Here is a 71245-nt window from a genome sequence, read left to right as displayed (position 1 = left end):
CCTCGTTGTTCGACGGTCCAGTCGCCGATTTCACGAGTCGTTTCTCGCGTGACACTCGAACGTAACTTCGAGGTTGTTCTTCAGCGTGGGGAATCATGAATGATTCATAACTGGCAACTGTCTTCGGCAGCCATTTTCGAGCACTATTCTTCCGAGACGAGCATGGCGGGTGATTAAACGCCCGACCAAGCCAGGTGAAAGGTGGATAGAGAAAGAGGGCGAGACCGAAGGATTTACGGGGCTGTTTCCAGGGTGAATCCATGTTGCGATCTTCCGACCTTTTTCGAACCTTCCTTCCCCTCCGTTGACTTCTGACTGACTGGAGCATTTCACTTTGCCGGAAACCAACCCCGAGGCCTAAACAAGCGTACCGTGGACGAAGATTTATCGAATTCTCGTAGGACGCGATCTCGATAGAGGCCCTATGCAACCCGTGTTATTTACAGGTAAACGTAATATGCCTGTCGCGATCATCAGAGACCTTTTTTCGAACCTTTCTTCCGCCCCGTTGACTCCTGACTGACTGGAGCATTTCACTTCACCGGAAACCAGCCCTGGAGCCTAAACAAGCACACCGTGGCCGGAAATTTATCAGATTTTCGTAAGACGCGATCTCAGTCGAGGCCCTATGCAGCCTGTGTTATTTACAGGGAACGTAGTATGCCTGTGGCAAAAATTTTCCAGCGTACACTCGCGTACGTGCCCCTCGTGTCCACATATTTCACCCTGCGGGACGTGTAATTTACCGGTACAAGACGTCCGTGAGATAGCAGCGTCCAAAACGTAGTCCGATTTTTCTCTATAGCCCTTCGTCTTCGTCTCGTCCAACGTCCCGTTACGTATTATTCGCGATTTTGGGACAAAGGCAAGGATACAGATGCTAGATTACCCGATGAACACAGTGGGCGTGAAAAAGTATCTTGTTTAATTTACCCCCGATCATTAATCTACCCTCTGCCTACGATATGATTAATGGCTACGCAGCGGAAAAACTTTCGCACACTAAATGGCGTTCGTTTGCTATGATTACGATGTTGATGCGATCACCTTAGCACGCGAACTTCCAAAGTGGAACCGCGTGGTCGGAGATTATAGCGATTTATCACAAAGTTCGTTTACCGATCATTTCTCTCGCCGCGTTTGATCAGTTCGCTCGCCTCGGCTCATTCGTCACGAAGGAACCGAGACGACTTTATCATTTTATTACGTATCAAGGTCTATCTATGGTCTCGGTCGCGGCCTGTAATATCCCGTGCACGGGCATCCTTGGGATTAATAACGTAACGCGATACCGTTGCGAAGTATACCCTTAAAGGAGCACGCGGATGACGCTGGGCCAATTTTTCTGATATTCAAATCACGCGGCACACGGTGAAACGGGATTAATAAACATTGCCACGAGCATGCTAGTGGTGGAGATGCATGTAAATCCATGCATGTATGTACGTTGGAATAAGGAGGAAGCGACCCATGGGTAAAATTCAGATCATTTCCCATACGTGATCGAAAAGTTACGTCAGTTTGAGCATCCTATTCGGTGGACAGGCTTGATGAAGACGTTTTAACTTTGTCTCGACGTGGGTCGAAGTACGATGGAAATTTGAATGGATCGAGAGCCTGCTAGATAATTGCGTAGTAAAAACTAAATACTAAAATAAACTCTACATTCCAGCGATGCGGGGACGATCCCTTACCCTGCGTTTTGTCTTTTGTCTTCCGTTTTCTGGAGACTCTTTTGGCCCTAAGCGTCTTTCAGCCCTAACAGACAGGCCAGTTTTAGTCGTTCGCCCGTTCAATAAACATCTATACAGCTTTTCCACCGTTTCCACTGGCTACTATTTCTTTGCTTTATAACCCCCCAACAATAATTCGAGTGTTCCGTTCATTTTTCACCGACACGTCGAGTCTACACCATCCCTGTATAAAAAGGATTGTATTTTCCCGAGGAAGAGCAGCTCTCCTGCTCGATCACGTTCTCTAAGCAGCCGACCCGATAGATGAATGTTCCACGAGTGACAATATCCTCAGTATCGAGTTTAGAAAAGCATGGCTCTCGAAGAGTTCTCTGGAAGTTACGAGACAACTTTTGGAAAGAAGAGAGCGAGGCTCATTTATATTTAAAAGAGATTTTCTCGGAGAACAGGCACCTCGACCAGGATGCAAAGAGATTCCTGGATCATCGTAAGTTTTCGTCGGACTATTCGTATACATCGGGACTCTGGAACAAGGGTAAAACAGAATCAGATTTATCAATGGAAAAACGTCAACTTTCTCATGATCGTGGAACCTCGTACAAAACCTACCTGGTCCTTCGGGATCACTTCCCTCGTAGCACGAATTCGAAAGTCGAGGAAGGTTGAAGATACAACGCGATAAAATATATCACCGTCGTTCCTCGATTCATGGTCTCGTTCTCTATTTAAAAAGGGATTTATTAACGCTCCACCATCGATGAATCTCTCCAGAGCAAAAGGACAGACCGTGAGATAAATTAGAGGATCGTTCGATTCCCATTACCTCGGTTTCCCATTCGAAGCAGCGATGGAAAAAGGGCGAGTCGCTTGGCCAGGCCGTCACGGTTCGAATTACAATTAAAAATACGAGATGGCAGCGCGAGATACCATTTACCATGATCGAGGCTAATTAGCAGATCGTCATCCACCTGACTTCCCTCGATCGCTGATGCAACCAGCCGACGAGGTTCCTGAAAAACGATCGAAAAGCCTGCGTCATACGCTCGGTCAGGACGAACGACGCCGATATTAACGAGCAGCGTATCGAGCTCAAAGGAGTGACTCCAATTACTGGTGCATTTTTCGAGACGATTCATCGGTACGAACGATTCGATATGGCGAGCTCGCGAGTAGAAATAAAAGGGAACAATATGAAAGGCGAAGTGTCTCGATTGCGTTATCGAGATGCTTCGAGAGAATTGATATAGCAGAGCGAAACCAGCGTCCAATCGTTTGGTCTCGCTTTTCCGGATCATCAGCTCGATAGGTGGAAGGAAATTGTTCGATTAGAGCCTGCCTAAACCTCCAAGTTGGATAACCGTCTATTATGACTGTCAGTATCGAATAGACTCGATCTGCCCACATCTTCGACCTTTCGACCGATTGATTTCCACTCTGCAAACACTCGCTGATTTTCTACGGCAAGTTGGATAATAGAGATACGGGGACGAAGGTATCGAGGCTGGAACTCGGGACTGGAGCTGAATTTATGACCGTTGGGTACTTGGAAAGGCGAACTGCTGGCAGTTTGAATAAGTTTGCCGAAGCGATCCGAATTTTTAAGACACTCCAGGCGATTACTTACCACCCTGTCGTTGGAACGATCAATTAGAAGCAGCTGGCTTTTCCTGTCACGGGGGATGATTGCGAACCGCATGAACCACAGATTGTCATAGGGCTCGATCGACCCGAAGATTCAGCGGTAATGTCAGTTCGTCTTCGAGATGGAACGGAGAATTTTTCTCTCCTCTGACTGTTCCTTCCTTTCGCAGTCACTGCGGAATGATTTCACAGTCACTGCGACCTATTTCCAAGTTTCCCAAAACTCGAGCCATGTCGAATCCAGTATATTCACTTGGCTTATTTTGAAGAGGAAATGATCAGAGCACTGGGTCACGTCGCAGGATCGCGACAGTTGTTACTAATGAACAGCCGGCTTAATTGACCGGCTAATAGATGTATTTCGCGAATATGCAGCTTCTCGTGGAAGCTCGTCATGTTTGTTCAGACGCGTGCCACCCACGGAGCTCGTGCAAGGCGCGGGCTGGTTTATTTGAGTTTGACGTTTCACGATTGTACTGGCGTCTTCGCGTTGCGCAATGTTCCCAGGAAATGGCTGCGAGAAAGATTTATCAACCGTAACTCGAGTCCCGCTAGTTCGCAGTCGCTGGTGCGAGATGACGAATAACCGGGAAAATCGGGAAAAAATGTGGGAAATGCGATTTACGTGAACGGCGCTGTAGCGCGGCTTCGTGGCGCTAAACGTATTATCTCGAAACGTTACAAAGCTCTCGCGTCGGAATGCGGCAGTCAGCTTGGCCGATAAATTCGGGCAGAATTCAAAGTCGACGAATTGTTTCGCGCGATCGAACGATTTAACGAACGCGGGAATTATCGTGCAAACAATTCGCGTTAATTCGTCGAATCGCAGAGATTCGACAACAGGTCAACGAGGCGATCTCTGGCGAAACGTATAGCTTCTATCTGCTCTTCACATTTCCGCTGGTTGGATCGCGTTATCGTCGCGGGGTTCCAAAACGATTCAGAGACTTTGCGAGTAGAGCTCGTCAACCGGGCCCATCCATCGAAAATCCATAAAGCCGTGCGTCAGATGAAAGAATTGCGTCCATTATTCCACCCTGCTGAAACTTCAACGTCCCTCCACGAGGGACCGTAACACCTGTCAGCCTCCAACTTCCGATGAATAGATCTTTGTGCTTCATCCTTCCATTCGCTCCTGTCATTCTCTACCGATCCACCGTTCCAGGACAAGGACTCTGACTTATTTTCCCCGCTTCCGTTCTCCAATTTCCATTATCCGCCTCAGCGAGTAGACGCTGCAGCGTTCTTCCTCTAATTACGAAGTAACCACCGACAGGGTCGCAATCTGTTCGGATCGTTTTAATCCGAGAACGTGGCGGCAACGGAAATCCGGCTGTTAAACGCGATATTAAAATTCCTTCGTTCTCCACTCGACCCTATCCCTTGGTCCACTACCGACGCGTCCATTGGACGCAGGCCTCGGATAAAAGGCACGCGTCGGGGCGAAGTTCGTGGTCGCAAAAACGCGTAGAATGGGGTGGCTTTCGTTCGCATAAAAGCTTCGATTGAAGAAGGGAGTACGGACCAGGCTATCCCCGGTTTCCTTCAATCGAAGCGCTATTTTATTCCGTAGCCTTTCTTCCATGAATCCTGGCAAGATGGCGAGAAATCATCGTCGTCAGGGCGGATCAGCAGGGCGTGGACCAAGCTTTGGGTCGGCTTTAGGGATGCTTTTGTCGGGAACAATCGAGCACCGTGTTTCGATCTCGCTCTATAATTGCGTACCGAGTGTTCCCTCTGTGATTGAATAATTTGTATCCGAGACTCGAATACCCGGTTAAGGACTGACGCTCTACTCCAACTCGTTTACGTGGCACGACTGAAACACGCAAAATATCTCGCAATAGAGGACGGATATTGGATGACAGAACTATGATACCCGCTACAATAGACTGAATGTAAATACGAGGAGCGTATGGCACTCCCAGATTTATCAAATAAATTCCGGCTTCCACGGTATTTAAATCTCGAGAGCGTCGATGCACCACTCCGACGTGTTTTATTCGCCCGCAGGAAACGAAGCGTGACTCGTTCTCTTTATTCCTTTTCCTCTACACTCCCGGTATCCAGATTGGAATTTCTATATCGTCTCTTCATCGTCGCATTTGTCGCCGTATTTGAAACAAGCTATTTTCCTCTCTCGGATAAAGGGAAGATAAGCCACAGATGACAATTAGATAGAGGAACGTTTAGAGATTGCACGGAGCAATTGGCATTTTTCACAGTTTCTTAAGGGACGAGGTTTAGGCTAGCTCGCGTCCGCTTTGTCGGAAGTTAGGGCACGTTCCTCGGTTCAACGCCAATGAAACGACAACGATCCTGCCGGGAGATAAACTTCGAAGGAACAAAGAAACGCGACCAGCCCCGAACACGCCCTACGAAAGCACGCTCGAGCTTTTGCTTCGTCCTGATCAGCAAAAGTTTATCAAAGATTCGAAATCCCTCGAATTCGAAGATCGATTCGAAAGGAACGAGCGCCGCTCTTCGAGTGCATCCTTTGGTTTCCACGATTGTCGGATATTAAAGATATCGATCACTGTTCCGTCGACAGCCCTCGCGTAATTACCCGGCAGGTATTCGAACGTTGGTTTCGCTGACACGCGAGCTGCACACTGGTAAATATCGAAATTTCGCGGCGCAGAACCGTATAAACGCTCGATGGAATATTACCAGGGGCTTAAACAACGAGATGTACAGCGGTGGCGGTGCACAGCCCTCTATTGGCAGTCATAGAGGGTGGATTGATGACGTGAACGGTCAAGAGCGGGCACTTTCTCAACTTTACGAGCCTCCCACTCGACGTTTACGCTCGCACCCTCGTGGAAATGGCTACAAGGCTGCCAGAGGCTAGCGTTCGATATTTTTATACGGATGATCCTCGAGGAGGAGAATCGTTAATTACGAAAACACCTCTAATGTTTCCCCCTTGTACCCTTATTCCGATACTCGCGCGAGATTCGTACTGACAGTCCCCGAGGTGTCCCATATATTTTCCCGTTTCTGCGGGAAAACTGTCCTCGAAGTAGATTCAATTAAACGCGAAGCCGGTGTGCCGTGTTCATGCGTCTTTTAGGCGAGTTTTTGTCCAAGTTACGATATATTAATTTGGCCAGAGAGTTGGCGCGTAATTCTCGTTGCAGCGTCGCCTCTTTGGATGCGGAAACGGTGTTTTTAATTTACCCTCGTCACGGCGTTAAATCGTAGATCATTTTGCTCGCGACTTTTTCGCTCGTTGCCATAGGTGCATAGATGTTGCTGGAACAGGGAATTAAATTCGGCACGCGATTGGAACGCTGCAGCGCGAATGACATTCGCTCCTGCTTAGAAATTCCTGCGAACGAGCGGACGAAGAAAATTCCGATAATCGACCGGGGAGAAGGAAACGCGTGGAGAGATATTTATCGTCGTCAGAAAGGATATCCGTTGGCAGTAACTAAGTAGAATCATCCAAGTGTCCTGGTACTCATTCGATTACCCGAGAAATTCCGTCAGCAAGTTTCCCTCGTTAGCTCGTTGTCCATAAATTCCCGGGCGAAAATCGAGGCAACGAAATCTTTTCTCGGAAAGTCGAGCGAACCTAATTAATCCACTTTTATCGTCCGATCGACGCTTTTCCTCTCTGCATGATGTAGTCGTGCAACAACTCGGCTGTAAACACAAGCTCTTATCGAGGCGTTCCTCGGACGAACTTGTTAAGCTTTCTTGGAATGAAGTCCGTATCTCTCGTGATTTCCTTCGAAAAGCTTCCTTAACTCTCCGCGAATCGCCGCGACCTCTATCTCGCAGCGAGCACGTAGATCGGGACAGAATTGATCGGTGGAAAAAATTGCAGTTGCGTGCGAGGAATACCGTGGACGCTCGACGACCGAATATCGTGACAGATTTCGATCGTTCCACGCAGATGGCATTTTCCTCGTTTCCCCGTGGTTTCCAGTTCTCTGTATCGCGATATTCCATAACCATTTACTACGTCGTAGGCTGCACGAATTGTCTCGAATTACCGAATCTTTCCACGCGTTACACGGCAGACGCATTCGCGCGTCTCGATCGAGCCTAAACTCAGGAATAGTTGCGGCCTTCTCGCACACAGCCAAGTTCTGGGAACTATTAACGAGTATCGAAACCAGATGCATCGCGATGAATGCAATTAGTCCGGTCAAGAACGTGCCATTCCTCGCGGAAAATCGTAAAGCGTGGCTAAAACTTACGCGAGTTCAGAGTTCTGAAACGTCTCGAGTGGTACAGCGACTGCGAATTCTCCATGAGTTAATGATTTCCAGAGCCTTCCACGCGTTACGGTACAATTTCGAACATTTATTACTCCGCTTCTGGCACGATAAATAGTCGATAACGAAGGAAACTCGAAGAACGAGGAAAGTTAGGCGGAGTAAGTAGTAGGAGTCGATATTGGTCAGACGGGGGGAAAGCGCTGACAAAGACGTCAAACAAAGAAGCCCGGGGATTCGGAGGAAAGCCGTATAAACATTTGTGGATCGAGACACGCTTTCTCCCTTACCTTATATCGCGATTTCAGCACGACCCCCATGAATAATCTTCCCCCGTATCATCGGCGGCGCAGTTTTCCTCGCGCGTTCTCCTGATCGCAGATACCAAGTTTTCCGTGCAGACGTACCCCCTCCTGGACTTCATCTTCCGTTTGTTATCCCCTCGTTGCACGATTCGAGTTAATTACCGGTGTCTTCGGCGAAAATGATAAGGCCGTCGAGACGATCGCGAGAGAAGATAAAATCAAAGTGAAATATTTTCCTGGAAAATTTGTTACGCGTCGCGAGAGGAATCCAGGCTCCTACCGATCGATTCGCAGTCCTCGTTCGATGTACGCCTGAAAGGAGCATCTATTTACAAATTTATCCAGTGCAAATGAAACAGAAACAGTGTGTAACATTGCTCCGAGTCGGGCCATGTGCCCAGTGTTTGATTATGCTTCTGCTGGCCCAATTAACAGACCTCATGCAATTCCGCGATTATTCTTCCAGGGGGAAAAAGTCATCGGAAGTCGTTAAAACGTTTACGATCTCGCGAGACGAACCTTTATTTGTCGTCGCTTTCATATCGATCGAATAAGAACGATACACTTTTTCTCCTCAATTTTCCCTCCTCTCTGGCCGAAGGAAGAAGGAACAAGTTTTGCGAAAAATTTGCAAAGGACCGCGAATTGCGACGAGCTTCTTCGAAACACCCACCGCATCGTTCCATCGATAGCGTAGAAACGTATCATGGCAGATCATTTTGATCCCAACTACAGGAAAGGCCCCGAGGCACGGAGAAACGTTGCGCACCAACGATATAGCGATTTTCATCGTGGTAATTAATCGATTTTCAGCGCGTTTTATCAAAACCAGTTACGTAACCCGCGTGCAACCTGTCACGAGTTATGCACAAGCCGTTTTAAATGACGCGCGTAATTAATCATCGAAATATCCAGAAAATGTGTCGCTGCAAAGATTTCCGTGACAATTAACTGCTGCGGCTCCCGGAGGATGACGTTCGATGGAAAAACAATGAATATCGATTCGCCTTGATCGACGAGGAAATATATCGTAACGTAAATCCGAGAAAAATTTCATCCTCTCCCCTCGCCACTCGGCTATGTATCAGACTATCGAGTTTCGCGTTACTCGCGTGCAGATCGAATCCGCGAATCTGCGATATTTTTCGGAACGGGCTCGGGGAAATAACTTTGTCCGGCATCGAATTTCGATGAAAATTAAAACGAAACGAAAACAGGATGCTCGGAGAAGAGAAATTTAATCGATTAATCGTACTTTTTGCTCGGAGAGGCGCGAGTGTACCGATTAAGCGGAACTCCTATGGCCGCGAGAACGACAGCACGTGATCGACTAGCCACAAATCGATAGCCCTAGCTTCATGAAGCTAATGATGACACAACTGCGCGTGTAACACGTTTCGCGAAGTTTTCCATCGAATTACATTATTAACACCGTGGACACTGTGGAAGGAAAAGCAGGTAAAATAATTGAAAAATAAACTAGAAATTATCGAGCACGAATTCGATATTCGCGTTCGAGTCGCGTAGAGCGTGGATCGGACACGAAATTTTATTAAACACGAGTCGGGAGTATTTCACTGGTGCATATCGTTGTTCCGAATCGCAATTCTCACTCGTGTTTGCAGACAACTTATAGCCACAGCTGTGGCTAACTGTTGTAACTCGATTAAGCCAACGTTTCTTCATGGTCTCGCATCGCTTCCTGCACCCGCGCTTCGATTTCGTTTTCTTATGCAAAGGCACGAGTTCGATCTTGCTGCCTCGTTGAATAACTAACCGCCGAATAAGAACTAAGCACCATCATTTATCTTCGATACAAAGGTACTCTGTTATTCCGGCAAAAATTTCTTCACCCGCCATTGCAGTCTTTCGCTGCCAAACTTTCAAGTTTCATTAAAAATTTATGCGAAATACTTCGCGGAATCTACATTTTATGCGGCAGTATATTCCCTCAGCCGCGTAGCCTATCCCGAAATTACGAGAGATTCGGATAGCCTGCACCGTTCCGCATTAATGCACGAAGAACATGAACGCGCTGTACGCGTAACCAAGTTTTCGGTAGCTAAGTCAGGACACCCTGTGTACACCCTGTTTAACACTAGAACTACCGATCTTTAATGGGTACCTAACTGTAACGTGCACAGATTACAGTAATTTCAGCGATACGATGAATATGAGTGAATATATAGATTACAGTTCTTTCTTAATACGAGTCGATACCAATTTTATCCTTAAAGCAGGCGTATGATGTGTTCGGTGATCGCAAAAAGGAAAATTCTGGGACCAGTCATTTTATCTGGGTTGGTAGTTCCAGTGATAACTCCATCGTTATTCCAGCAGATAAAGCAGATACTTGTCTGATATTTCCGAGTAGTCTACGAAATGTGTCTCAACTGTGCAAAGATTCTTCCAAATTGTCGATTAACGATTCAATGTATTTCCTCGTTGGCCTCATTCGATGGTCCTAAATGTCACGGGCTTCGATTCACGAGGTGACTTACCCCGGTTTCGCGTGTGCGGGACCAGACCTCGTAAGGAGTCGTCAGAGGGAATAAATACCGGTGTCCCGGGGTATCCAATCGGGCCAGGTCGACCCGTGATTGAAACCCAGGAGCAAGGTTTATAGTCAGCGATCCGGGACTTTATTAAACTATTTCTCTTCCTTCCCCAGTCAGACGCCGGTGAAACGCAGAAAGTGTACAAAAAGCTTCGAGATCCGAGCTATACACACGCACAATGGCCGGCCATTTCGCGCGCGGAGGTGCCTCCATCTTCGACCGAGATTACGCGTCAACCTTGGAAGATAGTAACGCACTAGCGAAGCACGGTCTGAAATTGTCAGGTGATTAAGGCGACTGTAGACCGTTTTACCGTGTCGGTGTAGAATTAAAGCGAACACTCCGAGTTTAAACGATGATTCCAAAGCGGATCCATCTGCTTCGAATTTAACAAACATCTCGCGAGAGCTGGCTCAGGGAAATTTAATCGCGATTTCGGGATAACGTCGACAATAACGTCGGATCGCGAGCAAAGTTTCGAGAGGGTTACGAAAGGAAGATGGCCGGCTCGAAACGTCGGATCAATTGTTTTCCTTTAAGCGAGACGTAAATTTCCACGAAGGCAGCAGCCATACGGGAGCATAAATTCGCTCAAATTCCGACACTGGAGCAACAATTGCACGTGTCTCGCGAGCGCGAGCTTGCATTGTCTTTCGTGAATCTAGGCACGGCAAGGGTGAAGTACGCTTTTACTATTATAAGGCTGACAAAAGAGGCTCGGCTATAGCTCGCAGCCGGAAACGCTCGAGTATTCCTTTTTCTGCGGTTCTTTAGCATGGAAACGCTCGCTTGGATTTACGGCGGCACCCTTTCGATTAGATTAAGGGCTTGCTTTGCGCGAACTAATCGAGGGATCGGTCTTTCAATGGATGTTGAAAGATAAATCTTTTGATATTCTCGGGACGCTCGCTTTCAAGGTGCTTGACCGCGAACTCGGCAAATCGAACGTTTTATCCGCCATCTTCGAATAGTTTCCCGACTCGCGTTATCACTTAACTCTAGCTTAACGCGGTTGATTCTCCGGTGATCCTGGCTTCATCCAGGTTCAGCGTTACATTGGGGCACAGAAATAGGGGATCAAGGAACAGAAGCACGTAATACCGTCCATGCAATTATCGCGCACAATGAAGGGCTCTACTTTTCGGGTCACTTATTGTTCCCATTATGCTGAACATTCGCATTTCTGCTCGCGCAATTTCTGCGAAACCTCTGCGATCTAAAATCTCGAAGCTTTCATACCGAAGACCATGGTAAATTCCGCGAAAACAAGATGGCGACGCGCTATTATCACCAACAGCTGGAGCTAAGCCGAGACTCTTACAGCTGATACCCGGCCTGACGTCAGAATTATGCAGAAATCTGAAGCACGCGCAGTCATTATTATATTCGAAGAACTCGTAGGAGTCGCGAGTCCTCCCATCCGTTAAAATCTACACTCTCGACCGCGTTTAAGGATACGGCGGAACGAATCGCCTCGGCCCACGCGGAAGGAAAATGCATATGCTAGAAACATGGCAGGTGTTTCCGTCGATCTGGGTGAAATTACAGGCGTATAAGGGACTTATTTGCAGCTCGAGAAACGCTGCAAGCGCGATAGAAAAAGTAATACGACGAAAATCCTCGAGCCCAGGTTAACGAGGTCGCGTAGCACCCCTGTGACGCGTTACTCTTTCTTTCGCGTCACAGATGCGGACTCCTTCTCTCTCGCGCTGTTTGTGCGTCGGAAATTTATCGATGACGCTTTTATATAGTACGCAGGGAGGCGTTGGTAAGCACCGGAAGTCTCATTAGACTGGCCTCGGACCGTAGCAAGCGCCGTTCCAAGGAATCGTCCTTTCCAGCGGCTTGTTAAACTCCCACCAAGAATATCTCCATCTCGCCTACTTATTTCCCAGAACCTCGTCCTCTTCATCTCTCCTCCCATTCTTGCCACCCTGAAAGAAGAAAATCGAGGGAAAGAAAAAAGGAGGGGAAAGAAAGAGAAAGAAAAAGGAACTTAACTCACGGCCGGACGAAAAACACGTGTCTCCAGCGTGCAATTTCCGTCACGTTTCTCGGAAACCATCCACGCTGCATGCCTTCGCGAATCATTTCCCCATTTACCGCGGTGTTCCGCTCCATTTGCTCACGACTTTCGCTAACGTTGCTTCTTTTCCGATTCCAGCATCCAGAGACTCGATAAGAGACGCGCCTGTGGACCGCCTGCGGCCGTTGGCCAGCGGAAAACGCGATCAAGATGTGAAGCTAGGAAATTCCTGCTCGAAACACAAGGGACCACGTAGCAATTGGCCACAGGAAGCACGAAATCATGTTCAAGGCGCGACCCACCGTTTCACCCTTGTCTCCGCTCGCATGGACCACGCCGTCCGCCTCGTCCATCCTCAGGGTGACTTCCGGTATCGCGTCGACCACGCATTACACCAGCATAAGCAGCGTGTACGGCGTGATCGACCAGATGATGCCGAAAGAGGACGACGAACAGACGAACGTGGAGGAGAAGTACACGCCGTACGGAGAACGGCCGGAAACCTACATCGTGCCGATCGTTTCCCTGCTGATACTCCTGATCGGACTCACCGGAAACGGCGTCCTCGCGCTGACCATACTGCGGCACAGTAACATGTGGAACGTTCCCAATATTTATGTCTTCTCGTTGGCGCTCGGAGATCTCTTGGCACGTGCTCATTCTTAATCCACGCGAACTTGCCGCGCTAAATTCACGGTTCCCTGATTCGAAGAACTGCGAGCAACTTCTTTATCAAACTTCTTCTACAATTCTTTCTCCCTTTTCTCGCGAGCAACCGTCTTTCCGATGTGCACTCGAATATATTACATCTTCTCCGTAGGACAGCCTCGAGAAGATTCGTCTTCCTAGTTGCACGTAACGCGATCGTTATTCTTTGCATCTCCCGTGCACTTTACCTGGATAATTATCGTTAAGACTATCTCGATTCGAGAAAAAAGAGACGTGGTTTTATAAAGAATCCTAATGAGCTCCAATGTTCCTCGCGATTGGAAATTTTGCTCGGTTCCTTCTGACTTTTCGTTCGAAGTGATAATTTCGTCGATGCTTCGCTTTTCTGAAGCTAGCCTGAATTTCTCGCTGCAGGTGATCGTCACGTGCGTGCCATTTACCTTCACGGTGTACATTTTGGACTCGTGGCCTTTCGGCCTGGTATTCTGCAAAGTCTCCGAGTGCGTCAAGGATATCTCCATCGGTGTCTCCGTGTTCACCTTAACGGCCCTCTCGGCGGACAGATTCTTCGCCATCGTGGATCCGATGAGAAAGCTTCACGCCACCGGTACGAGCTTCGATTTCCCATTTTCCTGTCATCCACTTCCGGAACAGAAGTCTTCGCGGGAATCTAAAATGTTCGGGGACTTAAATAGAAGCTAAAAGCTTTCACACGTCCCTTTAACTCGATTTTACCGGTTAGAAGTAACGGCATAAGGGTAATTAAAGTTAATGAACGTTGTCCGGTCGATTTTACTTTGCGAGCCGTGTTCCAGCAAGGTTCCTCCTTGCCGCTGAAATTCTTCCAGTGTCCTGGTTTGCAGCGTAATATTCTTCGAACGCGTGTAATAGCTTCGGAGAAGGAATCTTTACATCGGAACGTCAAACGAATTCCGCTCGCTTTCGAGGGAAAGGGAGGAACAGGGAAATATATTCCAGTCGCAGTACGCTATAAAAAGAAACGTCCTGGTGAACATGGACGTCGTTGACGTAACCCGTCCTGATTACTCCACTTTTATTGTTCAAGGTACGGGAAGACGAGCCACGCGTTTCGCGGTGATCGTCGCCGCGTTGATTTGGCTATTAGCCATCATGTGCTCCATCCCGGGTTCCTTCTCCTACATCAGGGTTTTCAAAGTGAACAGCAACGTGAGCTTCCAAGTGAGTTCGGCCAGCATTCATAGGACAATTAGCCTCGTCGTTCGACCATAACGATCGATCGACGAAAGGATAGGTTTTCTCGCCATCCATTCGTTCTTTCTGTTTCCCTTGGCAACCTCAACGCCAACGTTCTTCCAATTTGCTATCCTAAGTAAATTACAGCCGTTTAATTGATCTCGAGGGAAGGTTTTCACTGCTGGTTACCGTGTTTCAAGGCCTGCTACCCGTACCCGGCGGAATTCGGTCCGAATTACCCAAAGACGATCCTCGTCTGCCGGTTCTTCATATACTACGCCGTGCCGCTCAGCATCATCGCTTTCTTCTACATCCTCATGGCCAGACACCTGATGCGCAGCACTAGAAACATTCCCGGCGAGATGCAGTGTCAGGTGAGTCGGGCAAAGTTTTCCGTTTAGTAGCTTAAAATGGATTAAAGCGCGGGGTGGAAAGTTTTTAAATTACATACGTTTGCGACTTCGATGGATCGATTATCGGCTCGTCGGCGCGTACGTGGGCAAACTCGTTGATTATCGTCGATGATCTCCCTTTGCCGGGAATTTCGAGTTTGACACGCGAGCAAAGACTCGTTTAAACTTTCGGGCAAATATCCCGATCAAAGAAACAAAGTTCGAGCAGTGTCCGAGCAAAGTTCTCGGGGCCATGGTGCGAATCTCGTTTAACGAAACAAGTAAGGCGATCGTTTGTTTTCCGTTTTTTTGTTAGGAAACGGCGCACACGGAGTGACCGTGGACACGTTTGATTACAGGTGAAGCAGGTGAAGGCACGGAAGAAGGTTGCAAAAATGGTGATGGCGTTCGTGATCGTTTTTGCAGTGTGCTTTTTCCCTCAGCACGTGTTCATGCTATGGTTCTACATCCACCCTACCGCGCAAAGGGATTATAACGCGTTTTGGCATTGTTTCCGGATTCTCAGTTTCTGCCTGGCGTTCACCAATAGTTGCATTAATCCTATCGCTCTGTACTGCGTGAGCAGCACATTTAGGAAATATTTCGACAGGTATGTTCATCGAAAAAGCACGATCCTTTTGTTAAAAGCAGAAAGAAAGAAAAAAAGGAAAAAAAAAAACACGGTCTCTGGTCTTTGTCACATATCGCGATAACGATCGACAAACGTGTTCGGTCGAGTCCCACGTGAAATCTATTTCGACTTTCCCAGCCGAGTATTTCCTATACAAGGCAAATTATCACGTTTGTGAAACGAAATATCCGAAAAACTTGGCATCGAATCGACACCTGGTGCGTGGCCATGGACTAACCTCTCGTTCGACCTATTTCCACCAATCCAGCAGACTCGATAAAAATTCATCGATTAACGGATAGCGGATTCGCGACTGCACGTAACCACAATTAATTTGCAACGTACCCTACGATTCTCTTTGAAAATCAATCCGGCTGAGCCCGCGAAAAACCCGCGCGATTCGTTCGTCGCTATGAATATTTATCGCCTCGATGGAACGGAATTCGTGGATCTGCGAACAAAGACTTCAAATTTGTCACCGTATCAATATTCCATAAATATCCAAGTGGCGCGTATCGAACCTTCGATCGCGTATGTATTTCTTTTAACGTCTTCTCGGTGTCAAGCTTATCCAACGTTGCGTTCCACATTTATCACTCGAGGTACTCGAGGTTCACGATTAGACGCGATCGTTCAACGAGGAAACTGAAGCGGGATAACCGCCAACGCGAGTTTCTGCTTTCTTATTAGCGTTGAACAGACGAGACTAACGTTATTGTAGACAACTAATAGACCATAGTCGTTAAACTACTGCGAACTTCGCTGCAGGTATCTGCTTTGCTGCGTGCCGAGGCGGATCCGCAGGCGACACCGACGCTCGTCAGACCTGAGCTCACGAGGACGGGGTCAAAGCTTCTCGCTGATGAGCTCTAGAAGGTACGACTCCCGACGAGGACAGCGAAGCGTCGTGCATCTGTCCATGCTGGGAACCGACGGGAGAGCCAGTGTCCCGATCAAAGAACAGGAAACGACCATCAGCCTGACAGCCTGTCCAAACGGGGTCGAGGATGGCCTGAGGAGCCATCACGATTCGACGGCGGAACAACCGATCAGTCGCGAGTGCTCCTTGAAATCCAAGGACTGAATAATTTTCAGCGTCTTTCCACGTAACCCTTGATCGCGAGTGCATCTCCTTTGCTCGTACAGAGACTAATCGCGTCGGCGGACCAGAGACAGTTCGAGTCAAGCGTCACGTTTTGTCTCGAAGTTCGTTCAAAGAGGAAAGGAAGCATCGTCCGTGTCTCTCGTCTTTCGTGAATCTTCGTCCAATTGTCATTGTTTAATCTCGAATGCACCAACATCGTCGAAACTAGCGGTAGGCAGGCAAGCAATCTGTGAATTGCGCCATGGTTCGCGGGCACAAAGACTGCGACTGATGTACATTTAGAGAGCACTGGATTTTCTGAATAAAATACAGGCGTATAATCTCGACGGCCTTCTACGTTTCTCCTTCACCTTTTCCATTCTTTCGTCCTCCATTTCTCTTCCAACGCTGATAGAGAGAAATAGAACGTCGCGGAACGAAATGAAAGGGAATAAAGCGTGATCGATCCCCTAATTCGATTTACGGACACACGCATATCGCTTCGCGCCATTTTCTCGCATTTTCTCGCGTTATTAGGAAATCCTCGACGTTATATTGTCGCCGCTGGACAAAGTGCCTTTTAAAACGCGATATAAATCCAACTTCAAGGCATCACGGGGCATCGAGCATCGAGTGCTCTCTGGACAGCAGCGAATCGTTCCTTCAGGGATTCGTAGCCGCTCTGCACGCTCGAGGCAAGGGACTCGAGCTCGAAAGTCGTCGCGACTTCTGACCTTCTACATCGTAATCACTTTCCGGTTCTACGATCGCCCAGGGACCGAAGAGAAATGTCTGCCAGACATGTATTCAAACGACTACGACGACGGCACACTTATGAATTCCTATATTAGATGGAGCAAGAGGTACAACCTTCGCTTTGTCCTTCTCACTTCGTTTCACTTCGTTCCTCCATTTCCATCGCGTTCTTCTGTTCCCACCTGCGCCACCCTTCACGCAGCCTTTGACCACGGAACAGAAATTCAGCGGAATCGATTTTACCCGCGAATCGTTCTCCGCAGACTGGCCAGACTACATCAACGAACCCTGCGAATGTGTCAAGAGAACGAGTACATGCATCGCGACGACGAAGGTCCGTACTCGAATCCAACTAATTCCTATCTTCCGCTGATACGTAACGAGGTTAATGTCCGGTTCCAGCGCGATACTCGTTATTACGTTACCACCGTCCCGTGATCGGGTTATTGCCACCGCTGCTGCAACGATGGATCATTCGCTCGTTGCAGCTAAATTCCGTTTCAACGGCCGTGTTAAACGCGGAATCGAATCGACGAAACGCCGCGCATTCGTGATTCCGCGAATCAATGAAAATATCTCGTTTCGCGCACGGTTGACTCTGCGATCATCCGTTTTATTTCTCGTTTCACGTCCTCTCGCTCGTCGATGATATCGCCGACCCTGCGACGTATGTTAATACGATGCGTCCCGCGGGAAAATGAAATTCTACGAGACTCGCGGCGCCCGTTTCGTCCTCGGCAATTCGCTCCGGATCCATATTCGTCTCGCGACGTTTCTAGTTTCGATAGAGGATGAGTCCTTTGCAGGGACATTCTGCCAGGCAGACGCGATCGAATGTTCGTTTTAATTTCATAAACGGAAACGTCACGGTTTGATCCTCGAGCAGACAAACGATCTCGACAGAGAGCGAGGAGGTGAAAGCCGACGAGGAGTCCTGCTGGAAATGCAGAGGAGACACCGCAGACGAAAGCGCATCCTCGTTCCCTCACATTCAAGACCTCTGCCCAGCTGACAGGAAAAGGATAGCTTTGCTGGTTAAACAGTTAATTAAGTAAATTCCCTGTCTCTTCTACGTTACTGTGTACATCCGTATTTAATATCGGAAAAAGCGATGCTTCCAATCACCCGGATACTTCGTCGCCATTGGCTAGCGTCGGACCAGCCACGTACATCTCAATTTTCGTTAAACGGTATAATCCGAGACGAAGCTGGTAGAAATATCCATCGATAATGAATCTCCATTACGACGTCATTTGGCTACTTTGTCACTCCGTTTCCTATTTCTTCCACCCCGTCGCGGCCATTTCTTTCCGTCATCGACTACGGGCGTGCACGTTTGTTCGTCGCGTGTGTCGTGAATACATTAAAGCGTACGCGCAGTCGCTTCCGAAAGTTGGTAATACCGCCTGGTCAGTGCAGAGAGAGAGAGAGAGAGAGAGAGAGGGAGAGAGATTTATCAGAGAAACTGATTAGAGCCAGCGACGCCTATTAAAAGTTTGGAGCGTGTAATTCGTGTCCGGTGTGTGGACCAGTCGAGATAACCCTTGGGAACGATCGCGGTGTTCCGACAATAAGCCAGCAACGATTGGTCGAGATTTTTCCTCCACGATCTGCATACTGCCGTACGAACCTCGATCTCAATTAAGATAATGGCAGCTACGCTACGTGGCTCTCGCTCCGTCTGCGATAATAAATTACCGATCGGGAATTACGCAATTAACACTGGCGAATTAAACGAACGTTTCACTGGAATTTTACACCTGACTTCGTAACTTTGTCGAGAACGGGGCAAAAAATCCGGCCAACGAGTCCTCCAGTTTCTCACGGCAAAGGTAAATCGACCGTAGCCGGGGTTCCCTTTGTCGTAACGCGTAATAATTCCCGCAGTTACACGGGCTATTTGCAATTTCGCGCACGCTTTGCGGGAACAGACGATGGAGAACTGTTTGTCGCGTAGATGCACGAAGGAGCTGCGTGACGCCAAGGCCGAGCTGACCGTGAGCGAATCCGAAAAGGAGGCGATGAGAAGTCAGTACGAGAAATCCCTGGACCGTCGTGAAACGGAGAAGAAGCAATTAGAATTCCAAGTAATGCTCTGTTTCCAAGTTACTCGAACATTTCCACGATATCTCTGTCCTCCTGTCGTCTTTTTGTTTCCCGCGCTTTCGCCGTAACGTGAGAAAGTGGCGCGACGCGGAGACCTAACGGGGCACGATCCAACAAGCGAGGGGGCTAACGCGGAAAAGAGTCGATTGCGATGAACAGCAATGTGGAAAGCGATATTGACACATGACCATGTCGGTAATATGTATGGTCGGATCGTAAAAATGGAGGTTAGACGTGGATCAGGGTAGCGAGCTAGATCCGCGGTTGGTGCAGTAACTTTAAATAAAAGCTAACCCTCTTTGCTGAATACTTTCACGAAGCTACTGACCATGCATTGACATACTGTACACGCAATAAAACTATCGGGAAAGGATCTTGTATCGCGACCTACGACACGTTAACCGTACCTCATTAACCGTACAGCATAGTTTGCTTAAGGCTAGCAGCCATCGGGGCACCGGTGCACTTAGCTCCAGATTGCTCACACAGATCGACCACGAGCTGACCGTGCCCAATTAACTTCGGTGCTCGGACAGGAACCGCTGTCAAAATTTAACGCGACTGAACCATTGAACGTTGACGTCCAATGGAAAAAGTCAATTGAAAGTTGAGGAATCCTGATATCGCGTTTCGTCCCTGTTCCATTAGCTAGACCAAGCGCGGGTCGAGACGAAAGACTTGAAGACTCGAATTTCACATGTCCTGGAGTTGTTGACGCGACAGGTCGCCGCTCAGGAGAAACAATTCCTCGAGCTGACGGAGACGGTGAACGACTTGGTGAAGGAGAAGTGCCGATTGCAGAACGCCCTAGTCGAGAAGCAATCGGAAAACGATGTCCTCCAGGCTAAATTTCAAAGAACGAAGGAACTACTCGCTGCAAAGAGATTGGAACGCAGCAAAGATGGCGCGAGAAAGGCTCATCAAGCTTGTCAAACCGAGGACCTCGAGACAACGGAGTAAGGAAAGTTTATTAACGAATCGAAGACTGCAGCGGATCGGGTTTAATACTTTGGGGTAAACGAGGGGGAGGAAAGTTAAACTCCTGCTTTCGAAGAAAAGGGGTACTGCGAAAGAGATGTTTGCGAGAGAAATTCATTTACGAGATTTGGAAAGAGAAAATAGAGCTCTCTGAAGACTCTATGCGACAAATTGCGAGTTTGTTTGGTGCAAATAAAACGAGTCTCTGACCTGCTTCGTTTTTGGGGGTTGTTTTGGGTTCTCATCGGAATGGTGTTTTAATAGGAGCGTCCAAGAGGAGTCGGACAGGGACTCCATCTCGTGTCGACTGCAAAATGTACGTGTCAAGAGCAAAGACGACCTGGAGAAACCATCCAGCGAGGGAAAGTTATTGAGGGAGTTGTTCTTCAGGAAACCGAGCGTCGAGGATAGCGGGAGCTTGGATATCATCCCGGTTCTGTCGGAGGTTGACCTGCAGACCAACCCTTCCAATCGTGTCCTCTTCTCTTGACGTTTTATCCAAACCTGAAACATATTCTTCGTTAACAAATGTTTATTCGCGTTTAAAACGATATTCGTATATTATTTAAAATCAAGATACAATACTCGTATCGTTCATAGGTAAAAGTAGTATTCACTGGCTGATGGTAACCAGATGTTACTTCCGAATCGATAACACAGAAGATACGCAGAAGATACAGTTTAGAGACTGTGCTAAACTTGAACGCTAAATTGACGAGATCGGTAGATGTGAAAAGATTTTCTTCCGTGTTCGCTGATAGAAATAACTGATGGTTACACGCGAGCATTTATAGTTCATAGATGTGAAATAAACTAAATAAATTTTCTCAGAAAATTTGCGATTATGTATTCCATATTACTTTTGAAATAGAGTTACATTCAAATTTTAACTTTTTCTCTAACCTGTAATATCCGATGGTTGATTGTTGTAAAGCTCTCTTTCTTGAAATTTTGGAAAATTGAGGGTGATGGAGCAATTTCGACTACGGATTCGTAAAACCAACTCTACAAGAATTACCCAGTGGATGTTACAGATTGAAATTCGTGTTGGACAGTGTTATTTGTATCATCGAGTGGTAAATAAGTTAACGCTATAAAATGTTCGTATTAAATAAGTGATTGATAAATAGTAATACAGGATTCTATATAAAACCAAGGAAATTTATAAATTATTACCTAATGTCGTGGTAGATGGGATACGAGATTGAAATAAAATTTCCAAAGACGCTGAATTTGCTCTTCTTCGTTGTGTTCTTTATTACATGTGAATTATTTTATTGAAACAATTAGTCGACATATTCCTGTTATATTTTCCAAATGTTGCACTTTTTCTGAGGATTCATGGGGCTGCCCAAAGGACAGGAAAATGTATTTGCGAAATCCTGATTGTTCGAAAGGGCACCGATAGATCTTAATCGTGCTATGCTGTGCACGTCTAATTTCGCTTCTGTCACTGTCGATTCGAAATTTTCGTCTCTACACCATAACTTGAAAACAGAAAAAAGAAAGAAAATGAAAAGATAACTGAACCTTTTTAAATATTACAATTAAAGAGGGTCGATTTTGCAAGAAGATTTTATTTTTAATAAAATGCATACATTGGCAGAAGATAGAAAGAAAGTTTGATCATTGTCGAACATTTCTAATCCAGGTAACGCTGACTCTGGTTTCCCAATTATCCTTTCCCTTCGTTTGTACGCCCTAAACGCGGTTTTTAATCCCATGGTGTCTGGCATGTTTTCGTCAAAAGTAAGATTGCCATAATTCTGTGAATTAATATTCGCAGTATATTTCTTAAAAGATATTTCTTGCTATGAAAATTCATTGAAAACACAGCGAATCGTTACCATGATTTTTGGACCAGATGGTGTTGTACTCAAAGTGTAATTATCATACTGCTCGATGAAACATCGAGCACTTTCGTAGTATCGTTTAGACATTGCTTCTGACCAGGTTATCGTTTTTCCATTTTCATCGTAACGATGTCCTGAAAATATTCTCAAGTCAGTAGAATACGAGACATAAATTTTAAGAAAGCATTACTCACTTAGCTCGTCAAATGGATGGTACATTTCATGAGCCAGAAGATACCCAGTCAATGCATAGTTGACGGTGCTGGAAGAAAAATAATCGCAATTAAACATCCAATTTTCGAATAAAAATTTACTTACGAATTTCGACACATACTTGGGCTGATTTTTGCTGAAAAATGGCTTCTGTAAATTGGCCAATGGTACAACTAAATAATTATACAGAAAAAGAAGCTTCGTAAGTATGTCACAAATACTTGAATCACGAAGATTGACAGAACTTACTAATCGAATTCGGTTCGGTCAAATAAAACGCGTTGATGGTCAAAGGATTAATCAGCCATCTAAATACAGAAAAAAAAAAAAAAAAAAAAGAAAACGAATGTTCAATCTCGATTTAATTTCAGTCGTAATTAATCCTGATACAAATACTTACGATTTTGCTACATCGTTGTACTTCAAGAGCCGCAATTCCTTCAATTTGTAATACTTCAAAAATTTCAAAGCATTTTCAAAATAGCTCGGTCCCATAGTTAGCTGTAAACGAAAATTAAATTGCATTCCATCCTCGATGCCTCTATAATGAAATAACCAACGTACCTGTCCAAAATAATTCTCCATAATAGTCGAGTTGTTGTACCAATCAGGATAACCGATCTTCTTCTTCATGAGTCTAATTCTTCTTAAAGCCAACTCCTTTATCGTCTCGTTCGCCCAATTCGATTTCTCGATATCGATCTCCACTTCCCTCCTCATATCGTCCAACACGTCCAACGTCTGATGCACCAAAAATGAAAATTTTATTCGAAATTTCGACACACTTTTCGCTGCTTCGTAAGAACTGTACGAAAATCTTACCTTGTTCACAGCGTCGTTAGAGAAATATCTCCTCGAGTATTCGTACGCGATCACGTCCTGTATTTTCGCCTCCTCGATGCACAAGTCCGATCTGCGAATAATCGGAAAATAATCGCGCCAGCCACGGCCAGGTAATTCGAACGACTAATCGAAATTAAATCGCCGCCACGTGCCGCTACATCCGCGCACGCCATCATCCAAATTGAACCCTATACCCGTTTCACCTTCCATTCTTCCATTTTCCATAGCTACGTTAAAAGCAACGGGAGATGCCAGTCGAATGTTTAGTGCTCTTTGGATGCCACGTCAGTCGTGTTAGCTTTTAATTTTCACCTCCAACGTTCTCAAACTCGTTCCAACGTGAACCTAGCACGATGTTTGCTATGGAAATTCGCTATACGAACCTGTCTTCCCGTACGACCGTGTCCCAGTCCACCATTTTCTCGTGCAGCTCCCTCATTTCGTCGGTAGTCCTCGTGATCATGGACGAGACGAAGCTCCAATGGAGATAATTCACTGCACCAAGATTATCCAGAGTGTAAAACAAATATCTCGAACAAGCATGATCATCCTTACCTATTGTTATGCTCGAAGTTTCGTCGAGCAGGGGAATTAATTTCCGGATATATCCAGGGGAGGCGACTTTCAAGACCGTATTTTCGGGAATATCGATGCCTGCCTCCTTAAAGACACCGATTATCTTGTCCGTCCAATTTATCTGTAAGTCCTTTTATTATTAAAAGATAGGCACATTTGAAAACGATAGAAATGGAATATCTCTCACAGCAGATCTTTCCGTAAGCGGTCTCAAATTATTGTACCAAGTTTGGAAGTCTTTCACTGTCGTGTTGACGTAATCATCCACTAGACTCGTTATCTGTGAATTATAATTTATTTATTTATTAAAACTTAAGGTCAGAGCCCCTTTTAATAAAGAGATATAAAATATGCACGCACAAAATAGGAAAAGCTATACAGCAGACAATAAAAGGAACAACGCTATACACCAAGTTTCATAGGAAAAATGAAATTAAGTAGAACAGGATTACGTAATAATAAATAATTTCACGAAACGATGACACGTTGTTACGTGATCCTTAACAGTTATAACCTTAATCTCATAATCTTAGACGGACACAGGATTCGTGGTAATTTTTCATTCTGAAAATTCATCAGACCTTCGACAATTTCCATTGGAAGATCAGTATATCCGAGATGTCTTCCTCTATCTGATCCCACGTTGCGTTCAGACCCCCATCCTCGACGATCTTCGACACAATTTTCGAAATGAAATTTCGATACCTTTTCATATCCTTCAAGCGCTTTTCGTGGTCGTCTGTCTCGCTGCTGTCCCCGTCGAAAAATTTATCCAGCAGCCACGAGTACGGTGGCATATCAGGAACGTCCAGCTGAAAGGGTAAAATAGAATTTGCAAAATCGTCACGCGTTCGAGAATCGATTACTCACCACCGCGGTCAGCTCTTTCGAATTACGACCGTATGTCGTGACCCGAACATCGTGCAACAAATTGAATCCCCTTAAATGAGCGTAATAATCGTCGATATTCTGCCATTTCTGCTTGCACCGCGCGTTTCGCTGCATTGTTATCGGCCATCCACCGATTTCATTCAATATCGAGACTAATGGTCTCATGCCACGTTCGTTCATGTCCTCTACAAACAGAAGGAAGCGATCGAGACGATAAAACTCGCTATTTTCGACAATGTTCCTAGGACTTCTCTGTCTTCGAACAAGAGCGTCCCGGAATTTTTGCTCAACCCCTGGCATTTGCTGCCACGAATCTCCTCGTTTACTTTATTTTATTAATACTTCGGCTAACTACCTTTGTTCATGCAGACTTTGTACCACTGCTTCGCTATTTTCACCGGAGGAATTTCATCGCCTCGCAGTTCCAACTTTAACATCTCTGCAATATCGTTTTCGTTACTCCCGACAAAAGTTGGCGGAACGGCTGAAACTTACCATTGACTTTCCGTTTGTTCTCGCTATCAGAGGCCGCTCGCATTCGCCCGAATTTCCCTGCAGCTGCAAGTGAATCTGTTCTCGGCCAATTGCCGCATGCATATTCATAGAAGTCCATGCACGGATCCACAGAGGCGTTCATGTTCGTTAGTATCACCCTGGCTGTTTCATAGGATCGTAAAAGAAAAAGTTTCTTTTCTATTCCGCGAAATTTTCAACGAAACTTTACCGAATTCCTCGCATTCCTCTGTCAAGCAGACGGAACGTTGGTCGTTTCTAAACTCGACCACTCTGGCGTCCACGAAAATCACGGAACAAAATCTGCGCAACAATCGAGAATAATTTCATGGGAATTATCGTGGCTTTTACTCGAGTAACGAAGAAAGGGAAGGTACATCTCGAAGAAGATATTCGAGGAGCAAAGAAAAATAGAAGAGAAATAAAATAACACGTACAGGATAATTCCAAGCAACATTGTCCGCGATACTCTGCCGTTAATGTTCACAGCGACACTAATTATCGAATCTGAATTTCAAGTGAGCATTTCGGAAGCAAATAACCGATAATAATTTTATATCACGGAGGCGTTACACGGTATCGCTGTTAATCGCTCGTCCCAATGATTTTCCCATGGACATTTCGTGCACGTTGCTCGCGTTCATTATAAACGAATTTCGAAAACTGTTTTCGCGCGATATGACCGCGCAATTAAATCATCGCAGACGAAACCTATTGCATTTCGTTTCCATCTGTCAATCTATCTGCTACTCTGCCATTCTACCACTATTCTCGCTATTCTCGCGCGGAAAGTCATCCGAGTAATATTTAGTTTCCCTGCCAGCATTCAATCGCAGTTTCGATTGTCAGTATCGCGAGTTGCTGATTAGAACTAACAGTATCTGTATTTTCTGACCAGTGACCCGAACATTTCGGCGAATGCAGAGGCTGCCGTGTTCCGCGAGGCTGTTTTTGCACGATGACGTTGAATTCCGTTGGAAAATAATAAAGACGCGTTGTCCAATTACGAGTCAACATTCGTTGTATTATCGCAATGACACCGTGACGGATAATTATCGTTCAACGGGGCACGTTCGACGCAGAACACGCTATGGCAGCTGTCAAACAATTCGTTCGTTAAATTAACGAAAATTCGCGCACCGACGGGCAAGGACACGATAACGGTGCAGCGAGATTTTCTCCGCTTTTCCGCCAAGCAACAACCGGTTGATGGACCCTAAAATAGAAAGAGAGAGAGAAAGAGAGAGAAGAGTGAAAAAAGGAAAGAGAAGGCGGCGAGCCGATGGGAAGCAAAGCACAGAATATCAAGTTGACGTCAGCCGAGCGATTCAGTCGACTGCTTTGAAACTGTTGCATTTATTTACATCAGTGATTGCAAAGAAATAATATACATACGAAGCATCGTTGTAAACGTTCTGATTTTTCGGTCTCTCGTCTCGTGTGTTTTCGCCTTTTGATACGCGTGGCGGCTGGTATTTACGCCACACTCCGACACCGTGATCTCTTTCCTCGATCGTGATATTGCATCGTCGGAAAACGGCGCAACCTTAAGCTAATTGTAGTCGCTTAGTATACATTTTCACCCTCTTTCGTTTTCTCATTTTACCACCAGCTTCATCCTACCCCGCGTCGAGGATTACCTTCGAACGCTGATAAACGGCGATTAACTCGCTAGTAGACAGAGTATGCACTCGGTACGTAGTAAGGCGTAATTGGACGATCGTTGATACAATCTTCTGGCGACTTACGAACAGGTCGCTGATCGTTTTACTACGTGTCTGTTTAGAAATAAAATTGACATTCCTTTGAAAATCGGTAACAAGAGGACTGTCCTCGGACACTCTTAAACAGGCGTCGTCGACTTCCTATTCGTCGGTAAAAGGATAGAAAGAGATTAAAAACGAAATTAGAAAAGAGGATAGAGAACTCATGAAATAAAGAAAAATATAGAACCTGTTCTTTCGCTGAAACGATCTGGAGAGGAAAGAAAGAACGTGTAATTTGTTTGAAAAGTCTGAAGGATCTACGAAGGAAAGATGCTTCGGATCTGTATGCACGATCGTTATCGGAACATTAGAAGGACGTCGAAGAGGGTCATTTTCGACCTGTCTCGCGCCAAATCGAAATCGTGAGCAATCGAACGTGACACGGAAGCGGAAAATTTCGGTCATCTGCTACTCGAGAACAACGATGCGAACTAGCTGGCGCAAGCTGGATCGACCTGGCCGCTTCTTCTTTATTACTGACTTCGTCGGGGATCGATTGACCGGTAATTTTCGGGCAAAGTACTTACTATAGAAATGCCATAATATTTACAATAGGGCGACGTTAACGCGTCGTCGTGATACGCGAGAATCCCATGAGACATCGGTGGATACTACGATTACCTTCCTTGTTCGATGATCTAGGACTATTTAATTTAATCGTTATTCTTTTAAGCGACGATCGCAGAACGATTGCGTGTGCAGCGACGAATGAAATGAACGTTTATACAACTGCACGCGATAGTTGTCGCGTACACGTGTTCGTATCGCCAAAGTTTCGAGCGGTTCGAGCAATCAGGAGAAATTGATTAAGTCTAATTGCCGTTCCATTGCACGTACCTCGTTAAATATACGATAGTGCCAACGATACGCGTAATCGCGTGACAAATCATTGACGTATCGTCTAATTAAATCGCGAGCAACCCCGTGGATCGAGAAAATGCGGCAAAGCGCGAATGAGCAAAGGTTCGATTTTATAACCGTCGTCCAGGTTACAGCCAAGTATATCTTACAGCGAGAGGACCATGAATCGTTAAAGGCGCTTCTTTAATTAAAACCTTAAAGTGATCGAAACTATCGCGGACCCAACAGCTGGATCACCGTTGGTAATCTACCGCCTCGAGATCTCGATCGCTTCGATCCGCTCTGGATTCGAAGCCTATGGCGTCCTCGTCGTCTTTTCTCTCCTCGAGCAGGTAACTAAACGTTATTAGGTAAAGTGTATTTTATCGTTAGACGTATTCGAAGAACGCGGAGCTATTTCAAAGACAGAACCTTGTCGTTGATCTCGGAAACGATCGCTTCGACGGGAACGCGTCGTAATGTTGAAAAATCCCTCTTCGCGCGGAACGTACCGTGGCAACCGAACGTAGACGTCTCGATCGCGATCCGGATGATCGTTGAACCCGGTCGTTCCAGCGGAAACATTGCGGGTAGAGAACTCTACGGACTCGCTAAGGTTTGCCTAAGTACGTGACACGTTAGTTGAACGCTATCGAAAGGAGAGGAAGGATTTAGTTAATAACTGTCTTATTTACACGAGACTCATCCGTCCGCACGCATCACCAATACCCCCGTTCCATGCACTCACACACGGGCACACTGTCGCGTTCTTAAAACGATCGAAATTTAAATCCACTGTCAGCGAATTATCCTGGAACCACCGCAAAGCATCCTCTTGAAGGCTTGCCTGAACTCTGGTGAAAATACTGTGTATATCACAGGGTTCAGGGTGCTGTTGAAGTAGCCCAGCCACAGGAAGACGCTTGCTATCAGATTCGATGGCTCGCAGACCTCGCACGTGGCACGAAGCAACGCGATCAAGAAGAAAGGCAACCAACACACCACGAACGCCCCGGTGATTATCGCGAGCGTTTTCGCGGCCTTCCTCTCGCGTTTCGACTCGATCGTCTCGCGCGTTCTCTTGCTCGAAGAGGTCGAGTGGCTGCACGAAGGGTTCGTCACGGTGGTGGTGGTGGTGGTGGTCGTGGTGGATATCGCTGACGGCGTGACGGTCGTCGACTGCGTCGCGTTCGCCCCGTTGTACGACGACGACTTCTCCGGCGAGATCGACGAATGGTCCGGCGTGGATCTCGTTATGGTGAACGCCGTCGACTCCTCCCTCGGTCTGAAACGTAGGTAACGTGTATGACATGGCAACTAACAATCCTTCCTGCATCCCTATCCCGCAACAAATATCTCTGGATATATTTAACGTGACTCCCGCTGCGAACGGGATCAAGATCCACTCGCGTAATGCAACGTAACGAGCTGTTAGCCGGTTGCGAGTATGCTCAACGATTCAGCGAGGTAATTAGCCCGAGGTGCACAGGTAATGGCCTCGTGGAAATCACGAATGAAGAAGGATAAGTTAAGGTACACCGCTAACGAGCCTTGCAACCGTGTATCTATTCAGAGTCGTGGGGAAGCGGAACCTTCTTGTGACGAGTCTGAGGATGCCTTTTCTTTCACGAGGTGGCTGCACGATAGTCCCCGGTCTCTTTCTGATCCGCTTCCGTGCCGCTTGAAATATCCTCCAGTACAGGAATAGAATAACCAGCAGGGGTAGGTAGAACGTGGCGCATGTGGCGAAGATCTGCAAAGTATTTTAAGAAATTCCAACTTTAAACCTTCCCCTAAACAAGCTTCTAAATATTACCCCGAGATCGTGACGTGGTCGCGTAACACCGTCGCCGATCGAACAGCGGTATGATCAGTCCGGATCATCGGATTTGCTCGCCGGGGCGGTTTTATCCGCGCAACAGATGTAATTTCGAAATAACTCGAGGAAGATTCTGATTTGTCGAGCAGCTCTTACCTGGTATGCGGGGTCCTGCGACACCAGACACGTTCCGTTCGCTATACGGTCCAAATAATCAGGATCCTTCCAGCCAAGTTGAGGCGCCAACGAGATTCCTAAGGACACCACCCAGACGGTGACGATCAACATACCGATCCGCCGTGGATTCCTCGCCTGGAAGTAAAGAAATTCTTTCACCGGTTATCACACCCGAGAATTGGCGAGCCTCGTACCTCTGGCACTCCTATATGCCCGAAAATATTTTTATAACTCCGATGTTCGACAGAACATTCGCACCGCGACCAAGATGGAAAACGCACGCGGAAACCGCGTTTTGATTCACGATCGAAATAAAGAAATAATTCTGCCGCGCTTTGCTCCAGGCTTACCGGATCGAGCGAGGATCGCAGCGATCCTGATCTTGGATCCCGTCGCTCAACTATCTCGGACATGCGTGTATCGCTAGCGGGATGTCAAGGGACTTAGGTACGATTAATTATCGACTATCGGTAATGGGACGTCAGATTGATCGCTGGTACGGAATTGCAGTGGAAGTTCCCGCGCAGCCTTGCACGTTAATCTCGGATGAAATTAAATTTCGCGGCACTCTAATTTCGATTCTTCGGTAACCGAGTTCCGCGCGCGAGGCGTAGTCGAATTCCCAATTTCTTGGGCAATTTTACTAAGTAAAACGCATTATCGCGGGTATGCCGGGGGATTGAATGGGATCCTTTCGAGGAAAAAGGAAGAAACGACTCCACGGTTGCACACGCAATAACCCTCTACTAATTGCACCTTCCACTTTAATGACCCGCAGTCGTACAAGGGGAGCAGGACACCGGAGCCAGATTATCTAGTCGTATTCTAGGATCAATATACGGCCGTTTTCACCACCCTGTCCCTAATCTCCTCGATACTGTCGTCCCTTCGAGGTCCATAGACACGCGATCGTGACGTAAGTTCGCCATTCGTTACCGTTCTAGTCTCTCGACTACCTGTCGACCGCGACAGTGTTAATTAACCTGTATATAATTGAGATCGGTGACTGCCCAATATCTGTCGACCGCGATAGCCACCAGATGCAATATCGAGGCAGTGCAGCAGAGAACGTCGCTGCTGGTCCACATGTCGCAAAGCTCAGGCCCGAGCGACCATCCCTCGTTTATCTGTAATAAACAGAATTATCTGTTAGAGGGTATGCGTCGCTGTGTCGTCGTCGTGTCGTTGGATCGATCAGCGCAGGGATCCTAAGGGTGTCTTTAGTCCGCTCCTAGCCATGTGTACCATGGGAACTGCACGCTGCCTTCGCTTGGACGATCTGGCGTTTCAGGTACAAGCGGATGCGTTGCTCTAAGCTATCGTATGACTCTAGCAACTGGTTCGGCATAATTTTCGATTTTTACGACGACTAGACGAGATCCTAGGTTTCACGTCGAAACCTAGTAATTGCTGGTCGAATGGATACTGGTTGTCGGAACAATATAATTTATTTAGTTTGCAAACACACGCGGAATTGATTTTTCACTTTCATTATCGAGATGGAAAAGAGCTCGCGAGCTTCCACGTTGTTAACCGTTTCGCGCACATTAACTCGTTTCTCGAATATTACTTGGACGAAGAATGAAGCCGTTAGCGAAACGTCATTTCAATTTCACTGAGCATCATTTTACTGCATTTGACGAGAAAGTCTAATTACAACGGTTTCTATAGGAGAAAATATAGTAATGAAAACAGAGAAACGAAGGATCTCACGGCTTGAAATTGTAATATCAGCTTCTACGACGGAAGCTATAGTAATAACAGACGACATAATGAAAATTACTGTAGTGGTGGACCCTCGACGTTGGAAATTCTCGGTAACTACTACAAACTCGAAGTAGCAGCGTGCCATCGTGCCTTCAACGGGATTCTGTCGACATGAAAATTCTCGTACTCCTCTCTGTGACAAGCGCAAACTACATGGCACACTCATTTCCAATTTGCCACACGTGCAAACAGTGAAACCGTCGATGTAAATAACACGCGTCTCGTTACAAACACGAGGACTTTTCTAAATTCCATTGTATTTGGTGCTCTGCCGTTGTGTAAAAGTGCAGAATAATGTCCGCGTGTTTTTCTTCGCTGTCCATTCGACAGGGAAAAAGTGAAATGCACTATTGCAAACATCAGTTTAATGGAAGTTATTCGTTCGATTGACATAGCTTCTGATCGAAAAGAAATTCCCCAAATAAAACATCCAGACAAATAATCGCCAGATACCAGGATGACGCATTCGTGACAGCGAGCAACGAAATGTCTTGAATAAAATTGAAAAAACATCTCGCAGATGCTCCTAGATACTGCTACGTGGGAAACGTGAAACGTGAAATTAAATAAAATTTTGCTCCTGGTAAAAATTAAATCGTAACAACAGATCATTGGAATTATTGAAACGCACTGAAGGACTTCGACTTCATTCGTGAAAAAGTCCTCGAAAGATTGGAACCCTGGTTGACCCAAGCTACTCAGAAAATAGAGGAAATCATACCACCGGAGCTCCTTAGTCTTTCATCTAAATATCTCAATCGGTTTTCCAGATATAAGAACTCGAATAGCTCATGGTAGGTACTTCGGGCAGCACAGGGTCTGCTGAATGGGTCTGCAAGCTCCGTGACCCACATCTTCTCCTGGAAATGCGTACTCCCGAGTTGTAATAGTAAAAAAGCGCTGACTCAACGTCTGTCACTGACCAGTATACTTGTCGCAAGCTCGGGATAGGTTAGTAACGAGTGAGAGATCCGAGCGTACGACGAGGACAGAGACACTAAACGATTAAAAATCAGCTTCCACTTCACGCGATGATATCTCGAGAACAGGAAGTCGCATTGAGATGAATAAAAGAGCAATTTAAAGTAGAAGGTTCCGCGATTCTATTCATCTTTCATCCGTTCACAGAAAGTTTCTGCCGTCGGAGTTATAATGGCTCAAAGTTCTACCAATTTCAACTAGATACGGTTGAAACTCTGAGCAAATTTTGTAACAGATATATTCTTTTTAGCAACGATTCTTTTTATCACGATGTTTGGAACAGTCTGCTGCAACTCTCGAGTGGATTTAAGATTTCCTTCGTCCTTTATTTAAAATACGGCGGGGACCTTTGTCTAATTTATTTCGATATTTTCGAGTTCAAGACCGAGTTTTCCACTCGTTCTCACCTGTTAGGAACTGTAACGGGTTGAATCGTAGCAAATGTTTGGAATTCTTCGTTTCAAATTAAGGGACACGTAACACTAGAATGTAGAGGTCCAAAGTTACGAGGGACGAAGAATGAGGGGGTTAATAAACGAAAGGGCGCCCAACTTTATGAAGGGTCCTTTGAAAGGGTAGGAAAACGTTTCTTTGCCGATCTTTCATTGTATCCCACTATCAAGCATCGTACAAATGCGAGCGAACAAAGGTTTGTCGTTTCAATCTTCCATTACTCACGCTTTCTGCTTTAATAAAATTCTCCCTGCTTTAACGAAATCGAGGATATTACCTAGATAATTAAACGCTAACTCTGCACGATGACTAGGGGAATATCATGAACGATTACCCTCCGGAATAAATGGAGAAAAGAGTATGCTGATTTTCCCATAGAACACGTTCTTGGAACTACTTGTACGGTCTCGTTGAACGCAGGATATTCGCGAAAAGGATTAATCAAACGAGATCACCGCGAAGTTAATGTCAATGCAAACGCTACCCCGATGAATTGCCGTTGATGGTATTCCGTTATTTCACGGTAGGAATATTTCGAATCCGGTTCATTAAAAGTGCGTGACTCGTTAATTACGAGCGTCCGACAACTCGCTTGCCAGCGTAATTACCCAGGCAATTCGCGATACGTATTTGTCCGCTGGAAAATTGATCGCGCGCACAGCGAAGAGCAAGAAGTCTCAAGGACCGTTCCGTATCGCTTCCGATAATTAATTCACCGATAACGAATAATAAACGTAGCGATCGTGACCGGCACGAAAGACGACCGGATAGAGTTCATCCGGCTTTTACTCGAAGCCCTCGGGCCGCGTGTAAATTTGAAATCACGAGAGAAAGGAGAGAAAGAGAGATAGAGAGAGCAAGTTTGAACTAGTGGTACACTACGAGCGACGATTGATTTAAAAGGTTGTCCCATTTTTCGAGTCCCTGAAGGGTCCCTTGGCGGCGCTTACCGTGCGCGTTTCTAAATAAAGCTTCTTCTGCTTCTGTCAAAGTTGCAGAAGACAGTTGCCTTGCTATGATAAAGTCGGCACTTTTCTCACCCTCTTTTGCTCCTCCATCCCAGCACTTACGTAACGGAACGAGGCCACCGCTCTCTTCTAATTTCCATTCAATTTGGCCAGGTCTTAAACCGCCTCGAAACACGTTTACGATCATTTCGCGTCGATTACGTAACCCAGATGCCGATGGATAAAAGCTACGCAAACTACCCGGTCTGCGTCGATCGATTGACCGGAGTTGAAAAATTCGTTTCGAGGGAAACCCGGGTCTTCTTAAACGACGAGCCACGAATGGAATTCGGCCAGCAGCGGGGAAGAGCCTGGTTAGTTGCGCGATAGAGGATTTCCCATGACAACGGGATTCAATAGCCAGGATGAGCATCTTTTTTGCCACGAAGATCCATTACACGATGAGGCAAGACGATCGGCATCCGTGAACGTAATCGCAACGGCGTAGTCGTGCATCAATGTGTTGAACACAAGCTATCTGAATACCAAGAGACTGGGCATCGAGCGGCAGACGGGTTGGAAAGCGTTTGTTCGCGTACAATAGAATCTCCGGCTCGGCTGCCACAACGGACCGGCTTCGTAAATCATCTGTTCGTGTCAGTGCGCAACATATTCGCAAGGAGATTAGGATCGATACACCGGTATCAGAATTCCAGCAGGCCGGTCATGCCGCGGCACTTTTGGATTTTTCCATTCCGAGAGACCGTGCTGCACGAGATTCCTCTAATTACCAGCCGCCATGCGGATTCGTCAATCGCCGGGCAAAATGCTGGTTTCGCCTGGCGATACTCGAAATACAAAACCAGAAGTTTTCTGCTCAATGACTGCGAATTCCACTCGATACCTCCATTTCTCCGTGTCCATGGTTAATCAATCCCGATAAAAGCTTTATCGCATCGCGTCGTATCGGGAAACGGTTTAGAGATTCGACGACACGGTGGAATTTTTAAGAATTAATCGTGAAACAGGAACGGTGGCGAAAGAATTGCTGAAAAGTTGTGCGAGTCCGGATCGAATTCGCTCGCGCGAAATTAGCCAGGTTGCTTAATCGCGGTAATTGAAACAGGGCTCGGTTCCAATCGAAATCGCGGCGAAATTAATGCCCCGATTTCGCGCAACAAGTGCCAAAACTGTCATAGAGCCTGGCTCGAAATGAAGCGCTCGAAACAGCCACAGATGGAACGCGGCACGGACCAACTGTCAAACTTTCCTAACACCGATCTTCGCGTTAAGCAAATACCGCTGGAACTTCTCAGTCGAGCCAATTTCCAGGCTGAGAGCGTCTGCGTCGTTCCGAGGTTATCGAGTCGTATTTTACATCGCGGAAGTTAAAACGAGCCGAACGAACTCGATATCCCGTGACAACCGTGAGCCAAGTGTCAAGCTCGTTACGATAGGCACCCTAGACTCGTTCAGGGACCAACAACGGCTCGTTCTCGGGACGACCGTCGATTTCCAAATGACTGGAGGACACTCTGCAGAGAAAAGCCTAGTCGAGGGATCGATCGAGGAGCGATAAATCATAGAACTCGGATCGAAGTGGAGTTTGCCTTCGGATACAGTGGGGAGCAAGGCTGGCCGAGTAATTAATATCGGAGTCTGAAGCGACGGAAACGCGGTGGTCGAAAGGACGTCGTGGAAAGAAGGTCTTAAGTATTACGTCAAATGGCTCAAGTGAACTCAATTTCCACTTACATTCGGGGTGCCGGTTATCTCGGATAAACGGAATCAGGCCAGGCTCGTTGAATCGAGAGTCGCCGGTTAAATGAGACGGCCAGGCATAGAGCTGAAAGTTACCAAGGGAGCTGGGCAGGGTGGGAAATTAATGGCACTTCACAAAGGATACAATTCATGTGAGAACATTCTTCCTCGCGTCGTCCCTGAGAACCCCTCAACGGAATATCGCCTTTTCCTTGACTGCCTAAAAAATTCAACTACGAGCCTTGAAAACACAGACGGTCCTTTGTCGACCGGCTTCACTTTCCATTTTTAATCACCGTCCCTTACTCTAGCCGTTGTCCCGGAGACACGAGTAAAGTCTCTCCCCCGGATTTCGAGAAACAAGCATTACTTGCCGATGGAATTTACGCTGCGTTTTCAAAGGACCAACCGCGAACGGGGGCACTTCCTGCGGCAATTAACGTGCTTTCTCGTATCTCGGGGAAAAATTTCGCGCGAAATCAGAGCGAGGTCGGTTCGAAGAATCCCCCACAGACGGAGGGTGAAAAGTTCGTGGAAGGAAGAGCGATAAGAGCGGAGAGCAGGAGAGGGATACAGGGAGAGACTGACGCACGCCTGCTTAAAAGTCCATTCATGGTATTGGAATCCACCTCCGAAAGCCAATCGACTTTTGTCTTTGCCAGCGACTCCTATTCCTCTTCTCCTTTCCCGTATTTCTTCTCCGCTCTCTGGTCAACGATTTGTTCCGGGGCGTCTTTCGGGAGTTGCACGGCAGATCTATCCGTCTATAGCTCGAGTAATCGCTCACTTATTAGAAGGAATTTTATTTCGATACCAGAGGAATTCTGTCTCGAGGCTGTTCCGTTTTATCATCCCGCTGCGAGGGTCACGGGAACGTTCGGGAAACGAGGAGAAACGTTCGGCACAGGGTGGAATGATTCAGAAAAACGCGATCTACCGGCGAGATGGAATGGAACGAGAGTGTATTCGGGGCCGAGATCAGCAGAAATAGAACGGGTGAACAATAACGAACGGTACACAGGCGTGCCGAGATAGGGACCGTGCTATAGAAAGAAACTGCATCCTTTTTACAATGCGCATCGGGCGATTCTTTCGTGTGAAGAAGGCCGGAAGTACCAGAATGCATCCGCATTTAGGACACGTTTAACAAAACCGTCGTACGCTGCTTTTCACGCGACGAAATTCTTCCAGAGGGACGAATAAAATGATTATTTTTCGGGGAACAACGGACCTTCCACGTCCTCGTTATTCCATCTCTGACTCGGGGTTGAACGTTTACCCGAGCTCCAAGAGTAAGGAATAATTCGGATCGTACACGCCATTTTACATCTTCGCCGTCGCCTTTTTCGCCGTTCATCAAAGGGATACAAGGGAGCAAAGTCTACTCGAAACTCGTTCAACCCCTGATTCGCCTTTTCACGCGCCACCCTCACCCCCGCTCCGCGTTTCAAGCGCATTCGAGCTAGAACACGACTAAATTATCCGCCGTGCAGCGAGTAAATAATTTTCTCAGACACTGCGAGAAGCTTCAGGGTCTCGTTTCTCGCGTAAACGTCGAGGTACAAAGCGTATCAGACCGGGGTGGATTCGATAAACGGAGAATGTCGCGGTAAATACAACTTAGGCTTTATTTTATCGCGAACTTCGTTTGCCCTATCGGATTTTCTCTCTCGTACACGCGTGCAATCAGCCGATGAGCACGCCTCTCGAGCATATTTCTTCGCTCAACTTCGATCAATAATCTTTCACTTCCGCCCGAGGCCGATCAAACATCCTCTCTCGTCGTACGCAATCGCGAGGTGTCTTAACGATCCGTCCTTAAAAAGAATCGACCATTCGTGCTTTGCTTTCCGGCTCGAATAAAGTTCCAACGAGGACTCGACCGGGGCTATTTAAGATTCCCCCACGATCCTATTCTTCGAACGCGTCGGACGTCTTCGCGAGATCCGAGCAGCGTGTTCGAATCCGATTTTCGCGGGAAAAAATTCTCTGGACACTCGACCAACCTAATTTCCGAAATTAGCGTAGCCACCAACGTTCTCACTCTCGTACTCACCCAATACATGGATTCTTACTTGAAAGAGGTCCGAGGACTTGCGAGAAAGTCCTCGGTGAATCCTCGAGGACTTTCTTTCATAAATAGAAGTTCCTATGCTATCCAAGTATCCCCCGTCTAAGGTAGGGCCTGCTAGAGAGCCTTACTGACAAGTCCACTAGCAGACTCAGAACAAGGCAGCACTAGGAATCACAGGAATAACACGAAGACATAATCGCAACCACGTGGGGGGATCCCCACATTGGATAGAAGACGATCGTGAATTCCAGAGGGCTGGAAATTTATTCAAAATCCCAACTATCGTTTCACGATTCGTTCTTAACCCTTTCGCTTCGAGCGCCGCTTATAGACGGCACCCGTTTTCTCCCAAGTCCTCGGTGAAGCCCCGACCTTCCTTAAATAGAAGTTCCTATGCCACCTAAGTATCCCTGGTCTGAGGCAGGAAGAAAGCCTTACTGATGAGTCCACTAGCAAGTCCGGGACTTGGAAACGCAACCCTTCCTTTTCCTATTCTCCTTTACTACACCGCCACGGAGGACACCTGCGACCAACACGACATCGACGACCATAGGACAGGTTCCTCCACAAGACTTAGGAAAACGTAGAGAAATATTTTATTTTTATTTTAAAATTTTAATAAAATAAAAAATTTTATATAAAATATTTATGACTGTGCATATTTCTAGCGCGCGCTTCCTTTCAGTGACGGTACTTCGGCGGACTGCACTGTCAAGCGAAAGGGTTAATGATGCTCATTCGAACGACTCCGGTTTTCGACCCAAATCTTCGATTATATTGTACATTCGAGGTCCAAGTGGAGAGGAATTTTGCAACCGAGGGAAGCAACGGCGTCTCCTGACGATATTTCCAAAAGTTTGCGTCACGTCCACGAGACTTGCCGGAGTTCGGCTCGTTGCATCGAAACAAACGATTCCATAGAAACGAGCAGTTTGCCAGAAAAAGCGACGAACGGTGCAGCGTCTCTTGCACCGGCATAAGGAAGAGGATGGTGACACGCGATGAAGCGGAAGAATGTCGAGCAATCGAACCTTTCGATAACCCGATGTCAGAACGGGTAGATAAAGGATGGTTGGTTGAAAAATAAGCAAGGCGAGCCACACCCTTTGTCGCGGTGACGAGAAATAAATCGAGATCCAAGGACTATTTATAAGAATTCGCCCATTCACCTCTCGCTCCGCGCGAGGAGGATGCGGGAAACGGAAAGGTGGAACGATAAGTCATGTGTCTACTTTTTCACCGACTTCGATTTTTAGCCAACACGTCAGCATTAATATTAAAACGACAACCGCGGATGCGATAACTGGGAAGTATCTATACTCGTAGGATGAAGATAGCGTTGAAGATTGCCTTGCGTCGCGAGGCAAGAATTGTCGCTAAAATGTAGGATATTTTTAGACTTTATGAAGAAACGATGGTCGAAGTGTTCCTTGACGGACAAGTGACCGCGTGCGAGGATTGTACGGATGAGATATTTATGACCGAGTCGAGTGCAAGCAATGGACGAAAGTCTAGGAATGCGTTTAAGTGTCTGAAGCACCTGGCCCACCGAGGGCGAAGTCGTGTGAGAAATGAATGATCAACGAAGAGAGCTTGTGTATGATAGAGTGTTAGACTGTAAATAAGGGTTAAAATAAGGGCGAGTTAGAAGGCATGCATTCGATCAAGCAGTCAGTAGTCAGTAATCGGTATTCAGTCAGTTAAAGTTGAGATCGAGTCAGTTTCAGTCCTTATGGCGTTAAACGCCACGCTAGTCCCTATAGACCGACGCTAGACATTCCTTTCAGGCTTAGCCGGTCCGTATGGCCCGGAAGGACCCAAATGACGGCTAACTGTAGCGTTAATGGAACCTCACGTAAAACCGGCGTGGCGTTTAACGTGTTAATCAGTGAAAATTTGAGCCTATGTACTCTCCAGCGTTATAGAGACTGTGTAACTGTAGATAAATGTTAGGAGAAATCTCCAAAGCCAAACGACGACTCTCGTTGACAGTCGAACTGGGAATTTTAACGGCGAGATAGCTGAAGTTATCGTGGTTCATCGAACGTTTCTAAACTTCCCATTAAAAATTCTCTTTTCGACGTTATCGCTCTTTCCACTTCGCTTGGCGATTCCCTTCGATCCGGAGACCGTTCGTTCGTTTATTATTGAAATAAACAGGAATGGAATAAATCGGAAAAAGGTCGGAATGCTAAATTTCCCGAGAATTTGTTCGCCACGAAGATTCAGGGACAGAAGGGCGGAGCGTTTCTGAATAAAAGAATACACGCGTTGAAACAGAACACCTGGACAGGATTTGATAGATGCTTCGAGAGGAGCAACCCCAACACAATGGCGAGATGGGAACACGGATCTAGCTACTGGTATGAAACGACCAGAAGGTCCACATCGTCTGAAGCTTCTCTATTGTAGAGAGGGTGCGAGACGTCAGAAGGTATCGCCGTTCGTAAGAATTCTCTTGACTGCGTCGAGCCTCGGAGTATTTGTCCAGAGCTTGCGAAGAATGGAAAACTTATCCACGGGAAACGATGAAGCGCGTGCTAAAGGCACGCCCGGGGTTGCAAGTTCCCGACACCTCGCGACGAGATCTCGCCAAGGTGCATCGCGAATCTCCCACCAGACCTCTTCTCATCTACAGGAATTCGAGAAATTACGCTCCGTTCTCCGACGAATTTTATTTCAGGAGGAGCGATACGAAGCGTGGACAAACGATTCGTTGATCTTGACGCGAATCAATATCGTCGCTCGAGGAAGGATCTATTTTCTTGGAATATCTTCGACTTCCAAGCGCGGAGAAAATCGTCCATTTTCTTTGCGAGAGATATCGCGAACTTTTTTCCTCCGATCCTTAGTATTCCCGGTTCTACCTAGCTGTATAAATCTCCAGCTGCATCTTCCGCCTGTTATCGAGTACCATGCAGTTCTCCCGACTCTTGGAATGACACACGATCCGGTACACGATCCTGTGCACGATCGATGGAAAATCACGAGCACGGGAGAGTGCCAACGGAGACCATAACGAATCCGGAGAGGGAAAATCGGGACAAGTTCGACGCGGAAGGTTTACGTGCGCGGGGAAAAAGAATGGCGGCTTGGAAGAAGGAAAGCAAGCAAACGGTGTGCGGAGAGCTTTCAAAGGATCGGACGCTTATCCGTGAATCCAGCTGGAAGCCTTCTAGGGATGCGATTGAAATTGAAAGGTCCTGCAGTCTTGGCAGGGCTCGATACAGACGCACGTGAAACTTTTACGACTAGAATCGAGGCCACTCCGGCTGATCGTCTCGCGTTTGATCCCTGGCATCCTCCGCGAAATTTCTTCTCTGCCTCCACCTCCCTCGACCACCGGTGACCACGTTCTCGAAATAATCGACTGATAGATCCTTAGAACGCCTGTTCGCCCAAGTATTTCGGCCAACGAGATCAAAGGGTACCAGGTAATAACTAGCTTTGGAAATAATTTTATCTCGCCGGGTCCCCCTACTTGTCCTCGACTCACGCGTCCTCGAAGCTTACTCTTCGAATGGAAAATATTGAAAGAATTTTTGAATTCACACTCGCCCTCTCGAAAGCCAAGGTCTCGATCCGACGCGACGATAAACCAAGCGGTAATGTAGAAGAGTAATTTTTAGCTACGTTCTTAAATATTCTATTAGGACAAAGTAATCTCGCGAGTCCTTCGATCGAGCTAGAATCCAGCGGGTGATTTTTCATCCTGCAAGCACGTTCCTCTCGTAAATATTTCAGCGTTAACCTTCGCGCATGAGCGTTTATTAACCAACGAAAGGTATCACCAACGCGAATCCTGCTCCCTGAATTTTTCCACTAGCTGCGCGGGCGGGCTTGTTCTTCCTCGAAATTTCATGAGCAAACGAAATTGTTTTCGCTGCAATTTACGACAGTGGCAAACCCGAGAGTGCCATATCCCGGAACTCTGCGTCGACCACGTTCGCCAATAATTTCCTCCGTCTAACAGGCAAACCTTCTGCCTATCGCGTAGACGCGAATCGGATTCGTCGGATAGAAATGCCAGCGTAAACCCACGGATCGATGCTGGACTGGACTATTACATCGCTGTTCCCATATTTGTTTATTAAGGCGAAATAGCAGTGCGGTAGGTTACGTACAGCTGCGTACCGTTCGTTAAACCGATTCATTCGATCGCTCCGCGAGTTTCGCGTTCGGAAGTTGCATGAAACGTCGATTGCAACGCGGCGTTACCCGTGTTCCCCTTTAATTGTGGATTCGTTAAACGCCGACTATCAAAGGTGAAAGAACGTACGATGCGATGTGAATAACTGACGGAAAATTGGAGAATATCCGGCAAAGTATTCGTCCCATACGTCACAGTTTTCGGCCGGTGCCAAAGAAACACGGCAAATTGGAAATTTCTCATTCTGCTTCGTATAAATTTCGCGAATTCTACTTTCGCCAATTGAACTCTCGCAAATTGCACGCGAAACGTCCTTCCGAATATAGGATAATTGTTTACACAGCAAATTTCTTGCGGCCGTAAATCAGCGAAAAAGCTCGATAAAGCCCGTATTTTATTATCGCTTTTCTATTGCAATTTTTCACGAATTATCACGCGTTTTATTGTCACGAGTGGTGGCCGCGAATTTGCCGGGAATAAAACGCAGCCTGTCGCGACAGGCACGTATCGATAATTTACTTGGATCGCGATACCCCGGGTAATGACGTCACAGCCCGATCATTACGAGAAAACGATCGATGCCGCGTTGCAATTTAAATACAACCATCTCCGCGTCGAAATCCGTCGAATCCCCTCGCAGTCCTCGACAATTCCTATCGGGGGGATGGAAAATCGAGACAATGGGGCTGCGAATGTGCCGCGGCGAAAATTCGCTGGAACCGCGTTTCCGAATAGCAGAGAAGAAAACGAAAAGAAAAATGGCAAACATGGGAAGAAGAAACAAAAAAGGGACCGAAAAGAAAAAAGGGTGAAAAAAATAAAAGAAGACAGAGAGAGAGAGAGAGAGAGAGAGAGAGGAAAAAAGGAAGGGGAACCAGTCATTCTAGCCGCTTTTATGCGCAGAAGCATTCTTCAGCGAAAACGTTGGCACAATGTGTGCACTGGCACGCCCACCGAGAGCAGCTAAATCCTTTGGCAAACAAACGAAACAACTTCGTGCAGGAAGGTGAAGATGCTGGAAGTAAACGTTCCACCTGGTATCGCGTTGAATGCTTTTTGACTTTCAGTCGAATTTAATATCGTATCCCGTAAACTACGACACGATAACCATTCGCAATCTCCGTTTATCTTCCTAACGCGAAAGCTTTGACGTTAACAACGGTACGTCGCGGTACCAGAGGCGCCGCGTTCCTCAGCGTGACGCTGACACATTCGTGTTGACGTTAGCCTGTCTCTTTCAACGGCAGAGCAAATGGAAGGAGACATGCCGAGCATTCAACTGCTGGTCGGATAAAGTTAATCCGAGTTTCCATCTCGGCGGAAGGAAGGAAAGGAACGCCGGTGATACCAATCAGTGTATTAATATCCTTCGAAATAGAGGATGCCTGGAGGAGGATACAGCGACCTCGTCGGATCAGCCGACACACGCGGAGTGCAGCGAAATGGAAACTGAGATGATGGTATGCGAGGACGAAGGGAAATCGCAGACGAGCCGAGTTGCGACAAATAAGCTCGCTCGACTTCCTCGTCTCAGGCACACAGGGACAGCTTCCTACGCGGGGTTAAGCTTACCCTTCAGCCAGACTGCGTGAACCCCTAACCCTGGGACACGTTAAAAGCAGTCGCAATATCGCGAGCTTTCGAATAAGTGCATTTACCATGAGCAGCACGGCAATGTGTCTCAGCAGCTGCTCGTTTTCCTTTGATCCCTTTACTTTTCCTAATTCCCCTTTTGCTTCATTTTTGAGATAGACAGCTTATCCCCGGAGACAAGCCAACGTCTCAGACGTCGGGGAGATAGGTCTCGTTGACGGTGAAGAGAGAAACGTTTCTCTTTAAACAGTGAATTTTCTTAAAGGGCCATCTTTACGCCACGCGTACGACGCTTTTCAGCCTGGAATCTTGTCAGAACCAACGAGACGTTGCGCGTTTCGCACGGGACAGAGGATCAATTTGCTTACGGCTACACGCTCGTTGAGGCAAGCTATGAGTTACGAGGACGAGCGCCGATTTATTCCCGATATTCGATTAAATTTCTGCCAACCAGACGCTATCCTCGCCTCGTCAAGGGAATATCACGCGTTTGACGAGCTCCCTGCGGAACTCCTTGCCTCGACGCCTGTTCGGGCTCGATCCTTCGTCGATCTTTACTCCGAATGCCAATCTGCAAAGCGTCTCACGAATTTCCGAATGTACACGCTCGCCTGGAACTCCGAGGAAATAACTCCGAGATTTAAAACCGCTGCTGATAAAATTAATAGATCCGCAGTACTCGAATCGATAAATTTCGCCATGGCAAATCCCCGCTGCGAATCTCAGCCATTCCATATCCCGGTGGATGAAATTAATCATTGTCTTGCAGCTGTGATTCGCGCGATTTGTAACGTTATTACGATAACATACGCGGCAATTTAGATCGTTCCACGAAATCGAACGCATTCCGAGTTAATGCCGCGAAATTTTCTATCGGCTGTCCGATGAAAAGCATAATTTCGCCTGCTTTCATTCCCGTGATTCCATTTCGTTCTTTCATTTCTCCCTATTACCGTTACCTTTATCCATCGGTTATCGAAGGGAGAAATAAAATGTCGCGCTCTGCACGTATGAATCGGGATATAGGATAGAAATAACGTTTCACTGCGCAACCAGTAACGACATTAGCGAGCGTTACGAGAGCAAAACGCACGAGTTAAACGATTCGGCGTGGAGGTGGGGATAAACACGATCACGAGAGGAATTGGAAAAACGTAGAAAAGGAATTGGAGAAAGATCGAAGTCACGAAGAAGTACAGATCGGGGGAGAAGATATACCCTGCGAGATGTATAAAATTTTCTTGCTTCGCGGGAGAAGAAGAAAGGAGAAGAAAAAAATTGGTTTGGGAGAAGAACAAGAAAACCGTGAGACTGAAGAGAAAGGGAGAGAGAAATAGAGCGAAGATAGAGGACATAGGAAGGAAGCGAAATGAATTTGTCTCGGGGAAAAAGAGAGGAGAATTCGAAAAGATGGACCGAATAGGGCGTGACAAAAAGGAAACGATGGGAGTTCTGAAACGTGGAATCTCCGTCGGAAGACGGGTTATTCGACACGGGAGAATGAACAATATAAGTTCGGGGACTGTGAAATGAAATTTTGGAACGAATGGAATATTATTGATACGCGTCCGTTTGTAAAACCGTGTGGAATCGAAGGGAAAATTGGTAACGTTCTTATTTTACGAATGTTCCCTCGATATACTATGCGTTATCTAATTCCTGTGGCAGGGTCCCTACCTCAGACGTAGAGAAATGAGTTAGAATAAGAAATCTGAATAATCTTTGCCTTATCAGCTGTGAAATATGTCCCTGGAAAAGGGAAAATGAAAAATCTGACTAGCATATAACACGTGTCTGTTCTCAATTGATCTTCGACGCATCGTGGTTATCGGATCGATAGACTAAGACACCTATTGAATCTACAAAATTCGTAGAATCAATCACGGACATCGATAAGAGCATAGTTCGAACGTCAGACGTAAATTTGTCCATTTTTGACCGTCGGCTCTGTCATTTTTCTTTCTAAACACCGTTTCAAGGTCCTTATCCCGTCAAAGCAATCCGTTCAATCAAAGTTGGGAAACTCAACGTGTTCTTCTTTCTTCCAAAATGCAAACTGGTCCAGTTTCTTTGAGATTAAACGGACCGATAAACGAAACCGAATAAAGAAATCTCGATCGTTGATTCGAATTCGTGGGAGCAAGGCTGGAGTAACGGGAAGCAGGATATCGTTCGAATGAACGATAAATCTGTGATAAATCTGAAATGCTTCCTTTTTCTTTCACTCGCCAACGGTACATTCCACACTCGATATTTACCCGAAGAAATGGAAAAACAAGTGTCCACCTCGACCGCGCAACCGACAACCGCGTTAAAATATTCAGGAGCCAGTAGTATAAGCGTAAAACCATGGCGGCGAGCGGGCAAATATTTTAAACGAACAGAGCTGCGCAGCGCAAACTGCTTAAAAATGTATTGGAAAAGTTAGGAAGCTGTAAAAAAGGTGAAATCGCAAAGTGACAAGAAGGCGTGGAAGGAAAAACTTGGGAACTAGTAGTACAACCGCATAAATGCGGCGCCACGCCGGCGTACGACGCGACACGCGTTCCCTGCGTCTCTTAATAAGTCACCGGACGATTCTTCTCGTTTCAGAGAAATTTAATACGACATTCCCAGGAAGCATTCGGCCGGTATTCTCTATAAAATTCAAGCGGAACGAGCCGCTTAAGCGTAGTAGCGATAAAACGCTGCGCGCTGGGCGGTATGCGGCGCAACACATCAGGAATTCGCGGACAACGAATTCCTCGTGTAACCAAACGCGGGTTCGCATTGTTGCGCGGAAAAACGAACGGGCAACCATTGGATCCTCGACACCCGGCCTGACCGACCAAGCTTTCCAATTACATTACCGCGGAGGCCGCGCCACGAGCGGCCATCAAGCGGAAAAACGACAAAACCGGTTGGATAGGAAGCGAAAGAAAAGGGGGGAGTGGCGGAAGAGGTCGGCGGCTGCTTTTCCACGCCATGTGCTTTAAACGTGCCCGTATTCCCGCGAGTACCGAATAGAAAATTGAAGGAGTCCACGCCATCTTGGGGACACGATTCCGTAGCCGGTGTCGGTCGACGCGTTTGAAACAAATTGGCGAAAAGAAGGAAACGGGTTATTGCCTGCATCGGGGTGAACGCGTAAAAATGGCGAATGATATGGAGTGCGGCGTGCGACGGGGATAACGCGATTAACGGCGAGGCAAATATAAGGAGAGACGGTCGGAGAAACGGCGGCGGAATGAAGATCGAATGGAGAACGTTTAAGACGGAGGAGGGCGGAGTCGACGAGGTAGTTCGTTCTAATTAGGTGGTTCCAGAATTCGGTTGGTACGCGGGGAAACAGGAAATTGTTCCGACAGCGTTTCTACCTGCTGAAAAGCAGTTACAAATACTTGCACGCTGAACCTTTGACTAACTCCCTGCGCCTGCAACAAGCCACCGCCGTTGTCAAAGCTTTCCAAAAACATCTAATGCTCGCGTCTGTTCCCCGAGTTGCGTGGCGCTGGTTTAACTCGGGCTAGATAGCGTTAGATGTTCCGGAGGAGAAGGCGTATCAGAGGTTCTCTGCTGGATGCGTGCAGCTTTGCGAATGTCGTTTGAAAATTATTAGTCTACAGTTCAAAGCCGGGGAATTGGAAACCGGGGAGGATTCAAGGATTCGTCGCGGGGAATTACGCCGGGTCTGACCCGCGACTGCCATTGGTCTTCGTTACACGAGTCACCCGAGAAGCTGGGCGGCAGTTTTAAACGCGTGTCGAGAGCTGAGAATCGCTATTACAGTTGCCCAGCGTGCACGTAAGCACACAGCAGAGGCAAGAATGCACGTCAGAATGGCGTGACGCGTTAAAGGCGCTGTTTGGCGGTAAGAAGAGCGTGAATTTCAGCAACCGTCAGCTAAACGGGAGCTAACCTAACATCGGTATGGCAGTAACAGCGGAGAAGTTGAATGTAAATCATCCCGAAGCCTTGGACGCGGTCTATAATTCCAAGACAATAACGCCGGGCAGTTTCTTTGCCTAATAAGAAGCTGCTCATTGCGCCGTCTACCTAGGGCAGCTGTACATCCGTCACGTGCATTACGGAATGAGGAATTTCTCGAAGATTGAGATCGAGTACCTTCATTGCCGTGGATTACAGGTCTCGGAATTTCTCCGATATGTCTTCCCTTTGACGGATAAACGGAGACGCCTGCTTTAACTACATTGTGCTATGCTTCGATAAATTTCCAAGTAATTTCCACGGAATAAAGAAATTCCGCAGCAACGCCGGGGTCGGGGGAAAGGGGGAAAGGACGAAATTCAGACGCGCACGATAGAGAAGTAACAATGGCCGGGGAAAAAATTCGGCCATTCTCCATTCTTAACCGGGAGCATGAATATTCCGCGAAACCTAAGCTCGCTATTTATCTCGAATACTTCGCGAATTTCTGTACGCGCGGCTGCCGCGTATTTCTACTATTTGCCAGCTAAGAACCGTCCATTTTTAGTAACGCTAATGAAACCACAATGTAAAGGCTTCCAAGTCCAGCTATACCCTTGTACCGTACAAACGCGTTACCAGAGCGATGCAGCACATTCGCAACTCCTCGCGGAACAGGGAGCTTGGACTCTCACAAAGCCCTCAAAATAGGCGCGCCCTCGGGTACGGTGGGGGTTCGGAAAAGAAAACAGAATAGAGGTCCTGACGCTACACCGTGCCATGAATTCATTGAAATCAGAGCTCGCTATTATTCCATTCTCATGGAACTCGCAGACAACGGCGAGGCCATGAGATTACGCATTTCGATTTATGTCGGACATTTTTCTACCAGCACGGGTATATCCATCTTCGTTCCCCCGTTTTCGGAGCCTATTTCACCGGCACAGTTAATTACGCGATTTTACCATCCTGCTTCCCCCCCCAAGATCCGAGTAAGACTACGATCTTTTGATCCACCCGATTGGAAGTTCTCATGGCTGACTGTAGATCGCGTTTCCTAAGGACTTTAGGGCAACTTTAATCGTATCACGCGAGCCGTGGAACAATGAGAACGAGGAGGACGAGTAAAATATTCGAGAACGGTGTAAGCGATTGTGTAAGTTGCTTGATAATCGCCTTAGCAACTTCGAAACGGTAATTAATTCCCAAAGAACGGCGCAGTAACGAGTTTCTTACACAACGGGAGTCCGTTTTAATTATACATCATCGTCTGGAAGCACGACGGGCGCCTCGAGACCTCTAAGATTTCGTAGATCCATCGGAATACATTAAACCGAGACAATGCACAGCCTCTGTCGGGATATCGAGCGGACGAAATTGAAATCGGGTCTCTCAGCACGGGGAATCATCGCGACAAAGTCGCGCGATTATCGTTTATCGTGGAGACTCGTTCCCGAGTGACAAGCTTCTTAAAACTTTCACGACTTCCCCGAGCCGTTCGCTTATCTCTGCCACTTTTTCCCACCGATCCATCACGGTTCCGCAACACGAGTGTTCCCCGAGTCTGCGGCAGTTGCGCCAACTCCTCGGTTAATTCCCCGTTAAGTCACGAAATTTAATCCCGAGTAAACTGTTTCGAGCTGGCGAAGCCACGAAGCGGGAACGATCGTCGATAGTCGGCTCGGAACGGATACGTTTCGTCGAAGCTTAGAGGCCAGGCAGCCCATAACTGACCGCTATACTGGTTACCATTAATGAACACGTCCACGCTTTGGAAAACGCGACCCTTACTGGCATCCACCCACGAGTCCGCTCTGTTTGCCAAACGAATCCGTTTAATATCGCGTAGCCTGCCGGGATACACGGTAACCGAATTTCCGGCGGATTTCTGAAAAATTTCATACCCGAGGTTTCCACGGGGAAAGGGATCAACGCGGTCCCGACGTTCTTTCTCCGTTTTCGACGAAAAAGAAAAAAGGAAAAAAAAGTTCATCGAGGCTGGAATTAAAATTAAATTCTACTTACACGCCTGTGACGGACGCACGGTTTACGGGATGTATTTAGCCTTTGGAGAATTATTTTATTTAATACCTCGTAAACTGCTCCGAGGGGCATGACCAGGCAGGCGACCATGAGATCAGCGACGGCCAAACTGACGATTAAATAATTCGCCACTGACTGAAGGTTCCTCTCGAGCAGGATCGCCGCTATCACGAACAGGTTCCCTGGAACATAAAATTCCCGTGGTGCTTGAGGGTGGGTCGGCCATCGCGCAAAAAGGCATTACGCGCACGTTCGGGGAAAAACGGTTTAAGCTCGGCGAATAATCATCCCGGCGAAAGCCTGAAACGGCAGCTTTGCAACCGTTTCACAGTCCGTCACATCGACGCTGCTCGAACCGGTGAGGCTATCACGGTTGCTTATCCGCGCGATTATAACGCGACCTTTGAGGCAGCTCGCTGCAACTTTTAATCATAGATCCGGTTAGTCGCGCGAGGTCCTCGAGGATCGCGTAAATAATTCATAAGCTGATTACAGGGGATTTCGGAAAAGCGCGAAATTGCCATTACGCCAAAATTCCGCGGGAATTTCGCGATTAATAATTCCGGGATAAATTATCCTCGCGAATCACGGATCGTCCGAGCTGAGAATTTTCCCCGATACCGTACAGTCAACTTCACCGATCATCCTCGACCTTTGACTCCCACTCGCGCGTTCGCACGGCGATTACACTTCGGCTAATTATCCGCGGCAAGTGACAAAGGTATCGCAGGTAGCTTTCATTCGTCAGCGAGGACGTTCGTGTACGGCCGACTCGCTGCTGCTATCCCGTAATTAGTCTTTCGACGCTGACGTCGCGTCGCTTTGAAGGCTTAGCAAACGTTTTGACAATCGCGTAATCAGTTTATTCGTCCGCCAGGAAGGCTCCGAATCAGACAGACAGTCTTCCGCTTTACCGAACCTATTCCCAGCCTGTTCCGTTAAAGCGACGTTTCGAAAAATTAATTTACAACGCGACGCCACGCGTCGATTGCAGTGCGTCCACCAATTGACGTGTCCACCGAGCAACGAATAACGCCACGTTCATGCGCTACGAAACGCGAGATCGGAATACATTTTCACCGAAAATTCGCGAATTTACCGATCGTTTGCAAAACCCAGGGAATCGAGAGGGTCTCTAAAGAGATGCAAGTCGTTCCGCGAAGGAACCGGGAGGAATCCTAAGCGGCACGAGACTCGAATCGCTTACCGATCTCCCGATTCCTTTACCGTCGAATCGATACACGAGTATCGCATCGACACGGATGTTTCACGCGCGAGAATTCGTTCGCGTTTATAATTTATCACGTGGCGAAACCCGACTCTGGTCAAAGCCGATACCGGACGCATCGACCAGCACACGCTACCGCACAAGGTAAATTGGTTTCTACGCGGTTTAAACCAATGTTGAAATTAACGGTCGCCCGCGTTACAGGCGTCACGGTCTCGTTACACGGTTTTCTGCCCCATTTCCATCACTCGCTAATGGCGAGGCTCCCTCGCGCCGTCATTTTTATATGACCCCGGTGTCTCGACGCGACGCCCCGTTTAAATCCTGTTTACGATCGGGGATTCCCCGTTTCCCCCGATGGGGAAGCAATATAAAGCAAGCCCCGGATTATATCGCGCGGGAGAGATCGCGATCGGGAACACGTATACGCATATACGGACGTGTCTCGTTCGGCACTTGGGGAGAGACGAGCTCCGTCGTATAGTTTTTCCAACCCCTTGCTCTGGCCATCCTCTCATCCCTGGTTTTGCAAACTAAATCGCTCGAGTGTCCGGCAATCGCGTCGTCACGAGCGTTTTACTGCACTCTGAACCAGAGACTGAAGCGTTTAATATGAATAAATGAACGGTGCTTGCCCTGGTGCTTTCCGAATTAACCGACGCATTTCTCTTCGTTTGTTTATATACCCGCGAGAGTGGTATTAAAACTGTTCGCTCGAGGATATGATTCCGGAGCAAACCGGAATCTCGGTTGAACTGGAATTACGAGTCACGTTTCTCTCTTCCCGATATTGTAATATATCGAGCGTAATCTCGATGACGAGGTCGACGAAAGATCACGAAGATCGTGGGAGGGCTGCAAGCTCGAAGACAAATTCGCTTAGCCGCGGAAAAGCGTGGGTCGGAGATCGTTGGACATCGTGGGACTGCGCTCAGAGTCACCTGAGATTCTCAAGCTCGATAGGGAAATTTCCTAAAGCTCGGTGTCTAATTGTAAACGATGCTTCTAAAACATTCCGAAGCTTTCGAGGAACGATCGATGAAATCAACGTTTCGAGCTCGACATTATAGCGATAAAAGGATTGTTCCGCGGTGCATATGGAGTATCCCGCCTTGGCATCGCTAAATAAGCCGTGAGGTCGGTATTTCCAAGGTTCATAACACGATCGGAAAGACAAACTATTTTCGAGTTGGGCTCTCGGTATATTGTGGGGCAATGAAACTAATATTCTTCAAATCTTCATCTCGTCTACGCTCAATAGCCAAAGGACGTGTTATAAACCTCGGTAATTCTGAAGGGTCATCCCGAAGTCCAGCTAAGGGTAACAAACTACCGACGTATCAGACCTGGACGAACACCGTAACACTTGGGAAAAACCCATGACCTCACGCCTGCTCAAGTGTCATCCCACCCCTGCAGGAGAAGGCGCGCCAAGGGCGCATGGAAGGGGTGAGCACGACACTTGGGATGCCGTTGATTGGGAAATTAACATTTTTCTAAACAACCAATCAGCGCGCATCCTCGACATGCCAAGGAGAGGAACTGACTAACGCAAAAGAGTCAGTGAGTCAAACCACAACTTTCAAACAGTCAACTTCCAACTTTCAAACAGTAACACTTTCTACTTCATCGCGTCTCCGGGAAAGGGGGTAAGGAAGAAACAGATTAACATTCGGGCTACCAAACAACGAGAACAGCTCTAGACCGTAAAACGTCTAGAGCACACCACGCGTTCATCAGAAGGAAATAGCTTCGACACAATTCGCATTTGCAGATTAAGAACGACTTCGCTGTCTCGGGATTTTGAAATTTCACTTTCGTCAATTGCGAAGATTAGCAATGGCGAATTCATTCCTCGCGTCATCTATCCTCGACATCGTCGAGTTATTGATAGATAATCCTGCAAATGCCTCGGGATACGCCTTCCATCTTTCATCCTCTAACCTCTTCGAGCTTCCTCGCAACTACGTCCTCCGGAACGGCTTCTTTTATTCAACGACGTTATACAACTTGTTCGTTAGTAGCATTGAACCGCGGTCGTTAATCGAGGCACGACATTTTATTATAAACGAATAACCGACAGAGTTCCAGGCAGGAATACAAAATGCGTGTCGCGAAAGCACAACGTGCATGCACGCGTACGCTTAAGCTGGATGTTTCTGCTTCTGCTTTCAAGGCGAACTGCACGGACGCAGATGGAATACGTAACGCGCGGCACCATTCGTGGTCGAAGGTCCTTCCTCTTAAATAATTCGATTTCTCTGCAGCGGGATACGCTTCCATTCCACGCGGATGTTCGTCGGAAATCATTTTTTCCATCAGTTACACATCGCGCATCGTCGCGATTCGCGGCTATTCTCGCGGAACGCGCATAGGCCCCGCAAGTCTGCTGTTCCCTCGCCGTTTTATCACGATCCGGTGAATAAAATTCCGCGCGTGTCAGCGCGAAAGGAAAACTCCGCCATCTCCGCAGATGGCGATCGTAAAACTGCGAAGAAACGGTGGAGAAATCGCGCAATTCGCATGATCGTTGATGCGAGGATGAAACTGCAACGAGAACCAGCCGTAGGAGATGCTCGTTCGGTGAAAACTCGACGAGTATCCTCCGCTATCGAATAATCAAATACAAAGCTATCCGAAGCGGGATAAAGTAGGATAAATATTACCCGATACGCCACAAAGCAAAATCAAATAACTGTTAATTATCACGGGAATAATTATTTCGCCTATGATATGAACTACAGCCAGCGCAGGCTGTTTATTGAACGATAACGCGCAGCTTATGGGTTTTGCCTAACTCGACTGAATGTACATACCTGCAGATTACCAATTTAACGAGCAATTAAACGGATATAAAGATTGGAGCAACGATGGCGGCGAAATAAAACGAAAATGGATTTTCCTAATCGGGAGAGCTTATAAACGTACGCTGACGTTTCGTTACGTAGCTTGACAGTTGTTTGCACGTCAACGCGATATTTCCAAGCTTGCGCCGTTAAGTTGCCACCATTCGGTTAACGTAAGCTGTCCCAACCCAAGACCTGTCTAGTTCACACAGGGAGACACCTACTGTACAAATATATTCTTACTCGTACCAACTGCAACGATCAACTCCGATGTTGCCTTACGAGCCATCGAATAAGCGAAGCAACGGCAGAATTGGTACAAACGGCGCGTAAGGCAACACGAAATAACACCGATCCCGTTTTTCTCGAGATTTTCCATAAACAACGAATACGTTTGCGACTCGATGAAAACGGGAACGCGATGATAAAATGCAAAGAGAATAAACGCATGTACCGCAACGATGCGTGCCACTCGCGTGCAAGCGGAAATTGTCGCGCCGTTACACCGGGTGTTCTGCTCGTCGTCAAGCGTCCGTAAAATTACTCTAATTTCGACACAGACGCGGATACTCGCGCGATATTCAACGGACCGTTAGTTAGCCAGTGAACTGTACTAATAACAGAATTTACAGCCAGACAACTCCGCGAAAGGGGAGAAAGCCAGTCTACGTATGAATATGTATACCGACCAACGCTGACAGCGTCCCCCTTCGTCACGTCGTCGGTCCTGCCTAATCGAGGCACTTTTCTGACCAAGTTTAATCGCATTTGACGTTTCTGACACGCCGGACGAGCTTTGCGAATTAGCCCGGATGGAAACTTCGCGCAACTCCAGCGTCGCGGCCCGATTCAATCGACGCATTAGCAATGCAAGCGCTACCGCCGCCGATTGTAAATAACGAAACTTGCCGAGTAAGTTTTGCAACGCGAACGAGCTTTAAGTTCATTCTGATAACTCGATCAACCCGCTGAAATTCGAATAAATTGTTGCCACTGCTGGGTAACGCGGTCTGCGAACATCGGTCGCTACTGTTTAACCAGGGATTACTCACGTTGGGATCTAGCGCCGGTGAAATTTCCTTTCTTCTATTTCCAGCAGGTGGAATGCTCGCGGAAGCTCGCCGAGGAAGAGATAAATTCGAAATAATTAATAACAACTCGCGATACGTAAAGATTTATTATTTACGCGAGTAATCTCGGGTTAAATTTCCCGCATTTGCGAAGGGAGAAATATAAAATGGAAATCGAAACGTTCGACTGTCGGAACTTTCAGCGTCGAAGAAATATTTCATCGAACGAATACGCGGGTGATTCTTCGTTAAACGGCTCGAATGGTTGAAATATTAAACGCACGGCAGTCCGCGCGATTTTTCGTGCCAGAGTCGAAGAGGTCCTGCTTCACGAATCAGCGATACATTTACCAAAATGAATATCCAGGACGAAGAGGAACGGTGTGCGTTCGAGCGTTTGGCGTGACTGCCAACCGGAAGCTTACTGTCGTATTTATTTCCGGTCCCGAGCACGTTCACTGGCGCGTTCCTACTTTCCTGCCGAACGGGATAGTCAGGTCGGAGTAGCTGGATCCTCGCTGTTCTCCCCGACGATCCTCAAACAGTCTCCCCAAGTAGAATAAACGTACCGGAAAAAGGTCTTCTCGAATCCTGCCGAATACTTACGCGAGTACGTCGCATACTTGCGAGACAGGGCTCATTGATCCCACAGAGCTTTAAAGAATTTCCAGTTCGCCGATGGCCCAGTCGTCCTAATTAAACTACCCCGCCGTTGCGTCCAAGCAGCGACTCATATTTCCGAGAAACTTTCCCGACCTTTTCTTCCCGATAGTTCCCATCCCCTGGGCTTTCGTTGCATCCTGGACGATCCTCTTTCGTATCGTCCACTGTTCGCCTCGTTCGTTATCGTTATCGTTCACAGCGAGTTGAATTGCTACGATGTATGGCAGCACCGGCAAACGTGGTCCAAAAATTTCTCCTCGATGGCGGAAATTGACGAGAAGTGGAGATCTGTTCGGCTGACAGCGAAATTTAGCGCTGACAACGGGATGAGAAATGATAGAGGCCGTTCTGGATCGGTAATCCGTGTCTGAGGCGCGATAGCGTCGTTGCACGGGAAAAATAAAAATTTGTAAATTTATAACATTTGTAAATATTCGAAATTTTACGATGGAACTGATATTTAGAGCCAATAATTTAACTCGGTGTTACGAAATGACGGTAATTTTTGAGAGTGGCACATACACACCCATAACACACCCTTATGAGGAATTCCAAGTGCAAAGGACTACTCAGAGAAGCGATTAGATTTCGATCTTGATTTTCTCCTTGGTAATTGGCACTTCTCGCCAGAATTTCGAGTCGAGGGAAAGGTTTTAATTGGTCGTTGACTTGTACGCGTTCGAAAAAATAAATAAAATAGTTCCCGCTATTTCAAAAATGTAATTTCTTTGCAATTTCCCCGCCGAATCTGTTTCCAACATGGAACTACAACGAAACTTTAATCCCAACGTATCGTTCTTTGAAACTACGGACGTATTTAAAAAAAAATATTTGCAATTTCGGCTTCGATTTCCATTGCGCCACTCTCTATTCATCGTTGAGGCTCGATTGAAAAACTTCAATGCGGTGAAAAGTTTAAAAAAAAAAAAAAAAAAAAAAAAACAGAGATAGGAAAAAGATTCAACAACTTCCAATTGCATAGAAAATAACTACGGTATTTTAAAAAGAATTAAAAAATCGTGAAAGTACATATCCGAAACAAACTACGAACAAAGAGGTACAAGATAGAAACGAGGATACAACGAACGAAAAGTAATCGACAGTGTGATTTGGGAAACCCTATTAAGTAGTTAAAAAAATAATTTAGGAACCCGAAAGTACCAATAACGAAGTGAAGAAATACATGCGAAAAGGTACAAAAGAAGATAAAAACGTCCGCAAAATGCAAATGCTTTGAAATGCAGAGGAGGCTGAAAAATATGAGGGTTGGAAATATCATAGACAAAAGAACTCGGTGACAACAGTAGCAACGTGTGACCGAGTGAGAGTGTCGCACAAATGTTTAATACATACGATAATCACGGAATGAAATGAAAATGTTGCGGGTATCGTAAATCATCGAGATACCGAACGGACTTCAATCCTCTAGCGTTGAATGATAATACGCGAAGGGATAGCAAGCCGGTATGGGAGGGCATAAAGGTTTACGATCCTTTTCTATACAGCTTAAATAGGCCATTCAGCGTCCTGGACGACTAAACTACCTTCTTTCTACTCAGCCATCGCGGACGTATAGAGGAGACGCGGTCGATATAGACAGCTCCTCTCCTCGCTATCCCCGACGTGAAAAAGACATCCTGCCTTCTCAGGACGCCTTCCATATATATGTACGTATTAAAGGAAAATCGCGATTTCCTTCATATCGATCTCTGACTCGGCGAAATCGAATCGGTTGGTCGAAAGCGGGAAAATTCGACGATTTGGGAATCGAGGAAGCAGGACGTCCTTTTATTGACACGCGCGATAAGTGACGTTGTAATCCTCGGAACCGACCGTTAGCGCCGTTTCTTGCCATTATCCTGACCGAGAGAACGGCCCACATTTTTCGTCCGAAAGATTTCGCCACCCGAGGAATTCCGATAATCCCCTTCCGATCGAATTCGATCGATGAAAGTATAAAGATTCCTGCGAGATTGTCAAGACTGCTCGTCATTTACGCGATATAACGGATACCCTGCAAAGAAATCCGGCCGGTCATCGATCGCGTCCCCCACGTCCAATATTTGTCGTATAACAATTCGCTAATGACAAGGTGAATTCGCTAACGAAATGAATTAATTAGCAACTATTACACCAGTGGTCCGTGCATGCGATCGACGTCGCTGCTGGTTTCAGCATTCTCTGAAACGATCATCATCCTCGCGTCTGTTCCCGATGGTTATTATACGAAATTACCAATTACCGAACGAAACAACTGCTGTTTTATTTTTATAGTCCGTGGCAGGGAAAATTTCCGACATGCCTGACCGGAAACTGCGATCTCGCAAGTGCTAGCAGTGCCGGTCCAGTAATTGGCTTTTCAAGGTATCGACCGTGACGTCCAAGTTGGAAGCTTGGTGACGGCTTAGGCCACGAATTGGGAAAAACTCGTTAGAATCAAAGGCCGTGGAAAATTTGCAGGGGCGGAAGCTTCGAGGGTCTGAAGGCTGACAGGACAGATGGCGCGGAACATCGACCATTGGCTTGAATTTTGGCCAATTCCGTCGTGCCTCGAATTACCTTCGTTCCCCCCTAAACCCGTTTCCTCTTAATTTTTACTTTCCTCCGCACCTCGTCCCAGCGAGGGGATTTTCCTTACTTTCCTCGCTGAAAATCGCGTCTCGATTCGCACGTGCATAATCCAGAGGTTATCGGAAGATCGCTGGTACGAGCGAAAAATGTAATCAGCGACCCTTTCAGCGTGACCCGCGTTTCGTTAGCCATTCTCGAGACTTCAACGACAGGCTGCTTTCCCTTTCGTGGATCCTATTTGCCTTCGAAGCAGTCGGAATTAAGTAATCCGCGTAACACGTGCGGCCTGTCAAGCACATTGTTCCTGTGTCATAAACGAGAGACGTTATCTAAAAAGCTGAACTGGTTAACGAGGAGTTACTTACACGAATCCGGAAGTAGAAAAATATATGGAAGACCGAGAATAATTTATGGAACTAGATTTAAGTTGAGAGCGCGAGTCTGCTCCGGAAAGCCAAAGGGATGAACGGTCTGGTGCCATGAACAGAGAGACACAGCGAGAGATAGCCAAGAGACCGAGACCCAGACCCTACTCAAAGAGTACGAGATCGTGATTAATAACACAAACGTCTGGAACTTAAACTCCACGCGTAATCCACGTAATCGATCTATTCACCCCTGGATGGAGCAACCACGAAGCTCGATCCCTTCGCCAACGTCGAAAATGCCCGGTGAAGCAATAAAGAGAAATAATAGGTCTGCATCGGGTGCTTTTTTCGGGAACATTAAACACGCGTCCGCGATCCAAGGGAGACCTCATGAAATTCTAATCGAACCATTAACTCGGGCTGCCTGATAACACTCCTAACTCATTTCGTCGCCAGTGCGGATATTCCACGGCGCGCCATTTTCCAAATCCTTCTCCCGATTCTGTCCACGTAAACGCGTGCGTGGAGGCGTCACGCGGTTACCCTCGTCATTCCCGATAATACATTACGCGCCGCGGAAACGTGTCAGCCTTAGATTAATCTCCCATTGTGCCTGTGTGTCGCTGCGTTTACGCCATCCGTGAAACTACACGGCGACAACCGGCACCGTTACATCGGCCAACACACAGAGGCAGAGGTTGCGCGTGCAGGCTGCTGGTATAATAACCGGAAGGAGAACGATTAATTGATTAGACACCGGTATCCAGAGCGATTGCAGGTTGCCACTGAATCGGCCTGCACGCGTCACTCCGCTTCGCGAAACGAAACGCCGATTCAGTATGCCGATTTCCAGCAGATATCGGAAAGCCTCGATATCGAACGCGTTCAGGCGTCCCCGTTTCGACGACTTAAATCAATCGAAACGCTAACTCGGAGAGCTTTATCTCCCACGAGGCTACATCCGAGAGCAATTACTGTTCCTCGAGTCTGGTAACGCTCGCACCTCGGTGAAACGTCAAGATTCTGGCGATTGATATAAACGGGAACGTCAGTAAGACAAATCTCGTCGAATAACCCCAACTCTCGTTTTAAATGCTTCGTTACACACGCCCAAACGCATGGGCGCACTAGCGCCACCTTGGACCCACGTTTTACGTTCGGTAACTTTTATTTTCCCGGCGAAAGTTCGCCCATAAGCGGGGCCACGAAACAAATAAAACTTTCCCCGACAACCTATCGAATTCCTTCGGCAAAGTGTCGAATCGTGAGCGATCCAAGATGGAAGTAGGACTCACCAACGACGGTGACGAGTATCAGGAGACCGAGCACCAGAGCCGTAAGGATGGTCGAGGGATCTGTGAACCCCGACCCGTCCGTGGACGAGTTTCCAGCCTGGTTCAGGTGTTCCTCCATGACGCGCGAGATATGTCCTCTGTCCTGGCGGGCTCTTCAATGTCTGACGGTTATCATCTCCTTAAATAATGTACCATGATCCGCCGTCACGAGTAGATCGGTAGATACGAATCTTCCGTTCGCGGCACCTTCGCTGGCCGACTTCCTCGGGCCCGAGTTAATATCTGTTCGCGGAGATTTTGACGCAAGTGTCGTCGGCCGACATCGTCGCTCGTCTTCCGCGACTTTCGCCCTGATCCATTTCGCGGTCGACCACGCCACCCTCCTCAGCTCGGATCCGTCTCCTGGAACTGGAGCACGACGGGGCTGCAACAGAAAAATAGAGGAAATGTAATCGACCCAAGACTCGTTCCATGTTCCCATCCAACGGATCGAATGGAAATCACGGGGACCTCTTTGACACGGACCAGGAGAGATCCTATTTTTACCGAGTTAACCGCGTTAGTCCTGGAAAGGGGGTCTCTCTCTTTTGGGAAAAGTATCGAAGGAAATGAACGAGAAGTATCACCTTCACGGTGGCTCGCGTAACACGTGCGGCCTGTCAAGCACATTGTTCCTGTGTCATAAACGAGAGACGTTATCTAAAAAGCTGAACTGGTTAACGAGGAGTTACTTACACGAATCCGGAAGTAGAAAAATATATGGAAGACCGAGAATAATTTATGGAACTAGATTTAAGTTGAGAGCGCGAGTCTGCTCCGGAAAGCCAAAGGGATGAACGGTCTGGTGCCATGAACAGAGAGACACAGCGAGAGATAGCCAAGAGACCGAGACCCAGACCCTACTCAAAGAGTACGAGATCGTGATTAATAACACAAACGTCTGGAACTTAAACTCCACGCGTAATCCACGTAATCGATCTATTCACCCCTGGATGGAGCAACCACGAAGCTCGATCCCTTCGCCAACGTCGAAAATGCCCGGTGAAGCAATAAAGAGAAATAATAGGTCTGCATCGGGTGCTTTTTTCGGGAACATTAAACACGCGTCCGCGATCCAAGGGAGACCTCATGAAATTCTAATCGAACCATTAACTCGGGCTGCCTGATAACACTCCTAACTCATTTCGTCGCCAGTGCGGATATTCCACGGCGCGCCATTTTCCAAATCCTTCTCCCGATTCTGTCCACGTAAACGCGTGCGTGGAGGCGTCACGCGGTTACCCTCGTCATTCCCGATAATACATTACGCGCCGCGGAAACGTGTCAGCCTTAGATTAATCTCCCATTGTGCCTGTGTGTCGCTGCGTTTACGCCATCCGTGAAACTACACGGCGACAACCGGCACCGTTACATCGGCCAACACACAGAGGCAGAGGTTGCGCGTGCAGGCTGCTGGTATAATAACCGGAAGGAGAACGATTAATTGATTAGACACCGGTATCCAGAGCGATTGCAGGTTGCCACTGAATCGGCCTGCACGCGTCACTCCGCTTCGCGAAACGAAACGCCGATTCAGTATGCCGATTTCCAGCAGATATCGGAAAGCCTCGATATCGAACGCGTTCAGGCGTCCCCGTTTCGACGACTTAAATCAATCGAAACGCTAACTCGGAGAGCTTTATCTCCCACGAGGCTACATCCGAGAGCAATTACTGTTCCTCGAGTCTGGTAACGCTCGCACCTCGGTGAAACGTCAAGATTCTGGCGATTGATATAAACGGGAACGTCAGTAAGACAAATCTCGTCGAATAACCCCAACTCTCGTTTTAAATGCTTCGTTACACACGCCCAAACGCATGGGCGCACTAGCGCCACCTTGGACCCACGTTTTACGTTCGGTAACTTTTATTTTCCCGGCGAAAGTTCGCCCATAAGCGGGGCCACGAAACAAATAAAACTTTCCCCGACAACCTATCGAATTCCTTCGGCAAAGTGTCGAATCGTGAGCGATCCAAGATGGAAGTAGGACTCACCAACGACGGTGACGAGTATCAGGAGACCGAGCACCAGAGCCGTAAGGATGGTCGAGGGATCTGTGAACCCCGACCCGTCCGTGGACGAGTTTCCAGCCTGGTTCAGGTGTTCCTCCATGACGCGCGAGATATGTCCTCTGTCCTGGCGGGCTCTTCAATGTCTGACGGTTATCATCTCCTTAAATAATGTACCATGATCCGCCGTCACGAGTAGATCGGTAGATACGAATCTTCCGTTCGCGGCACCTTCGCTGGCCGACTTCCTCGGGCCCGAGTTAATATCTGTTCGCGGAGATTTTGACGCAAGTGTCGTCGGCCGACATCGTCGCTCGTCTTCCGCGACTTTCGCCCTGATCCATTTCGCGGTCGACCACGCCACCCTCCTCAGCTCGGATCCGTCTCCTGGAACTGGAGCACGACGGGGCTGCAACAGAAAAATAGAGGAAATGTAATCGACCCAAGACTCGTTCCATGTTCCCATCCAACGGATCGAATGGAAATCACGGGGACCTCTTTGACACGGACCAGGAGAGATCCTATTTTTACCGAGTTAACCGCGTTAGTCCTGGAAAGGGGGTCTCTCTCTTTTGGAAAAAGTATCGAAGGAAATGAACGAGAAGTATCACCTTCACGGTGGTACGCAAAACCAACGAAATTGGAGTAATCGATCGACAATTATTGGAATTGAAACGCTGACTGCCGGTACAGACCGGGTTTGGCTATAAATACGGGGCAAAAGAGAACGAGGCAGAGGGAGAGAGGGTAGGAGAGAAAGAGAGAAAAAAAGAAAAAAAGGAACGAGAGGCAGAGAGGTGTGTCCAGGATGAACGAGCATCATAAAATTGCTTGCCGAGGTCACGTGCGCTATATTTAATTTTTCGATAGACACGTTTCATTAACTCGAGCTCGTGAACGATCTCCTGGCTCGCTGTCTAGATTCAATTGTCGCGCTGAATCGAATTGACGTTCCGTGAATTACCGTTTCATGGATTCCCGTCCGCGCGATGACACTTTTAAATACTTCATCAGATATCCATCGTCCATTTGGTAGTTCCGCACACGCGGAAAAATACCAACGTGCGTACCGTGGCGAATTAACCGTCGGTTAAAGTGACATCGATGGCACTGCGCAGCGCGGAACAAAACGATGGGCAGGATCGCATCGCGTCGAGAAATTTCCACTCCTTCGAGACCATTAAAAAGTTAAGGGTGTCGGAGAAGGAAGAAGCAGGAGCTAGAAGTACTCGTAAAGATGCGCCAGATAGGACAGCCACTTTCGCGGGTTATTAAATAAATTTTACAGGCGATTCGCATCGAGCAGCGTCGCCTGGCGCGTTACAAAAAAAATCTCCACTTTTACATTTCCATTTTATATTAACACTCGTCGATGCACCGTTTGCGATCGTCAACGCTCGTCCATCCGTTGCGCACAGCCCGCGCGAAAAATATGCACAGTGAATTCGCCAAATGCATAAATATCTAAAAATAAATGCCGAAAAATACAAACAATTTCCGAAATAGTAAAACCTACTGCAAGATTCTACATTTAGGGTACGATATCGATGATCGATTCCTTAGTGGACGACACGCGAAGGGAAAGCGATGCAGACGACCCCACACAATGATCGTAAAACGCGCGACTAATGCCGCAATCGTCCCGGGGGAACAATTTTAACGTTATTCGCAATTACCGCGGTGTTCCGGACCGCGTAATGACCGCGACGAAAAAGTAATTTCAATTAAAATTCGTTTCGAAGAAATTCATCAAACGACCGAAGCCCGTGCCCGTCGTTTCCCCGCATCAATTTCGCGGGAACAACGCCGAGAAGCTTTCTCCAACTTTCCCGACTCCGTCCCGTGCCATTAATGACCACGACTCTCTTTTAACGACCGACGACGTTTCAACGACCCTGACAGACCATGGATCATTTATACCAGCTCTTTCCGAGCGAACAGCGCCGGCCGGAGTCCTAGACCCCTAGACCCCTAGATCGCGTCATGCTCCTCTCGTTTTCCGTTCCACGCGTGTGTCTCGGAACACGCGCAAGTTTCCGTGAAACGGCACCTAACAATGGTACCCTCGGTTCCCTTCGCGAATCGAACCTCCTAGCTGGCGGTTGTTCCACGGGCGAGGCCTTAATTGCGCCATTGTTTCGACGATGTCGTTAATCGAATAAAGTAACAACCCGACCCTAGAAGCCATGTATTAATTAGTTTATTCCGCGAGCTATCGGCTCGAGAGTGTCTCAGATTCTAACGAGCCGAATCCGCTAACGGAAACGAACGATGCCGCGCGAACGATGATTCTTCTGGACAGGGAACGAAATTATGATGGGCGAAGCGTTCTTTCGCGCGACTTCGTTATCGAATCGTGGCAGACGATCGATCCTGAAACATTACCCGGTCGCTTTTATCAATTTCGTCGATCGTCCGTCCGAAAGTGGAACAACGGACGCATCGCCTGGCGATTAAAACGTCCATCTGGACCCAAAGCCATCTCGAAACACAGAGATGGATCGTCCGGTGCATCGAGGTGCAATTAGGATGGAATGGAAGCCGGCTATGGCGCCACAGACGGGTTATGACAATTTGAAAATTGCTCGCCTCTATGGAGCAGCAAAATTCGGCGGGATTAGAAATCGTTGCCGATTCGGGAGAGGGGTCGGAGCGTTTCTAAGCGGCTTCGAGTGGCCTTCGAAAGCCGACTAAGAGCTGAGCCATACGCCGTAATCCGCGGATCTCGTAAGCTTCTGTAAGCGGAAAGTCCTGCGAAGAGGAGGGAAGTTAGTTACACGGGGCTAATGGAAGCCAGCGGCGGCGGAGCTAAACAATATGGGCAGCGACACGCTAACAAAGTTGGCCAGGCCAAGAAACGTAATTAAGGCTGCAGAAGTTAAGTTAATTTGGAAATACCGAGTTACCCGAGCCGGCGGCTTCGGCCGGAGACTGGAGAGAACCACGGCTCAAACTAACAGGCTTGTCTGTAAATCAATTCGATGTCACGATGTGCCTGCTAGGCTACAGCCAAGTGTTTATGGCGCGTTAGAAGCGTCGAGCGAATCGAATAGCGGTTTCCGTGGATTAAGAAGCTGCGGTTGAAAGCAGGGCTCGAGGTGCTATTTCCTGGGCTGCCATTAAATCACCATTATTTCGCTGACTATATTGTCGGTGAAACATTGGCGGTGAGTTTAACGCAGCTCCTACATCTTACGAGGAGAGTGCAAATCCTTCGGGTCATTCATTTAGTTGAAATTTTTCAGGTTTGTAATTTTTGAGATATTAAAGCTTTATTATCCTTAACCAGAGATTTCTTCCGAATAGTTACGAATAATTATCAAGTGGCATTGTGGCCTAACAGCAACATGCAAAAATTGTCACCAGCGTAGGAGTTTTCGAATATCGCGATTAAGCAACAACAACACTTGATAAATAATCGAAATACATCTATAATTAAGACAATAACAAACTCCAATCATAAATATCGCGAAATATATCGAGTACTTGCCCTTATAATGATATATTTTCTTAAACTGGATGACTAAATTTAAAGACCTGCAAAGTTTCCACTAAATCTATGACCCGAAGGACTTGCACTCTCCTTATTAGCCTAGCCGTTTAGTGACTCGAGACCCGAAGTTATACACATTTTTGGTTATCTGACTGAGGATTGTCAGGAGAAAAAATCTTTTCACCTGGCCAAAAATTGCGTGTATCATCGCTTCTTCTTTATCTTCTTTATATAGCTGCAGGTAAAGGTGCTTTATCTCGGTCGTAAAAGATTAAGGGAGGAATAAATTCGCGGCCCATCATACCCGACTTTGTTTTCCGGGCAAAACAATTCGTATCGGTAGTCGAAGTTTGGTCGGTATATCGTGTTAAACGTTCTTCTTCTTTGGCCGGACTGCTTCTAATTAAGCAAAACGTCGGACGCACGGCTACGGGGTATAATACAGATTAATGTAAGAACAAGGTATCAGGCCAACGGAAAGTAATCGCGTTAATAGCCGAGAGCTGGGGATGTTCGTTATCCAAAGGAACCGGTCATAAACGATGAAACTTTATTTTCCACGCTCTTGAACAGCCGGAATAACAAATTCTCCCCCACCCGGCTCCCCTGTGCCGCCCCTGTGCCTCCCCTGTGCCGAGGCACAAGTTTTAATTAAACGAGAAACTACAAAATTGCGGCTCTACGTTACGCCTTAATCTGGATTTTGCGAAATTTTCCCGATTTAGCCCGCGCGCTCCAGCCCGTGATAATTTCGCGATAATTTAGAGTAATTGCCGACTGACCGGTGCAAATTTTCCACGAGCTAGCATTATCGAGAGCGTAGAAAATGGCCTAACAGTTTTAGAATACAGAGAGACGAGGTGTAAGTGAAAATAAAGTAAAACTTGCTGCTTTCGAAGCAAAATGGAATCATCTGCGTTTTGGAAAATTCTTCACGTTTAGATGGTTTCTGCGCAAACATTGTAACTCACCGAGATACTCGAGATTAAAAACGGTCGCCACAGATAACACCCGATACATCAGAGACCGTTATCCAAGCAAGCGAAAGAAAATTCAGTTTGATATAGTTCGATTTGAATTATGAAACATCGTTAAATCCCAACCGCGGATCCATTGTCGTGAAACATTGCAGACGGCGGCCATATTGTCAGTGGCGCGTCGGTAAAGAGCCGCAAGTGAAACAAGAGTACAGCTCGCGAGAAATCGGAAGCGAACAATACCGGTTGCGCGTCCCATGAATAAAATATGAATCAACCGGCTGCGCTGTGTTTTTAGCGAATGAAAGGCGGATTGGTGGAAGGGCGGGTTTTCATTTCGTGTAACGGGGAACGCGTAATTTTTCATCCCGACCCGAGAGGAAGAAACGCAATAAAGCGGTACGCACGCGCGCCCGATGCTTAAATTGAGCAATAATTTCCAGCTTCGGGTAGAGAGCGGAAAGAAAGACGGGAAAGATTCGGGGTGAATCGCGGTGCCATTGCCAACTTCGCGATTAGGGTGTTTGCCGACCGCCTGAATATTCATGATCGGAATTCGAAAGGGGGCAATTAAAGCCGGCGGAGGATCGTTTGGACGCGGAAGTGGGTAAGAATACCTAAGAATGGAGCCAGCAACGCTCCGAAACCCCATTATTTTGTAGCGACGAACAGAACTCTCTGTCGAAATGAAAAGGCACCACCGCGTCATCACGGAAATGGATTTTCGCCGAGGCGTCTTTCCACCCTTCTACGCGAGCAAACTTTTCCCTCCACGGCCGCGTGGTACTCTAGAAGGGAAATAATCCTTGTGTTTGTACCCGTTATATCTCACGATCATCCTGGATCTTAAAACGCGGCGCGTAACGAATATCAAGGACCGTTATCGCGTATAATCTGGCGAACAAACGGAACAAACTGCCGGGAATTCGTGTCCTTCTCCACGGAATAGCTCCCGGGGGTAAAATCAGCCGGCTCCGTGGCACCATGGAAGCCTTAAAACTGTCGGTATAACCGACATAAGTCTAAATAACCGGTCGCAATACGTATCCAGCTAATTTGACCGCGTTTACACGTAAGACCGCAAAGTTTGCCGTTAAATCATACGGCAGACGCTCGGTGTGGCACGGAAGCACAGGACAACGCTCGTGGTTGTTAAGCGCATTCACCAAGAACTTAGTTAAGCGAGTAACTTCGGTATCAAGAGAACGAGAGAGACGCGTGCACGCGCGTGTGGCAGCGTGACAGAGAGATACGAGCTTCTACCCCGATACTCGCGACGCGACCCGATCTTCGCAAGCCAGGCTGGATATTCGGATTAGGATATTGGGATAGTTTGGTTATTTCGTGTTCCACTGATATCACAGTCCCGTCAAAGATTTACCACCTGCTGGAGCATTAATATTCGCTTTGAACCGGTCGCGCGGGTATCGCGGCTTAAAATTTAATAACGACAACACTGGCACGCCGCGTTGCTATCTACTTCGTCGATAAATCACGGTTGATCGAGAACCGTTTCGTGGTTTAACGACGAATCCCCCTCCGACCCGGCAAATTTTATGGATTCCCGCGAGTAGGGGTTCAGGGGTAGGCGGGGAATTCGCCAAGTTCGAGTCGGAAGTAATAAAGGTTGTCAGCGGAGGCGGTTGTTACCGTGTCTGAAGAATTTTTCGAAAAATTCGGTGCGCTGTGGAAGCTCCCGGCACAGCTTAATATCCCGAGTAGCTTACCGCTGCTTTCCGAAGATCGAGAAACGACGGGGTGGATCGAAGCGACTGTAACCCGGGCGAAAGGGAAAATTCGAAGAACCCGGTGATTCGGAAATCCTCCGCGCCGAATGGCGAGAACGCAGCTTCCGCGTGGTATTCAACTAGAAGAGAAAATACGAGGAAAAGACGATTTATCGTCCCGCGGTTCACTTCGTCGACTGTATTCTCCCTGTTCTTCTCTCATTTTCCTCGTTCCGAAACGTGTCACCGATTTTCACCGGTAGACGCTATTTTTTCCCCCGATTCCCGAAGGGAAGAAATCGCGCGACGAACGGAAACCGGAGTATTACTCGAATTTCCGCGATGGACCGGCAGTTTGTCGGTGAAAAATCGCCGGGTACCACGTACCAGGTATCGGTGGATTAAGGCACGATAAATCACACAGACTCGATTTGTTTCGTTATCTGCCGTGGACTCTTTTTCCCCCTCGTCCTCCCCGTGTGACGATTAAGGAAACGCGACTAAAACGCGGCTGCAAATAAATCATTCGCTGTACACAGAAAGCGAACGTAAAAACGTTACGGGTACAAAGGGAGGAAATTTTTGAGCGATCCTTCCGAGCTTGAACGAATTCCAAACGCAAAGAAAGATTCATTGCGTCCGCCATCGACATGATTTCGGTCTATTTTTCGCGCAGAACGCGCGGAAAAACGGCATCGTTGTTGCTTTCCGAGCAAATGGAGGCGAACGTAAAGAGCAGATTTACGAGAAGTTTGAACATCCTGTTACATTTAACGATATTTTACGAGCATATCTGCACCCTCATTTTGCCCCATCGGTTTATCAGCGAATACATTTTCAGGGACCTTTCCATTCTACTTCCGCCCAATACGCGCACGAAAACGCGATTTATTCGATTCAATTTACCCTCAACAGACTCGTAAAGCCGTGTTAATGCGATTATAATAATGCACCCTCGGTTGCAAAATTTATTCGTACACAAAGTAGTAGCTCGCGTTGCAAGCCCGGCTAGAAGCTAGGATCCGCGCGCCTGTCTCTGTGTGTACGTACACGAGGCTGTTCCGACAGGCACGTGGAAGTGACTTTGGCAAAGATAAGGAAGAGGAGAAGGAGATACGGGAAGGGAAAAACGGGAGAAATTACATCCTCCAGTAATGCATCCGATATGCAGGAGGAAATTGCACCCCGGGCTTCACCGTTATGATAGAATATCCGTGCCATAAATTCCTTTTTACTACGTTCGATTACCACCACCACCACCACCCTCAACCACCCAGGGTCCGTCGCAGCAGACTCGCCTTTTGATTACGTTAATATAGCATACACCTTCCATCTAAACCCAATCGCGAGGGCCGCCGATCGAGCACGGGATATAGTCTCGGACTCGTATCTCGATCTTCGAGACGAGGCAATGGCGTGGAAAGGCTAGATGACAAAAGTGGTCAAGTACCCGTTAGCTCGTTCGATCGCTTCAACGATAAATACTTTACCGAAATTGACCGGAATAAAAGCGAGAGAGGGAAAGAAAGCGACTGCTGCGTTTGAAAATTCAATCCTTCTTCAAGGGTGCTCGAGTCTCGATGAGACCAAGACCCGTACCGTTTCCCGCGAATTGATTATTAATTAACGTTAATGCAACCTGCCTAAGCGTTACGTATACACACCTGGAATAAATTCAATCTCCGGTGATATTCTTTCATCCCTCGCACCGAAAGCAACGCTAAGAGTCCCTGTTTACTCAACCATCGAGATTATGCGCATAAATTAAACGACACACACCGGCATTACCCGACACTATCACACGTCGATGCAATAAGGGCGTTAACGCCGGTAATAGAGCAGCCTAAGTACACCGTGGCTGCAGCTTGGCAAGCGCAACGAAAATTGCCTTCATACAGTCTGGCACGGGAGTGTGCACGCAGCCCGTGGAGCCTCCAAACCAGACGCAAACCCTGAGAACGACTCGTCTGCTATTTGTTCCTGCGCGACAGCATCCTAATCGCGATTCTCCCTTAACGAGCAACAGGGCTAAATTCTCGGTTTGATTATGCTGCAGTTCTGTGGATCAAGTTCCGGATAATTCAGGGACTCGACGCGGTTTCATCTGGCCTCCATAGCGCAACAAGTAATGCGCCACGAATTTCAATCTCAGCCGGGTGAATATCCACGTCTGACAAATTTCGCCGATTTCTCCTAATTCCGGGGTAAATCGTTTTATTCGTACCGTGCAACATTTCCCTTCGAGGTTTCATTTTGTTTCGCCTTATTTCGCGTTACTCTACTCGTCGGTCGATCGGTTCGTGTCGTCGGTGAATCGAGTGGAATAAGAAATATATCGAGATACCCTGATTACCATTTCAAATGACCAATCGATGCTCGAAGTTTGAATACAGGGGAGAACTTGTTGACGCGAAATGGAAACGAAGCTGTGATCTGTAAGCCGACAATAATTCAGCGAGCACGAATTGGAAATGGCGGAATCTTCGAGGGTATTGTTACGCAAAGTTGGAAGATTTGAAATAAATGAAAAGTGATCCGTAATTGGACGTCGGTATCGCGACTCTTGTTCGCTTCTAATTTCACCGTGGCAGACAATGAAGAGGCACCGAGAGGGAAGAAAGGGAGGCACTGAATAATCAGAGATAATCGAATGATGCCGGATTACACGTAGGATCACGCAGCTAGCGTCTTCCTCGTCACACGAACGACATTAGCCCTTCTTGCTATTTCCAGAGGGTTAACTTCGTAAAGCCAAGGTGTTCGTGTTGCTGTGAGCGTGAATGAATGAATACGTCCGTACTTTCCACGGCTTGAATCGTGACTGTACAAACAAAGATGCACGGGCTGATTTGCATTTAAATGATCAAACTTTCTTGAATGGCTACGGAAAAGGAAGCAGGCTTTAACTTAATGCGCCAGGTAAATACAATTCGCGAATTCTATCCTCATTTTCTATGAAATTTGTGAAATTTTAGAATTTCGTCGTACGATATTTGGAAAACTTTGGGAAATTTTCCAAGACTGGAAAAAATCGTGGGACCGAATCGCGTGGAGTATCAAACGCTTTACAAACGTCAGACACACGCTGTTTTTCCAGCTACAAATCCGATCCCTTGCCAGTGACGCGAGCTTTTCTTGGAAGAGACAAACTCACTTGCCAGAAGTTGCTCGGAGTTTCGGTCAGTTTTTGCATAAACCACTAAAACTTGCACGAGAGATCGCGTTCCCCGTGATTTATACAACGTGTGTCTTCTGGTAAGGCGTCGGTTTAACTCCAGCCACCATCGAAAAATCTAATTCCCTTAAATACCACGCGCGCGCGCGCGCGCGCACGTCGCATTCAAGCAACTTTCCACGCGATAATTAAAGTGGCGCGTGATTTACAAGCGACTTTCATTCAAAATCCGCGCCGAGTCTCGCAAGTTTCCTAGACACAAGACCATCCCGCGATTTTCCTTCACGAGAGACGCCGCGACGCCGAGCTCCTCCACCCTTCGCAGCGACGACGCTCC

The 71245-nt window shown here is 47.2% G+C and overlaps 4 protein-coding genes across 5 annotated transcripts in view; 2 read left to right on the top strand and 2 right to left on the bottom strand.

The window, feature by feature from the left end:
• Positions 1-16712, top strand: part of LOC108555483 (neuropeptide CCHamide-1 receptor) — a 33926-nt gene extending 17214 nt beyond the window's left edge. For both annotated transcript variants that reach the window (XM_017911139.1, XM_017911138.1), the window contains exons 2-7: positions 12589-13098; positions 13534-13726; positions 14186-14319; positions 14535-14708; positions 15086-15336; positions 16126-16712. In XM_017911139.1, coding sequence (XP_017766628.1) covers positions 12733-13098; positions 13534-13726; positions 14186-14319; positions 14535-14708; positions 15086-15336; positions 16126-16441 — 1434 coding nt within the window. In that variant the 5' untranslated portion in view covers positions 12589-12732 and the 3' untranslated portion in view covers positions 16442-16712. The remainder of the gene's footprint in view (positions 1-12588; positions 13099-13533; positions 13727-14185; positions 14320-14534; positions 14709-15085; positions 15337-16125) is intronic.
• Positions 16713-17292: 580 nt separating this feature from the next.
• LOC108555407 (CAP-Gly domain-containing linker protein 1) lies at positions 17293-20771 on the top strand. The gene is made up of 6 exons (XM_017911034.1): positions 17293-17304; positions 17461-17531; positions 18084-18248; positions 19155-19284; positions 19952-20259; positions 20546-20771. The coding sequence occupies exons 1-6, from the start codon at positions 17293-17295 to the stop codon at positions 20769-20771; spliced, it is 912 nt and encodes a 303-aa protein (XP_017766523.1).
• Positions 20772-21522: 751 nt separating this feature from the next.
• Positions 21523-25657, bottom strand: LOC108555486 (membrane metallo-endopeptidase-like 1). The gene is made up of 18 exons (XM_017911143.1): positions 25608-25657; positions 25382-25473; positions 25153-25314; positions 25013-25096; positions 24637-24842; positions 24348-24578; positions 23954-24046; positions 23746-23887; positions 23574-23685; positions 23170-23260; positions 22912-23088; positions 22748-22848; positions 22597-22655; positions 22469-22520; positions 22329-22396; positions 22129-22268; positions 21880-22047; positions 21523-21768 (listed from the first exon to the last, which is right to left on the bottom strand). The coding sequence occupies exons 1-18, from the start codon at positions 25625-25627 to the stop codon at positions 21586-21588; spliced, it is 2181 nt and encodes a 726-aa protein (XP_017766632.1). The 5' UTR covers positions 25628-25657; the 3' UTR covers positions 21523-21585.
• Positions 25658-28516: 2859 nt separating this feature from the next.
• On the bottom strand, positions 28517-59877 carry 5-HT1 (serotonin receptor). Its single transcript, XM_017911367.1, has 6 exons — positions 59489-59877; positions 49496-49629; positions 30756-30899; positions 29752-29907; positions 29369-29529; positions 28517-29061 (listed from the first exon to the last, which is right to left on the bottom strand). The coding sequence occupies exons 1-6, from the start codon at positions 59604-59606 to the stop codon at positions 28575-28577; spliced, it is 1200 nt and encodes a 399-aa protein (XP_017766856.1). The 5' UTR covers positions 59607-59877; the 3' UTR covers positions 28517-28574.
• Between the last annotated feature and the right edge of the window lie 11368 nt (positions 59878-71245).

Source organism: Eufriesea mexicana, unplaced genomic scaffold (genome assembly GCF_001483705.2).
Source record: "Eufriesea mexicana isolate 0111107269 unplaced genomic scaffold, ASM148370v2 scaffold124, whole genome shotgun sequence".
NCBI classification, from domain to species: Eukaryota; Metazoa; Arthropoda; class Insecta; order Hymenoptera; family Apidae; genus Eufriesea; species Eufriesea mexicana.
The sequence above is the reverse complement of the archived record's forward strand: the minus strand, read 5'-3'. Positions and strand labels throughout refer to the sequence as shown.

Coding starts and splice junctions, on each gene's coding strand:
- LOC108555407 (XM_017911034.1), top strand. Junction 17,532..18,083: donor CATGCATCGCGACGACGAAG/GTCCGTACTCGA, acceptor ATCCTCGAGCAG/ACAAACGATCTCGACAGAGA. Junction 18,249..19,154: donor CTGGTTAAACAGTTAATTAA/GTAAATTCCCTG, acceptor TTTGTCGCGTAG/ATGCACGAAGGAGCTGCGTG.
- 5-HT1 (XM_017911367.1), bottom strand. CDS start 59,606: ATGGAGGAACACCTGAACCAGGCTGGAAACTCGTCCACGGACGGGTCG. Junction 29,530..29,751: donor CGCAGGACCCCGCATACCAG/GTAAGAGCTGCT, acceptor AATACTTTGCAG/ATCTTCGCCACATGCGCCAC. Junction 29,062..29,368: donor CTCAGACTCGTCACAAGAAG/GTTCCGCTTCCC, acceptor CCTACGTTTCAG/ACCGAGGGAGGAGTCGACGG.
- LOC108555486 (XM_017911143.1), bottom strand. CDS start 25,627: ATGTTGCTTGGAATTATCCT. Junction 23,686..23,745: donor AACTTCGAGCATAACAATAG/GTAAGGATGATC, acceptor ATCTTGGTGCAG/TGAATTATCTCCATTGGAGC. Junction 22,269..22,328: donor CCATCCATTTGACGAGCTAA/GTGAGTAATGCT, acceptor GAATATTTTCAG/GACATCGTTACGATGAAAAT.